Source organism: Podarcis filfolensis, assembly GCF_964270895.1.
Source record: "Podarcis filfolensis genome assembly, chromosome: W".
Taxonomy (NCBI): domain Eukaryota; kingdom Metazoa; phylum Chordata; class Lepidosauria; order Squamata; family Lacertidae; genus Podarcis; species Podarcis filfolensis.
The window spans coordinates 12,745,382-12,817,470 of record NC_139619.1 but is presented as its reverse complement, the minus strand read 5'-3'; positions in this window follow the sequence as shown (position 1 = coordinate 12,817,470).

Genomic DNA, 72,089 nt, shown 5'->3' with positions numbered 1-72,089 from the left:
GTATCATCCGCATATTGATGGACACCAAGCCCAAACCCCCTGATGATCTCTCCCAGCAGCTTCATGTAGATGTTAAAAAGCATGGAGGGGAGGACGGAACCCCAAGGCACACCACAAGTAAGTCTGAACACTCATCCCCCACCACCACTTTCTGGACACAGTCCAGGAGGAAGGAGCAGAACCACTGTATAACAGTGCCCTCAGCTCCCAGCTCCTCTAGACGGTCCAGAAGGATGTTATGATCAATTGTATCAAAAGCCGCTGAGAGATCCAGCAGAACTAGGAAACAGCTCTCACCTTTGTCCCTAGCCCACCAGAGATCATCAACCAGCGTGACCAAGGCAGTTTCAGTCCCATGATGAGACCTGAATCCCAATTGGAAGGGATCCAAATGGTCTGCATCCTCCAGGCATGCCTGGAGTTGTTCAGCAACCACCCGCTCAATCACCTTGCCCAAGAATGGAAGATTTGAGGCTGGGTGATAGTTGGCCATACTGGCTGGGTCTAAAGATGTTTTTTTAAGAAGCGGTTTAATGACTGCCTCTTTCAGCAGGTCTGGGAATGCCCCCTCACAGAGGGAAGCATTCACCACCCCGCAGAGCCCATCACCCAGCCCTTCCCGGCTTGCTTTTATTAGCCAGGATGGGCAAGGATCAAGGAGACAGGTGGTTGGTTTCACGCATCCGAGCAACCTGTCCACATTCTCGGGGGTAACGGATTCAAATTGATTCCATGCAACTTGACCAAACAGGGCTCTAGCACTCTCCCGCCCCGACCCTGCTCCCACGGTGGTGTCTACTTCCTTCCGAATATTAGCAACTTTATCTGCATAAAAATTTGAAAAATCGTTGCAGGAGATCTTGGGGTCTTTACAAGGCCCCGGTGGTAAAGGTGGTTCCGTTAAATTGCAAACCACCTGAAAGAGTCTCCTGCTACTATTTTCCGCAGATGCAATAGAGGCGGTGAAGAAAGTCTTCTTCGCCGTCGCTATCGCCACTTGGTAGGCTCGACATTGAGCTCTAACCTGTGTCCGGTCCAATTCAGAATGAGTTTTCTGCCACCGGCACTCTAGCTGTCTCAGCGATTGTTTCCTCACCCTCAGCTCCAAAGAAAACCATGGGGCTGTCCGGGCTCCATGCAGTCGGAGAGGGCGCTTCGGAGCCAGACAGTTGATAGCCCTGGTTAACTACGCATTCCAGTGGGCCACCAGGGAATCAGCTGAAAGGCCATCAGCATGGGATAAAGCATGCCCTACCACTCTCTGGAAACCATTTGGATTCATTAAGTGGCGGGGCGGATCATCCGTATTGGTCCCACCTCCCTGCAGAGGAGAAGGGTCACGGAGAAGTCCAGTTGCACCAGGAAGTGATCTGACCATGGCACTTCTTTTGTTTCACTTTTACCTAGTGTCATATCACCCACTTCACTAGAGGTGAACACTAGGTCTAAGGCATGTCCGTGACTATGAGTTGGGCCAAACATACGTATTCAGGGACAGCCCCATGGAGGCCATGCTTTCCACGAAGTCCCAAGCAACCCCTTGTAAGGTCATGTTGGCATGGATGTTAAAATCCCCTAGGACAACCAAACTAGGTATCTCCAGGAGAACATCCGCCATGACCTGAAGCAGCTCGGGCAGGGAATCCTTGGTGCAGCGGGGAGGTCAGTACACCAAAAGGAATCCTGTACTGCCCCTATTGCCCAGCTTCCAGAACATGCACTCAGAGAACTGGGTCTTTCATATGCGCAGAAGCGCCAAATTGCACCGGTGCCTGTGCAAACGTGGCGCTTCAGGATGCGAACGCTGTGGGTTGCGGACGTGCCTCAGTCACGGGTTATGTCTGCAACCCGAGGTTCCACTGTACCAATTTTGTTTTAGGGCTTAATTTGCAGTAAATTTTATTCCTTTATTCATAATTGTTCTCATTGTTCCACTGTGAACTGCTCTTAAAATTTTTGTATCCATTTTGTCATATAAGGTTTTGCTTGTTCGGGCTTGGTGTCATATTTGAGTAATAGTTTATAAATTTTACCCAAAAGGTAGAACTCTGTTATGATGGACTCAAATTCTGTCGTTTCACTGATTTAAATGTTTGCCATACAGTCTTTCTTGAATCTGGGTATTAGTTGACAGTATGTAAGCAGTTTCATATTTTTTCTCCTCGTTAATACTTTGGCATGTATTTGATCTGTTCTTGAAGATGAACCATATCTTGGTACAATATATACCATATTTTTCGCTCTATAGGATGCACCGGACCATAGGACGCACCGAACCATAGGAGGGGGAGAACAGGGGGAAAAAAATTCTCCACCTCTCCGCTCAGCACCCCTTCAGCAAAGCGGGAGGAGAAACGGAGCCCCTTCCATTTCTCCTCCCGCTTCACTGAAGGGGTGCAGCACAGAGAGGAAAAACTGTGCAGCGCCTCTCCAGCGAAGCAAAGCCTGGAGAGCAAGAGAGATCGGTGTGCACCGACCCCTCTCGTTCTCCAGGCTTCAGGCAGCTATCCGCAAGCCTTCGGAGTGCAGCGGGAACTTGCGCTGTGCTCCAAAGGCTTCAGGCGGCTATCCCTGAAGCCTGGAGAGCGAGAGGGGTTGGTGCGCACCGACCCCTCTCGCTCTCCAGGCTTCAGCGAAAGCAACGCGTAGCCTCTGGAGCGTGGAGGGAGTGCTCCCTCTGCGCTTCGGAGGCTTCGTGTTGCTATCGCTGAAGCCAAAGAGCCTGCATTCGCTCCATAGGATGCACACACATTTCCCCTTAATTTTTTGAGGGTAAAAAGTGTGTCCTATAGAGCGAAAAATACGGTAGTCATATATTCTCCTATCGGCTCTAATAATAATATTGCAGTGGTGACATTAACAGTGCAGGTAAGGGCATTTTTGTGATTTTTGTAGTGCAACTCATGATTTTTGTGGTGCAGGGTGTGCCCCTGGCTATGATGTGTGATTTGACGGTGAGTTTGGGGAGCCCCAATGTGAAAAGAATGAGGATCCTTGAGGATCTATGCTTCAAGACCAAGTTTTTGGGCCATGGTATGACCAGGAAGCCGTGGATCCTAGTTTTTTGTGGTGCGGGCTGTGACCCTGGCCATGATGTGTGATTTGGCAGTGAGTTTGGGTTGGCCCAATGCAAAAAGCGTGAGGATCCATGAAGATCCGTGCTTCAAAACCACGTTTTTGGGCCACGGTGTGGCCAGGAAGCCGTGGATCCGTGATTTTTGTGGTGGATGCTGTGCCCCTGGCCATGATGTTTGATCTGATGGTGACTTTGGGCTGGTCTTGTGCAAAAAGCGTGAGTATCCATGAGGATCCATGCTTCGAAACCACATTTTTGGGCCACAGTATGGCCAGGAACCCGTGGATCCGAGTTTTTTGTTGTGCAGGCTGTGCCCCTGGCCATGATGTGTGATTTAACGGTGGGTTTGGGTTGGCCCAATGCAAAAAACATGAGGATTCATGAGGATCCGTGCTTCAAAACCACATTTTTGGGCCACGGAGTGGCCAAGAAGCCATGGATCCGTGATTTTCATGGTGCCGGCTGTGCCCCTGGACATGATGTGCGATTTAACGGTGCGTTTTGGTTGGCCCAATGCGAAAAGTGTGAGGATCCATGAGGATCCGTGCTTCAAAACCACGTTTTTGGGCTGTGGTATGACCAGGAAGCCGTGGATCCGTGATTTTTGTGGTGCAGGCTGTGCCCCTGGACATTATGTGTGATTTGATGGTGAGTTAGGGGTGGCCCAATGCAAAAAGCGTGAGGATCCGTGAGGATCCGTGCTTTGAAACCACGTTTTTGGGCCACGGTGTGGCCAGGAAGCCGTGGATCTCAGTTTTTTATGGTGCAGGCTGTGCCCCTGGCCATGATGTGTGATTTGACTGTGATTTAGATATGGCCTAATACAAAAAGCGTGAGGATCCATGAGGATCCGTGCTTCAAAACCACGTTTTTGGGCCACGATATGGCCAGGAAGCCGTGGATCCGAGTTTTTTGTGGTGCAGGCTGTGCCCATGGACATGATGTGTGATTTGTCAGTGAGTTTGGGGTGGCCCAATGCAAAAAGCGTGAGGATCCGTGAGGATCCATGCTTCGAAACCACATTTTTGGGCCACAGTATGGCCAGGAACCCGTGGATCCGAGTTTTTTGTGGTGCAGGCTGTGCCCCTGGGCATGATGTGTGATTTAACGGTGCGTTTTGGTTGGCCCAATGCGAAAAGTGTGAGGATCCGTGAGGATCCGTGCTTCAAAACCACGTTTTTGGGCTGTGGTATGACCAGGAAGCCGTGGATCCGTGATTTTTGTGGTGGATGCTGTGCCCCTGGCCATGATGTTTGATCTGATGATGACTTTGGGCTGATCTTGTGCAAAAATCATGAGGATCCATGAGGATCCGTGGTTCGGAACCACGTTTTTGGGCCACGGTATGACCAGGAAGCCGTGGATCCGTGATTTTCATGGTGCAGGCTGTGCTCCTGGCTATGACGTGTGATCTGACGGTGAGTTTGGGTTCGCCCAATGCGAAAAGCATGAGGATCCATGAGGATCCGTGCTTCAAAACCACGTTTTTGGGCCACGGAGTGGCCAAGAAGCCATGGATCCGTGATTTTCATGGTGCCGGCTGTGCCCCTGGACATGATGTGTGATTTAATGGTGCGTTTTGGTTGGCCCAATGCGAAAAGTGTGAGGATCCATGAGGATCCGTGCTTCAAAACCACGTTTTTGGGCTGTGGTATGACCAGGAAGCCGTGGAACCGTGATTTTTGTGGTGCAGGCTGTGCCCCTGGACATGATGTGTGATTTGATGGTGAGTTAGGGGTGGCCCAATGCAAAAAGCGTGAGGATCCGTGAGGATCCGTGATTCAAAACCACGTTTTTGGGCCATGGAGTGGCCAGGAAGCCGTGGATCCGAGTTTTTTGTGGTGCAGGCTGTGCCCATGGACATGATGTGAGATTTGACAATGAGTTTGGGGTGGCCCAATGCAAAAAGCGTGAGGATCCGTGAGGATCCGTGGTTCGGAACCACGTTTTTGGGCCACGGTTTCACCATGAAGCCATGGGTCCGTGATTTTTGTGGTAGATGCTGTGCCCCTGGCCATGATGTTTTATCTGATAGTGACTTTGGGCTGGTCTTGTGCAAAAATCATGAGGATCCATGAGAATCCATGCTTCGGAACCACGTTTTGGGGCCACGGTATGGCCAGGCAGGCGTGGATCCGAGTTTTTTGTGGTGTAGGCTGTGCCCCTGGCTATGATATGTGATTTGACAGTGATTTAGGGGTGGCCCAATGCAAAAAGTGTGAGGATCCATGAACATCCGTGCTTCAAAACCACGTTTTTGGGCCACGGTATGGCCAGGAAGCTGTTGATCCGTGATTTTTGTGGTGCAGGCTGTGCCCCTGGACATGATGTGTAATTTGACGGTGAGTTTGGGCTGATCTAGTGTAAATATCATGAGGATCCATGAGGATCCGTGTTTTTTAACCATGTTTTTGCGCCACTGCGGCACCACGAAACAGTGGATGCGTGATTTTTTTGGTTCTGCCTACAGACTAAGATGTGGTCTACAGTATCATGGTGTTTTTATTTTGTTTCAATATAAAAATCATATGAATTCATGAGGATCCGTGCCTCGGATCCATGTTTTTTTGGTGCTGCAGCGCGGCAAAGTGTTGGATCCACCTTTTTTATAGTCCAGTTTGTAGGTGTGCCTTCTAGGTGTGATTTGACACTGCATTTGTTGGAGTTATTTTTAAAAAAGTGGAGGATCCATGAGGATCCGTGTAGATCCGCCTTTTACCCAGACCCCCCCATTGCTCTACCTGGACACTTAGGTCCAGTGTCGAGGGTCTTTTGGTGGTTCCCTCACTGCGAGGGATGTAACAGGCGCCACGTTTGCAATATGCAAGCGGGAGAAAGCACCTTTGCGTGCCCGCATTGCAGTTTGCTCTGTGCGTTGCAGGGCACAGCACTGCACGGGCTGCATTTGCATTGCATTGCATGAGAGATTTGCATTTGCATTGCACGGAGGTTGTGTGCATTGTATGGAGGGTGTGTGTGCATTGCACAGAGTGTAGTTGCATTGCACGGAGTGTGTTGTTGCATTGCACGGAGTGTGGGTGTGGGCGCATTGCAAGGAGTGTGTAGTTGCATTGCACAGAGTGTGTGTGCATTGCACGGAGTGTGTGTGCATTGCACGGAGGGTGTAGTTGCATTGCACAGAGTGTGTTATTTTTGCATTGCACAGAGTGTGTGTGCATTGCACGGAGTGTGTAGTTGCATTGAATGGAGGGTGTGCAGTGCACAGAGTGTGTAGTTGCATTGCACGGAGTGTGTGTGCATTGCACGGAGCGTGTAGTTGCATTGCATGGAGTGTAGTTGCATTGCACGGAGGGTAGTTGCATTGCACAGAGTGCGTTTTTGCATTGCACGGAGTGTGTAGTTGCATTGAACGGAGTGTGTAGTTGCATTGCATGGAGTGTGTAGTTGCATTGAATGGAGTGTGTAGTTGTGTTGCATGGAGTGTGTAGTTGCATTGCACAGAGAGTGTGTCTGAAAAGGAAGCTGGCTCGGCAGCAGCTTTGTCGGGACTTCTTTAGTGGTTCTGGCCAGCGTCGGCCCTGTAAATTTACGTATTATGATGGCAGCACAAGATGCCCCCTGCCCAAGCAGGGGCTGGAAGCTGGCAAGCAATACCTCAATACCTTTTGCCCATATTCCCATTTTATTTAGGGATCCAGATGGATATCGTTAGCTAAAACATACCACTTGCCTATGGAGAAGCTGTCTGCCTTGAAGGAAGTTATTTTGTAATACTTCCTCTGTAGCAAGTGATGCTTCATCAGATCCGATCTTGCTGGGTCACTTAATTAATCTTGCATGCAGAGTGGTTGCCCCAGGCCGCCCCTTCCCTTTCCACTAGGCCAGGCTGCCTGCGGCCTGAGGTCCCCTTACCTTTCTCATACATGCAATGGGATCTCATGCAATGGTTGCAATTCCTAAATGTATGCAATAGTAGTTGGCCATGGCAGGATACCTGGAACTTGCACAGGGATTTTCAGGTTCATGCTGATGCTGCTGGATCTTTGCCCTTTGGTTTTTTTTTTATTATTTATTTCAGGGGCTGCTGGTGTGCAAAGCCATGGCCTCAAGCCCGGTATGGTGAGGCAATCATGTGACCTTACTTTTCTTGAGTTTTCCCCATTGTAGTAGCAGTTCACATGTGGCCCGAGGAGTTCAGTGAACATCAGATCTGCTTTTGGTCTGATAACCAGGTAGTGGTGAGCGTCTTGGCAAAACAGTCCTCACGCTCCAGCAGAGTCTCCGCCCCTCCGCTCACGCTTTTGAGCTGCGCCGCTTAAGGTTTAATATTGTGCTTTCTGCTCTCCTGATTACGGGATCCTCTAATGATGTCACTGACACTCTATCCCATTTTCAGATGGAGTGCTTCGGATCCTGGGCTCCAGACACTCAGCTACTGCCAGACTTTTCCAGACCACCTGTGGCATTTTGACAACAATTAGTAATTACAGAGAGCAGCAGCTTCCATTTCCCTTTCTGCTTTTAGCTCTTATGGGAAGGCCTGGATGGATTTCTTAGCCTTAAGCTGGCAGTCCTTGGCCATTCAGATGAACTGGCCCCCATCCTCTGAGCAGATCCTGCAGTATTTGGTCCACCTGCTGCAGATTGGGCATGCTGTTATAACTATAAGAATTCAGTCCGCTGCAATGTCTGTTATACTGAAGCTTTAATTTTCAGAGACCCTTGTATAAAGTTTGTAGTGCGCAGGGCCTTGGAAGGTTGGAATAGGCTCCAACCTCATAGGACAGTGGGCAGGAAGTCGGTCAATTTTACCTATGCAGCATCTGCAACAAGCTAAAGCTTATCTGCTGGTAAAAGATCAAGGCGAGATTCCTTTCAGTATTCCATTGCATTTGGTGCACTGAGGGTTGGGGAAATGGTTGTTGGAGCCAGCACGGGGCTGAGAGTCTGGAGGCTTATTGCTTCAGGACTTTTCCTTATCTGCTTTGGAGCTTGTCATTAGAGTTGGGAACTCTAAAACAGACTTAGTGGGCAGGAGTGCCACAATCAGGCTTCCCGTTACAGGTGAGGAGGGCCCTTGCCCAGTTATGGATACCAGAAATATTTGGCTTTTCATTCCCCTGGGGGCTGGCCCGCTCCTAGTGCATGAAAATGGGTTCCTGTTAGCCAGGCATCAATGTGCTTACGTCGTGCACCAGTTATTACGGCCTGCGGCTTGCCTACCGCTGAACACGCCTCATTCCTTCTGAATAGGGTTGCTGCAAAGGCTGCACACTGGGGGCCTGTCAGTAGACAGGATTGTGAATACGGGTCATTGGAAGTCTGACGCTGACAAGGGTTATATCAGGAAGTGTCACAATGATGTCTGTGCTGATGCTTGTCTGTTATTTCCTTTTTTCATAGGAGCAGCTGTGCGCATTTGGGCCATAGCATACACTCGGCTGGCAAGCGCGCTGACGAGTCTGGACTGGGGCGCCATCTCAGTCTTCCTGCCCATGTGAACATATACTGGATGTCCAGATGGGTAATGCTTTGGGAGGAGATCCTTCCTTTGGTGCGGTCAAGTGTGACCTGTGCAGGTCCTCCCGCAGTGCTGGTGGTACAGCTAGGCGAGAATGATTTGCCGTCTTCCTCCAGCATAAGTTTGCATTCCTGCATGCAAGAGGGCTTGGTTCGAGTTGATGGCAGCTCTCCCTGGACTCAAAATAATTTAAGGCATTGGTTCAAGGTGATCTGGAGGGGGGGGTTGGAGCACCTGTCCCCTCCAATGTGCAAAGATATTCCATTAAAGGAATCCAAGGATTTGCCATGCTTTTGTCAACCCCTTTCGAGGGGTAGGGCCACGCAAGAGTCCCTGGGAGCATTTGGGGTGAGCTTGAGTCTGATCCTGGTTCATTGCTCCCCAACGATGTTTGCTTGTACTGACGATATGGTGGGGCCCAGTCGTCAGTGCTGCCCTGCTGAGGTCAGGTGCAGCTAGTCGGGAACCAATGCCTAAACAAACTACCACCGAGCAGGCCAGAAAGCATGTTAATATGGCGGTGGAAAATAAAATAAAATAAATAAAGTAAATAAAATAAAATAACAAATAAAATAAAATAGGTCCTTGCTTTAGGTGGCTCTGTGATATTGCACCCTGCTGTTTTCTTCAAGGCTGTTGCCCTCTTTAGGGCAGATGGGGTGCATCTTTCCCCTATGGGATACAACACCTGGCTGGATGCGGTTGCTTTGGGATTCATTGCTCCCCCACAATGTTTGCTTGTACTGACGATATGGTGGGGCCCAGTCGTCAGTGCTGCCCTGCTGAGGTCAGGTGCAGCTAGTCGGGAACCAATGCCTAGACAAACTACCACCGAAGAGGCCGGAAAGCATGTTAATAAGGCAGTGGAAAATAAAATAAAATAAAATAAATAATAAAGTAAAATAAAATAGGTCCTTGCTTCAGGTGGTTCCGTGATTTTGCACCCTGTGATTACCTTCAAGGCTGCTGCCCCCTTTAGGGTACATCTTTCCCCTATAGGGAACGACACCTGGTTGGCTACGGTTGCTTTGGGATTGAAGGAAGGGTTGCATTTGTGAGTGGTTTGGCGGTGAGCTAAGGCTCTGTGGCGGTTAGGCATTGGTTTAAATTGGTTGGTGGAGGGGTATGGATTGGCTGTGCCTGCCCCTCCAATGCTGCTGCTGCATGGGAATTCCGTTAAAGGAATTCAGGGGCTTACCATCCTCTCGTCCAAACCCTTGGTGCAGGGTGCGGGCCGCGTAAGCTCCTGGGAGCATGCGGGGAGAAGCTGAGGGTCTGTGTCGCAGCTCCAGTTATCCCTGATCTTGTTCCTCCACACTGGCTTTCGCTGGAATCCGGGAGTCAGTGCTGTCCCCCAAGGCGGGGGGGGGGACAGATAGTCATAACCAATGCCTAAGCAACCACTCACAATTTGTATGTTTAATAAAGTTGTGGCCAAAACTATGCCAAAAACCTTAAACAAAAATTTATGAGTGATGTGTGAGTTATTGGGGTAGGGGTGTTTTGGGGGACCTCAGCACGCAACACTCCTTTGCAAGATTGGCCGCCTTTTTAATTGTTTGTTATGGAAAATCAATAAAATGATAAGTTGCCCCTGCCCAAGGGTTGCATGACATCTGGCTGAAGACTTTTTGTGCTAAACGTTGAAGCTATGCTGGTGTGTGTGTGTGTGTGTGTGTGTGTGTGTGTGTGTGTGTGTTGCAGAATGGTTTCATTAGCTCATTCTCCTCCTAGCACATCGTCTTCATTCAACTCTGGCTGTTGAATGAATGCTTTCTTATAATCATTCTTATGTTTAAGTGGGCTTTGGCCTCCTTCCAGACAGCAGCTTGAAAGGGAAGCAGAGGAAAGCTCAAATGATGACAGAAGGCAGGGGCATCCAACAACCCAGAGTTTTGGTTTGGATGTGACACTTTGAGAATTCCCCAAGCCATCCCGAAGCCCCCATTTCACTCTGGTCCATCTGAATATCTCCTTTCCACCCATGCCTCCCCTCCCCCCAAATATTCACAATTAAGAAATCAGAAAACAACCCCCACCTCTCTTTCGACAGAACTAGATGGAATGATCAGGCATAGCAACTCCTGCAGAGAGGATAAAACCAAAATGTTTCCAAGGGACACATTTATCAAACAAGATATCTGCCCATAGCTCAGTCAGTAGAGTGTGAGACTCTGCATCTCAGGGTCGTGGGTTGGAGCCCCACGTTGGGCAAAATATTCCTGCATTGCAGGGGGTGGACTAGATGACTCTTGTGGTCCCTTCCAACTCTACAATTCCATGATATCCTGTGAGGAGTAGTCAACTGAGTTTTACTCAGAAGAGATGCGTCAAAATCAACACAGCCACGTAATTTGTGCCCATCAATTTAAATAGGTCTGCTGTGGAAAGGACTGATGTTGACTACAACCCTGATGTTTTCTGATTATTTTATAGAGCGTTTCCCTCAATACCAAAAAATGGAGGCAGAGACAATTTACTGAATTTCAAAACCACCGAAGCTTTATTGAATGAACGAATCAATTTATTACAGTTACAAACCAGAATATGGACTTCTACAGAGATAGACTAGTGGAATGAAATTCACGGCATGTGTCACACTCAGGGAAAATTTGGAAAAGATGGAAAAGATGATGTATAGGGAAAATGTATAAAACAGGAAATAAGGCTTCCTGGAAGTGTAAAATCAAAGAAGGCAATTTCTACCATATGTGGTGGACATGCGAAGAAATGAAGAAATATTGGGAACTTATTTATAATGAGTTAAAAAAAATATATTTAAATGCACTTTTCCCAAAAGGCCAGAGGCCTTCCTATTAGGAATAATTGGGGATGAAATCAAAAAAGAAGATAAGACATTATTCCAGTATGCTACAGTTGCCACTAGAATATTAATTGCTCAAAATTGGAAAAGCCCAAACACCCCAGCGATTAGAGATTGGCAAATAAAATTATTTGAATTTGCTGAACTAGCAAAAATGACACAAAAAATCAGAAACCAAAAAAATACAAAGTTTATTAGTGACTGGAATAAATTTATGATATACATTGAAGGGAATTATAGAAACTTAAAAACTATAGCAGGTTTGATATAGATCTTACGATGTGTAAACCGTTAACAATTATCAGCTGCAGGAAAAAGAAAGTATTTATATTAAGAAGCCTGAAATCGGGAGGGATGGAGGTCAATAGGTGTGTAGAGGAAAGATTTAAATATTTAAAGATATAAAGATTCAAGTGTGAAGACAAAGAACCGTAATGGAAACCAGTGGCGTAGCGTGGGGGGTGCAGGGGGGGCCGGCCGCACCGGGCGCAACATCTGGGGGGGGGCGCGCTTGCACTCGCAGCTCTCTGCCCCCTGCTAAAATCCACGGGTTAGGGGGCGCAAATTACTTGCCTTGCCCCGGGTGCTGACAACCCACGCTACGCCACTGATGGAAACTGATGTTATTTTTATGTTATGTTTGGATATCCCTTTTGAAATTGTTGATTTGTTTTCTCTTTTGGTTATCTAAGTGAAATTCAATAAAAAGAAATGGAAAAAAAGAGATAGAGAACATGTAGAAGAAGAAGAAGAAGAGTTTGGATTTGATATCCCGCTTCATCACTACCCTAAGGAGTCTCAAAGCGGCAGCTAGACTGGTGACTGGGGGCGGCCGCCGAGACCATATAACACCGGTCTTGAAAGACCTACATTGGCTCCCAGTACGTTTCCGAGCACAATTCAAAGTATTGGTGCTGACCTTTAAAGCCCTAAACGGCCTCAGTCCAGTATACCTGAAGGAGCGTCTTCACCCCCATCGTTCTGCCCGGACGCTGAGGTCCAGCGCCGAGGGCCTTCTGGCGGTTCCCTCATTGCGAGAAGCAAAGCTACAGGGAACCAGGCAGAGGGCCTTCTCGGTAGTGGCGCCCGCCCTGTGGAACACCCTTCCAGCAGATGTCAAAGCGATAAACAACTACCTGACATTCAGAAGACATCTTAAGGCAGCCCTGTTCAGGGAAGTTTTTAACGTGTGATATTTTAGTGTATTTTTGGTTTCTATGGAAGCCGCCCAGAGTGGCTGGGGAGGCCCAGCCAGATGGGCGGGGGTATAAATAATAAATTATTATTATTATTATTATTATTATTATTATTATTATTATTATTATTACATTCTCCTTTCCCTCCCCCGCCCAACAAACACTCTGTGAGGTGAGTGGGGCTGAGAGACTTCAGAGAAGTGTGACTGGCCCAAGGTCACCCAGCAGCTGCATCTGAAGGAGCAGAGACGCGAACCCGGTTCCCCAGATTACGAGACTACCGCTCTTAACCACTACACCACACTGGCTCTCATATATATGTAGGTTAAAATCAAAATCTATAAGCTAGAACACAGTAAAGAATACAGATGTGAAACTATTAAAATGTGTAGTTTAAGACCTTAACCGCTAATTTAAAATATGCATGTCAATGCTTTATTATAATTAAGGCAGGTAAAATAATTATTACTCTTAATAGTATTCATTGCTATGAGGCTTCTTGAAGCAATTCAGAATACAATCAACATTAGCAGAACACTTTCCTTTACAAGGACAATTTAAAAAGCAACAATTTAAAAGCAATAAAAAAGTTATATTGCATAGGAAAGAATTCTAAAACAACAGCAATGATCACAATTAGCAACAAGACACAATGAAACAGCAAGCAAAAATTGCCACTCCATCATCGCTGAGCCTTGAAACTTGTGTCTTCTCCCCATAATCGAAACTGACATCAAGTCTTATGTCATCTGGAAGAGAATGAAGGAGAAGAGAGATGAATTTCTGCCACATTTACTGATTCACCAAATTGACCTGGCCCCCATTCCACCCTATTTACAAGGAGGCTTTATGGATCCTGTCTTTGGGGGCAACGACTCCTTCCAAGCCTGCAGTTTGGCCATCTTTGTGCTGTGGCAGGATTTCACAGCCACATGACCCAGGAGGTCTGCATCAAGCAAGGATGCTGCAGCTACTGAGTGGGCTCTCCTTAGTCTGGAAAGTGCGTCCCATGTCCCCAGGCTGTGGGTGTTACCTTCTTTGGGGCAGAAGTGAGCCAGCTCCAGAGGGACGAGAGCATGCTGTAGAGAACAGAAAAGACCGTACTGGATCAGATGACTGATCTGATCCTCAACCCTCCCCAAATAATGGGTGCAAGAGAACATGGAAGCAGACCCAAGCCAGGGAAGACTTGCCTCCATCATGGGATGAGTGAGTTCTATTGCCTGGCCCCAATCCCTTGCCCCAGGCGACCTCAATGGGTCCTGCAGCCTACTAGGCAGAGGTGGAAGTGTAAGATCAAGGAAGAGGGCAGGAAATGTCTCCAGCCTTGTCCGGCATCCCAGGGACACACATTGTGTTGTGTGCCTGATACCAGACTGTGATTCCTCCTGTGGGAATCCTTTCACAAGCCACTCTGGGAGCCTCTTGGGGCTGTGAAGGTGCCAAAGGTGAGAGACAACTTCAGGCAACTGAGCCTTCTTGCACAGGACATCAGCCAGCTAATGCCACTGGCTGCCAGTTGCCTCTCCGCTGCAATCGCACTTGTTGTGTAACCTCTCAGTTCCTGTGGGAGGAAAGGGGACCTCAGGATCAGGAGGCTGGTCTGGGGGAAAGAGGCAGACCACTGTGAAGCCCTTTACACTCTCAGAGAGAGATCCGTTTCTGTTCTAAAGTGGCAATGTCCTCCAGCCCCAAATTGTAGCTCTGCATCCAAGGCCCTCCTTTGGCTGTCTGGGCAAGTGGGCCTTTGCTGGCTCGTCCATGTGGCCAGCTTGCCTTACAAGAGGGGAAGGGCCCAAGAGGTGCACTGCTAGGTGGTGGCTTCTCCATGAAAGCTTTCTAGGTCAAACAGCCACTGAGGCCATCAAGATACTTACATTCATCAGCAAGTTCAGGATCTTAGTGCTTGGGGCCTCCCAGAGAAGGCCTCCCAGCATCAGAGTATAACGTTCTTCTAACTCCTGCAGGCAATGGCAATGAGGGAGAGGATGCGCCAAGCAGGGGAAAGAGACATCAGATGTTGAGCAATGGGAGCAGTGCTTAAAGCGTGTGAAGAAGAAACAACAACTAGAGAAGTCAAATTTCAAGGCTAACAACTTACCTGCTTGTCGGGCTCAGTTTTGACCTCAATGACTGCCGCAAAGGCTGCATGCACAATCAGGCTGTGGAGCTTCAGTGGTAATTTGGGCTTCATGAGGCTGGAGAGAAGGAGGGAAAAGTTTTTAGACTCTGTCTCATATTGGGGGAAGCATCAAATACATGTCATTCTCTTGAACTTCTAGTGAATGCATGTGTTAGCTTAAACCACTTTTGACAATCAAGCAGCGTATAGCTTTTACAGGGTAAAAATGAATAAAGGTAAAATTAAAATAAACACACGAGGGCACTGTTTATGTGGCAGTCTACCTGGCACTTGGTTGCAAGCCTCTAGGTCTTAGTTAATCCCACCTCTAAAAGCTGAGCCATTTCGCAGTCATCTCTAGACAATATAGCTTCTATTTTCTCTCTCACATCTCCACTCATCCTGTAAATAGTTGCTGCATAAAGAAAGCTTTTTGAACGCAAGAAACCCAAGAAATTGTAAGCAATTCTTCCAATCGAATTCACTGAAGTGGCAAGGTCTGGTAACAGCTTTCCACATTCTGCCCCCCCCCCCCCGCCAGCTCCTCGTCAAGCTCAAAAAACCCAGTATACCTCAGTTGGTAAAGGGCTTCCAGTGCCGTAGCAAGGACCAATTCAGGCTGCGTGAAACACGCAATCCGTCCCATGAGATCCTGATAGAGAACAGAGGGTGGAGGGGGAAAACATCAGTTCCCTACGGACATCAGGTGGATTCCTCCAACCCCAAACTCAGTGCAGGAATTGGCAATGTAATGCCAAATGCCTGCACAACCCTTCTCTTGGCCAGACCCCGCCAGGCCTTCCTTCTGCCCAGCATCCCCCCAATCCCATCCCCAGCTCTCCTGCCCCCCTCACCCCTGGATACCTCATGCAACCTCTCACTCACCGCAATTGCCTTGACAGCCATCTTTTTGGAGTACCTCAAGCTGTCCTTTTCTCTCTGGCGGGCGTCCGAGCAAGTGGCCAGCACGCAGCAGAGCAACATCTCATCCTTCTCCAGTTGCTGAAATGGCAAGAGTCAGGCTGTCAGTTCATGGCAGGAGGCCTTCTCTGCATCTGAGACCGCCAAAATGGGGGTATAAACAGCACTGGTGGATGGTGGGGTGGGGGGTGAGGGATTTCGTATGTACTGTGCTGTTTTCTCAAATACTAACCACAGGCGATGCCCAGACCCTGCCAGTCTCTGAACCATCTGCAACAAGAGAAGCAGGAAAGGACATGGGGGCAGGTTAGTTCATTTCTACTTATTTTCCACAGTTGAGGATTAGAGCATTAAGGCCACCCCTCCTTACGCTCCAAAATGAAAAGGAAGCATTTGCTCACGTGGGCCCACAGCAACCCTGGACTTCTTGGGGACTTTGCGGGTCCCCTTCTTCTTGCGGGCTGCCATGTCCCTCAGTCGCCTGAACCTAGAAGAGAAGGAGAGGGGCAGACCTTGTTGTTGTTGTTATACCGCCCTATACCCACAGGTCTCAGTTACAACCAGTGCTTTTTTCTGGGGGGATGCAGGGGTACGCACACCCCGAAATATTTTGTGAATCTTTGCACTTTTCTCCATTTACTGTACTGCATTTATTTTCCCCAATTTGAACTATAAAATGGTGGTTTTCTTGAGTCAAAATGAGAGTACCCCAAACATTTTTTTAATAGAAAAAAAGCACTGGTTACAACATAAAAATCGCAATATAGAAACACAAAATGCATAATAAAGGTGAAAAACAACCCAGTAAAGCCCCCTCCCCAACACATTTCAAAACCTGAGACAGAAGCCTACAACCAAAATGGGGTGTGTGTGTAAGAGAAGACAGGGAATCTTTGCAGCATAGCCATAACACAAATACGGGTAGCCTAACAGTTTATTATTTCAGTAATTCAACTTAAAAGGTGAAACGTCTACTTCTCAGAGGTCAGTCTCTATTCTCTATTTGCAATCCTTGTTTTGCTGATTTTCATTTCATACCCCACCCTCCCCCTCTTTCCCCCTCTGTTCTTCCTAACCCAACACTGCATGCAACACTAATGTCTCACAACAAATGAAACTGATCTGTAGAAAACACAACTTGAAAAAAGAGACAAGGCACGTTTTTTTTGTAAACTAAGAAATCTTCAATCATTTGTTTATTTATTTATTTTTTAAAAAAACAAGGAAAGGAGCAGGAAGGAGTTATCCAAGATGATCGTGGCCTTGGAGAGAAAGCAGATGGAGGGAGAGCTTTGAATCAACTCATTTGAGAATGCTGGTGGGAACTTCTTCACATCATGTTTACTCCGTTGCTGAAATTTGCAGGTAGCCGATGCTACAAGGACAAGTAGCCTGCAGGGCTGGGAAGCAGATTACACCAATTGTTGGAGGAGAACAACAGCATCTCTCACTATTACTCAGCATAGCAATATAGAGCTTCCAGGAACAGAGGCACTCTACCTCTGAAGCCCACAGCTAGAGGAGAAGCAGCAGGAGTGGGCTACTGCTTGTGAGTTTGGACTAGATGGGCTTTTCCTCTGATCCAGCAAAGCCACTTCCGCCTACAAAGGAGGTGGAGTTGCGGGCGACTGAGGGAATCCCCGGCCGCGTCAGCCCCTGGACAGCCAATCGCTGGCTCAGGGAGCGTGACCAGCCCTATTTATTGCCGCCTACCTCGTAGCAAATTTTCACAACTTTCTGGGTATTGGCGGTTAGGCATTGGTATTGGTATTGTTCTGTAGATGGAAGAGGGGAGGAAGAGCCATCACCTGCCCCGCATATTGAAGGGTAGTCCGATAAAGGATTCCGGGGGGCGTGGCCCTGTCCGAAGCCTATGGAGGTGAGGGCCTAAGGCACGCCCCTGAGCGGTGACCCCCGGGGGGGGGGTCCGAGTTGAAACGGCCCAAACGGCTCTCCACTGGAACACAGTGGTGCATCTCATGTATGTGTGTGGGGGGGGATTCCAACACTCCCCCCACCCCCACCCCCACCCCCAGCAAAGGAAAGATAAGGGAAGCATTTCCAGCATTTAAAAGAGCCCTCAGCATAATGCTCTTAGGACAGCAGCCCTGCCTGGAGAGCGAAGGGGGCTGCTAGGAAGGTCGTCAAAGCATCAAGGCATAGATGAGCCAAAGAATGCAATGAAAACTCTCTTAGAGCCAGAGTGACTGACAGGAAGACTGACAGAACCCCTGTCTGTTTCAGTTGATGGCTGAAGAGTTGAGAAACGGAGAAGGGGTAGAGAGAGGGGGGGGTGTATAGTGGCTAGAATTCTGGACTAGGAGGACCTGGGAGATCCGAGTGCAAATCCCCACTCAGTCATGAAGTGCACTGTTTGATGTTGGGTCCAGTCACTCTCATACTAGCCTGCCTAACAGGTTTGTTGTGAGGGGAAAAATGGGGGGAAAGGCAAGCCATCAATGCCACCTTGAACTGCTTGGATGAAAAGTGGGCTATGACTGTAATAAAAAGCATCCCAAAATAATGATCATGGAAGGTACCCTGGGGATCATCTAGTCCAACCCCCTGCAATGCAGGAATATGCAGCTGTACCTTATGGGAATCGGGCCTGCAACCTTGGTGCTATCTGCAGCTCCCTCTAACCAGCTGAGCTGCAATGAGATTTGAGGGAGAATGGGAAGGCGGGGAAAGGGAGGGGGGTGGGAAGAGAAGTTAAGCTGTTCAGGAAGGGGTTAAATTCCATGGGGATGCTGGCCGTGTGGGGGACCCCAAGCCCTCGCCCCAGAAGATTACAAAAAAGAAGCAGACGAAATCCTACATACAGATTCACGATGCTGGCCATCTCTTCAGGTGAAATCCACTCCTGTTTAAACTTAACTGCTTTAAAATGCTCACACAACACTAACTCTGAACCTTGCCTCTAAGCCTATTGCTACTCCTCTCTGTCTAAAATATACAGGAAAATATGTGCACAAAATATACAAATGAAAATGAAATGATAAAGTGAAAGCAAAGCAAAGTCTACACCTATCTCCCCTGTTGGTCCCTCGCTTGCTTTCTTGCTTCTCCGTCCCAGTTCTGTCTCAGCCAACTCCTCCCAACTATCCCACGACGGGGATGTGTAGCTTCTGTCTTTTCTACAAGCAGCACGAGATGTCACAAAGATGGGCAGGACACTGTTTCCTTGACAACCCATCCAGCTTGACCCTGAACTAATCTCCCCCCTTTTTCGTTGCCATGTTTTCTCCCTAACCTTGGGACACCTGCTGTTTGCAGCTTTACGAATCACTTTTTATCACAAACAGGTTCATACATTTTCTGGCAACGTTTCTCAAGAGAGGCCACCCAAGCAATTCACCACCCACAATTTGCGGACACCGCTATGCCATCATATTGGCATCAGGTGTTTTCCAGGCCAGTGAATGTCAGCAACCCCTTCTTCTAAAGCTGCTTCCCCAGTTTCATCCAAATTAGAAAGAAATGCCATTTGGTAGCCCATTGAGAAGCTTCGGGAAGTAATGAAATACATTTCTGAAAGTTATTTATGGATGCAGAAGGTCACCACATCTTTGCTTAAGGTGAATGGAAAGGAACATTTCCCCAGGCGGCACACCACTGTCCCCGAATCTCGTCCGCTGGTTGGTCATTTCAACAGATTGTGTGTCTTAGTAAGATTTTGTATTTTTTTTTTTTAATAATATTTTTATTTTTTCCATATAAACACAACATACATAAACATACAAAGACAAAAACAGAACAAAAAACATGTATCATTTCATATCCTAATTTCTTATACCTTTCTTCCCCGACTTCCTCATGCCTCCCTTTTCTGTATTCCAAATTCTTATCGGTTGTTCAGCAAATCTTCCCTTATTTTAATTTAAATTTAGACTAGTCTTCCTTATTCTCCTTGTCTTAACCATAGCTAATAGTAACCATTTACTTTCCAGTCCAGCATCATTCTAACTTTCATTAATTTTGTAATATTTCTTTAAATAGTCTTTAAATTTTTTCCATTCTTCTTGCGCTGCTTCTCTTCCCTGGTTTCGGATTCTGCTCGTCATTTCTGCCAAACCCATGTAGTCTATCACCTTCATCTATCATTCTTCCAGTGTGGGTAGCTCTTGCGTCTTCCAGTACTTCGCAATGAGTATTCTAGCTGCTGTTGTAGCATACATAAAGAAAGTTATATCCGTCTTTAACACCCCTTGGCCGACAATACCCAAGAGAAAGGCCTCTGGTTTCTTGGGGAAAGTATATTTAAATACCTTTTTAAGTTCATTATAGATCATTTCCCAGAATGCCTTAATCTTCGGGCAAGTCCACCAAAGATGAAAAAATGTACCTTCAGTTTCTTTACATTTCCAACATTTGTTGTCAGGCACATGGTAAATCTTTGCAAGCTTGACTGGGGTTATGTACCACCTATATATCATTTTCATAATGTTTTCTCTTAAGGCATTACATGCCGTAAATTTCATCCCGGTGGTCCACAACTGTGATGGGATGGTGAGCTGCTTGTGCGTAAAATCCTGATCCCTCAGAGTTTGGCTAAGTTCCCAAACCTCTGTCTGTGATGGAGCTCCTTAAGCATGGCTCCATCAATCGCTCGTTGAATCGGACAGTGGGCGTTTACGGAACTTCTTCCAGCATAAAAGCTCCTTGACGGAAACGCGTCTTCTGGACTCTCGGCGTGACAGTTTCCGCCGAGGAGTGGGTGTGCCTACGGGAGGTCCTGAAACCTCTCCACTGTTCCCGCTTGAAGTATCTCTGAGCTCTCCCTCCGACTCACTTTCCCTTGTAACTCCACTTCTCCCCCTGCTGGTCCCCTCCTCCGCTGAGTGGTCTCTCTCACCCTCCATGAGCCCTTTCACCTCCTTCGTCTCAGATGACAGTTCCCTGACATCCACCTCCCCTCTAGGGCCCCCTTCACCCCCTTCCCTCCCCTCCTCTGCGGGAGGCGAGGGAGCAAAACCCCTGAAGGAACCTCCCTCATCTTCCGAAGTTTCGAACACTTCCCTCCACCTTTTGCTGTTCCCGGTTTCCAAGTACTCCTCCTCCTCGGAGTCTGTACCCTCTTCCAACTCCGATTCCCTGAATCCCTCCAGTTCCTCCTCATCGTCGGTGGTGCCAAAGTACTCCCTCCGGAACCTCGCTACTGGTTGAGGTTTCCTGGGGAACCTTTGGTGGAACGTTTCGATCAAGACCTCGTCATGGACCTCCTCTGCCTTCACCCAGGTGTTTTCCGACTCCGGTTCCCCTTCCCACGCGACCAAATACTCCACCTGATTACCCTTCCACCTGGAGTCGATGATTTCCGCCACATAGTTGCGGCTTTCCCTTTCTTCTATGGCTGGCCCCCGTGTGGATACCCCTTCACCTTCCCCCCTGTATGGTGACAGTAATGACCTGTGGAATACTGGGTGCAGTTTCATGTGGTTCGGTAACCGGAGTCTGAAAGCCACTGGGTTGACCTGTTGGATGACCTCAAATGGTCCCAATCTTTTGGGTCTCAATTTCTTGCAACTACCCTTGAACGGCAACCCTTGGGTTGATAGCCAGACCCGACTCCCCACCCTAATTGTTTCACCTTCCCTTCTGCTCTTGTCTGCCTGCCTCTTATATTCTTCTTTGGCCCTTTCTAAGTTGTGTTGGAGTTGACGATGGATCGCTTCCATTTCTTCTACAAAAGGTTCAGCGGCCGGAACACTCCATCTCTCTCCTCCTTCCCCTGAAAACGCCCTGGGGTGGCACCCATAATTAGCCAAAAAGGGGCTCATCCCGGTGGACACATTCTCTGCATTATTGTAAGCAAATTCCGCTAGTGCCAACTTTTCGACCCAATCGTTTTCTCTGTCATTGACATAACACCTCAGGTATTGTTGAAGGATACCGTTTGCCCTCTCCGCCTGCCCATTGGTCTCAGGGTGCCTGGCAGTCGAAAAGTTGACCTCTACGTGCAACAAGCTCATAAGCTTCCTCCAGAATCTGGACGTGAACTGTTTCCCTCTGTCGGAAACCAGCCTCAAGGGGGCGCCATGCAGCCTAAAAATATGTTCTACAAACAATTTTGCTGTCTCTTCCGCCGTGACTGCATGTGAGCAAGCTACAAAGTGACCCATCTTAGTTAACTGGTCTACTACGACTAGTATGGCGGTTTTCCCCTGGGATTTGGGCAGATCAGTCATAAAATCTATCGACACCGCCTCCCACGGTCGTTCTGGTGTGGGTAACGGTTCTAAATACCCCGCTGGTGCCCGCCTTTCTCCTTTGGCTCTCTGGCATTGGTCACACCTTCTCACATACTCCCGTACATCCTCCCTCACCTTGGGCCACCAAAACTCCCTGGTCACCAACCTCATGGTCTTGTGTTGCCCAAAATGCCCCGCTGTGGGATTGTCGTGCAGCTGTTTGAGTACTCTCCCCCTCAATTCCCCTTCGGGTATATATAGCGCCCCTTTGTAATACAATGCCCCGTTTCTTTCTTCAAAACCTCCGGGGTCTTCTCCCTCTCCCCTTAAACCTCTGAGCTTATCCTGGGCGTACTCATCATTTACCGTTCCCTCTACCAGTTCTCTTTGCCCCACCCAGGCCGCACCACACACCCAGTGGTCCTCTGGGATAATATGTCTCTCTTCTGGCGCTCCCTCCCCCTCCAAATATTCAGGTTTGCGAGAGAGAGCGTCCGCTCTGATGTTTTCTGGACCTGGCACATAGCAGATTTCAAAATGGAATTTGGAGAACTCCTGGGCCCATCTCACTTGTCGTTGGTTGAGCACTCGTGCCGTTCTCCAATACTCCAAATTCTTGTGGTCCGTACATACTTGTACCTTATGCTGTGCACCAATTAGTAAGTGTCTCCATCTCCGGAACGCTTCGTGAATGGCGAGTAGTTCTCGGTCATATACCGTGTAGTTCCTCTCGGATTTGTTCAACTTACGCGAAAAGAAGGCACACGGTCTCCATTCCGACTTATTGCTCCCTGGCTGAAGCAGCACCGCCCCCACCGCGCGGTCTGAGGCATCAGTTTCCACTCTCATGGGTTTTTGTAAAACCACATGCAGGAGCTGTTCTTCCGAAGCGAATGCCTTTTTCAATTCCTCAAAAGCGTGCTCCGCCTCCGCCGTCCAAACGAATTTCTTCTTGCTGCTCAGACAGTCCATGATGGGAGCCGTTAAGTGGGCAAAGTTCTTGATGAATTTACGGTAAAAGTTCCCAAACCCTAAGAACCTTTGCACATCTTTTTTCGTTTTCGGTGTCTTCCATTCCAGCACCGCCTGTACCTTGCCTGGATCCATGGCTAATCCCTTGTCTGATAGGCGGTACCCCAGGAATTCCACCTCCTTGGCGTGGAACTGACACTTCTCCAATTTCACCCACAACTGGTTTGCTTGCAGCTGGCTCAGCACTTCCCTGACATCCTTTACATGCTGCTCCTCATTCTCTGAATATATCAGCACGTCATCGAGAAAGGCCACGCAATTCTTGTAGAGCAAAGGTCCCAGTACATGGTTCATGAGCGATTGAAAACAGGCGGAGCCTGCTTGTAATCCAAAGGGCATAACGAGATATTCGAAAGCCCCTAGGGGGGTGAACATCGTTGTCTTCCATTCATCCCCCTTCTTTATTCGTATCAGGTTGTACGCTCCTCTCAGGTCCAGTTTCGTGAATATCTTTCCCTTCCTCACCCTGGTCAAAATGTCATCAATCCTGGGCATGGGGAAGGTCACTGGTTCTGACACGGCATTTAGCCGCCGGTAGTCCACGATCAATCTCGGTTTATCCGTGTTTTTTTTGTCCACAAAAAACACTGGGCTGCCCCCCACCGCTCTGGACTCTCTGATGAAACCTCTCTTCAGGTTTTTGTCAATAAACTCCCTCAACTCCTGCATTTCCCTGTCTGACATGGCGTACAGCTTGCCCACGGGGAGCTGGGCCCCAGGGACCAGGTTAATTTGGCAGTCAAAGTCTCTATGCGGTGGTAGTTTATCTGCTTCCCTTTCGCTGAAGACCTTGCTCAGGTCAGCGTATTGTTTGGGCACCTTCCCTTTGTCCGCCACTTCCGTCCCTGCTAGGGAGGCTTTTGCCCCTTCTGGCACCTTTCCCTCTTTGCAGTGTTCCAGGCAATGTGCTGACCCAAAGGAGACCACTCTCTGATGCCAGCCCACTAGCGGGTCATGCAACGCTAGCCAGCTCATTCCCAAAATGACTGGCGCCCCTCCCAGGGTGGCTACATTGAACGCTATCCTTTCAGTGTGCCTTGCCACCCTCATAACCATTGGGACGGTCTGTAGGCTAACTTCTCCCCCCAACAGCTCCCTCCCATCGATCGTGGTGACCTGCAGGGGGTTGCTTAAAGGGAGTGTCTGTATCTGGTGTTCAGCTGCAAACTCCTTGCTCATAAAATTACAGGAGCTGCCTTAGTCCAACAGCGCCTTGGTCTTTAGTGGGTATCCGTTTGCCAGCTCTAGCAGCACCTCTATTACTAGAGCTGGTCTTGGAGGTTCCGGAGTGGGCACTTTTACTGCTCCTTGGCCTGTCTGCAGTGCCCTGACAGCGGCAGACAGGCGTTGGCTTTTACTGGCTCCTGGACTTCCTCCTCCTTCCCCCCAACAGCTCCCGCCATCCCTTGCCATTCCTTTCTTTGTGGGCAGACTCTGGCAAAGTGACCTGGCTGCTGGCAGAGGTAACATTTCTTGGCGCTCTTTCCCTCCTTCTTCCTCCCTTCACTGGGATTTGAAACTGCGCGCGCGCGCGCTGTTCCAACTTCCATCGGCTCTCCGGGCGGGAAACTGGGTTCTGGAATCTCTGGAATGCGGAAATCCCTCCAACGCTCTCCTTTCCCCTCCCGCTTCTCCAAGGCTCTTGCCTCCTGGCGCGCTCCAATGGTCAGTGCTGATTTGGTCAGCTGGTCCATAGACTCCGCCCTGGGCGCCCGGGAAAGTTCGTCTTTCACCGCCGAAGAAAGCCCCTCTTCAAAGAGCATTTGAATGGGTTCCGCCGATAGGTCCCACCCCAATTTATGTATCAACATTGTAAACTCAGTCCAGTACTCACGAACCGATCGGCTCCCCTGTTTGCAAGCCATCAATTGTCTGCGCACCAGTCCCTGTTCAATCTCGCTGGAAAACATCAAATCCATGGCGCGAAAAAACTTCCTCGCGTCCTTCAGCATGTCACTATTCCCTGCCATCAGGGGCCGGACCCAGTCTCTCGCCCCCCCTTCGAGATGGCCAATCACAAACGCCACTCGCGATGCCTCATCGGGAAAGTCGTTAAACTGCAGTTCAAGAGCATACTGCATCTCTGTCCTAAAGGCTTGGTAGTTCCTGGGGTCCCCCCCAAACTTCTGCACCATTCCTGGCATCTTTCTTGCTAGTGTAGCGCCTTTTGCCTTTTCTGCATCCTGCGCCCTCCTTTCTTCTAGCCTCGCCGTTTGCATTGCTAGCTGGAGTTCCAAAACTCTGTACCTTTCTTCCAGAGTTGTACCTTCTCCAGCTCCTGCTGCTCCTCCGGCTCCAGCTGGGTTGCTCATGATGCCTCTCTGCACAAGCTGCTTTCAGGGACTGTCCGATTGCTGTGATGGGATGGTGAGCTGCTTGTGCGTAAAATCCTGATCCCTCAGAGTTTGGCTAAGTTCCCAAACCTCTGTCTGTGATGGAGCTCCTTAAGCATGGCTCCATCAATCGCTCGTTGAATCGGACAGTGGGCGTTTACGGAACTTCTTCCAGCATAAAAGCTCCTTGACGGAAACGCGTCTTCTGGACTCTCGGCGTGACAGTTTCCGCCGAGGAGTGGGTGTGCCTACGGGAGGTCCTGAAACCTCTCCACTGTTCCCGCTTGAAGTATCTCTGAGCTCTCCCTCCGACTCACTTTCCCTTGTAACTCCACTTCTCCCCCTGCTGGTCCCCTCCTCCGCTGAGTGGTCTCTCTCACCCTCCATGAGCCCTTTCACCTCCTTCGTCTCAGATGACAGTTCCCTGACAACAACTTTTCCCAATCAGCAAACAAAATATTATGACCAATGTCCTGAGCCCATTTAATCATGGCCGATTTAACCGTTTCATCTTGTGTATTCCATTTCAGCAGCAAATTGTACATTTTTGACAAATTCTTAGTACTGGGTTCTAACAGTTCTGTCTCCAATTTTGATTTTTCCACCTGGAAGCCAATTTTACTGTCCAGTTTAAACGCTTCATTTATTTGGTGATAGTGCAACCAGTCTCTCACCTTCCCTTTTAATTTCTCAAAACTCTGCAATCTCAGTTTGTCCCCTTCCTTTTCCAAAATTTCCCAGTATCTTGGCCACTTGGACTCCATATTTAACTTTTTAACTGCCTTAGCTTCCATTGGCGACAGCCACCTTGGAGTTTTATTTTCCAGCAAGTCTTTATATCTAACCCAGACATTTAATAGTGCTTTTCTGACAATATGGTTTTTAAAACTTTTATGTGCTTTAACCTTGTCATACCACAAATATGCATGCCACCCAAAAATATTGTTAAAACCTTCCAAATCCAAAATGTCTGTGTTTTCAAGAAGCAGCCATTCTTTCAGCCAGCAGAAAGCTGCCGCTTCATAGTACAATTTAAAGTCTGGCAGGGCAAACCCCCCTCTTTCCTTTGAATCCGTTAATATCTTAAATTTAATTCTGGGCTTTTTGCCCTGCCAGACAAATTTAGATATGTCTTTTTGCCACTTCTTGAAACAATCCATTTTATCAATTATTTGCAATGCTTGGAACAAAAACAACATTCTTGGCAATACATTCATTTTTATAACTGCAATACGGCCTAACAAGGAAAGCTTTAAGTTGGACCAAATCTCCAAATCTTTTTTCACTTCTCTCCAAGTTTTTTCATAATTATCTTTAAACAAATTCACATTTTTAGCTGTCATATTTATACCCAAATATTTCACTTTTTTAACCACAGTCAACCCTGTCTCGTTCTGAAACCTTTCTTTTTCTATCTGTGTCAAATTTTTCTCCAAAACCTTTGTCTTAGACTTATTCAATTTAAATCCTGCCATTTGACCAAACTCTTGAATTATTTCCAAAACTCTTTTCGTGCTAGCTTCTGGCTCTTGCAATGTAAGTACTAAATCATCTGCAAATGCTCTCAGTTTATATTGTTTAGCTCCGACCTGAATCCCTTTAACCAACTGGTCCCTCCTAATCATATTAAGCAAAACCTCCAGGACCGATATAAAAAGTAGTGGGGAGATAGGGCACCCCTGACGTGTCCCTTTTTCAATCTTGAACTCTTCTGTAACCACATTATTTACAATTAGTTTCGCCTTCTGTTCAGAGTATATTGCACCTATACCATTCTCAAACGCTTGGCCTACCCCCATCCCCCGGAGGTTCTTCAACATAAAACTCCAAGAAATGTTATCAAAGGCTTTCTCGGCATCCACAAATATCAAAACAGCCTTAGTGTTTATATTCACTTCCAGCTTTTCCAAAATGTCAATTATATTCCTTACGTTATCCGACAAATGCCTTTTTGGGAGAAAGCCCGCTTGGTCCCCGTGAATCTCCTCCATCAAAACTCTTTTCAGTCTCTTTGCTAAAATGTCAGCAAAGATTTTGTAATCCACATTCAATAACGAGATGGGTCGGTAGTTTTTAAGTTGGGTCTTTTCAGTCTCTGTCTTTGGTATAAGTGTAATGTAGGCCTCTCTCCACGTATCGGATGCCCTTTTCCCCTCCATAATCTCATTGCAGACTTCCTTCAGAGGTTGTATCAACCCTTCCTTCAAAACTTTGTAATATTTGGAAGTCAGTCCATCCGGTCCGGGGGATTTGCCCAGCGTCATGCCTTGAATGGCATCTTCTATTTCTTGTGCTGATATCTCCTGGTTCAAAATTGTCTTACTTTCTTGCGAAACCTTTTTCAGCCTATTTTCCTCGAGGAACTGTTGTATGTCCATTTCTTTCTGCGGCCCTTGTGTGTAAAGTTGTCTAAAGTAGTTCTGAAAACAATTCCTAATTTCCGCTGGGTTGCTTATGTTTTTTCCTTCCACTTCTATATTTGTTACCGTGTTGAGTTTTTGTCTCTTCTTTATTTGCCAAGCCAGTAACTTGCCACATTTATCAGCAGATTCAAAGGTCTTTTGTCTCATTTGTTTAATTTTCCACTCTAATTCTTGATTCATCAGTTCCATATATTGTGTTTGATGAAATTTAATTTCTCTTAAAATCTCTTGGGATTTTGGCTTCGATCTTAATTGTTTTTCCCCTTCTTTTATCTTTTCCAAAATTCTCTCCTTCTTCTCATTTTGCTTTCTTTTCTTTAAAGTATTTTGCTGAATCAAAAACCCTCTCATCACGGCTTTGCTTGCGTCCCATACTATTCTTTTTTCTACTTTAGACCTTAAGTTGATTTCAAAGTAGTCTTTCAAAGTTTTTTGGGCCTTCTTGCAGATCTCCTCATCTCTGAATAAGGTGTCATTCATTCTCCATCTGAAGGAACCAGTTGTTGTTTGCCTCATCACCATCTTTACAGCATTATGGTCGGAGAAAGTTTTTGGGCAGATTTCTACTTTTTTTATGTTCGGCGCCATACTGCTAGTCACCCAAATTTGGTCAATCCTTGTCCATGTCATTTTGGCTTCAGAAAAGAAGGTTCCCTCTCTTTCTAATGGATGTTTTGTTCTCCAAATATCAATCAAGTCCATATTGTCAGTCATTTCAAAAAAAGTCTTTGGTAGTCTTCCATCTTTTGTTATTACCTGTCTTTGTGCTTTGTCCATATTTGTTGAAACTACTCCATTCATATCTCCCATCAAAATTAAGTTGTAATCCATATGGTCCATCAAGATTTCATGCAACTTCTTAAAGAATTCAGCTTTCCCTTCATTTGGTGCGTAGATTCCCACTATCAAATACTTCTCTCCTTGGGATTGAATTTCAATTGCCAAATATCTTCCTTGATCATCTTTAAAAATTTGTTTCGGTTGCAACTTTTCTTTTGCATAGATCACCACTCCTCTCTTTTTTACTCTGTCTGAGGATATAAATTCCTGTCCCAGTCTTTTATTTATTAATAATTTTCTATGTGCTCTTGTCACATGAGTCTCTTGTAGACAAATCAAGTCCAGTTGGTCTTTCTTTAAGGCATGAAATATATTTTTTCTCTTCCTGGGAATGTTCAAACCGTTACAATTCCAGGTTAGAAGTTGCAGAGCCATGATGGGATTATTTACTCCTTCCTCCTACAGCTCCCTGTTTTTGTTCCTCATCTGTCGGTGGTACCGTGTTCGTGTCCAGTGACGGATGCCCTTGTCCTGGAAATGTCTTTTTCTGTAGGTCTTCTTCGTGTTCTCCCAGGAACTTGTCTTTATCACTCACAGTCTTTATTCTTCTCTTCTTCCCCTTGTATTTAAAAGACAAGCCTTGGGGAAACTCCCACCTGAATGGTATGTAGTTCCTTTTCAGCAATATCACCAGGTCCTTATAATGTCCTCTTGCGTCCAAGATACTCTTAGGGATGTCTTTAAAGATCTCAATATAAAAATCTTCAATTCGAAGGGTTGTTTGGTAATGCAGGTTCAGTATTTTATCTCGCTCCTCCTTTGATCTTAGAGTTATAAGACAATCTCTGGGTCGATTCTTCTTCTGCCTTGTTCCCAATCTAAATGCACTTTCTATCTTAAAATCTTCTTTCTCCAACTCCTGTTTCCAAAAATCAGAAAATTCTTTTGTCAAATAGTCCACCAAGTTGTCTCCTTCCTTTTCCGGCACAAGTCTAATCCTTAAATTCCTCTCCTTACGTTGCATATCCTGCATAGAGAGTGCCAACTCATACTCATCCAGTTTCTTGTAAACTGGTGGAAATTTTTCCTCCGCAGCAGTTGCAATTTCCTTAGCTTCCTCGGCTATCTTTCGTGTTGTAGATGAATCTTCCAATAATTTCCCAATTGCTTCTGCATTTGAGTTCACTTTGTTCCCAAGGTCAGTTATACTTTTTGTATTTAAGTCAATTTTCCCAGAGATTTCTTCAATTTTTTTATTTGTTTCAGCAACTTGTACTTTAGTTTCAGCAACTTGTAGTTTAGTCTCTGCGCCTTGCTTTTTTAATTCCTCCAAAGAGTCATTTATCTTCTCCAGTACCTTAGCAAATGATTCTTCTGTAGACATTGCTTTCACTTTTGACTTTGCAACAACTGTAGTTCCAGAGGCTCCTATTACAGAAGCCCTTCTTTGCATGGAAGGATCAATTTTGTATTGTCTGCCAGATCTCAAGGTTGTTTCTTGTAAATCCCCTTTCTCTTTACCATCTGCCATAACAAAGTCTTTTAGTCAAGGTCATTCCCACACTTTTGAGCTATCAAACAAAAGTTCTCAGATTTTAAACTCCACTTGTTGCTGAAACAATTTGTAAGTCCTCTAGAGGGCGTAGAGTCAATTCTTTACTTCTCAAAATAGTCCCACACTCTTCAAAAAAAATAACAAAAGTTTCCTAGTCCCTTCCAATTTTTCTTTTCTCTTTCAAGGGGATCCCAATCAATAATGTCCTGTAAGTAACTTTGCAATGCAACAAAATCAATGTTTCAAGTTGGAAGTAGCCAAAGTCAATTAAAGATACTTTTTAGCCTTCTTATAGCAACAGTCCTTAGCCGGTTCCTTTTCTCCGGCAGTCCGATCCCAGGTAAAAGAGCAGCGGTACTTAATTCAATTCTTTTAAATTGGCAGGGAAACACTTTAAAATCTTCTCCCCCCCCCTCCTGCCTTCGGGGAGGGAGTTCTTTGCTTTGGTGGTGGATTTCTTAATTCCCAGAAATTTCCTCTCAAGCAGTTACAGCTAGAGTGCCTTTCGCTTTGATCTTGCTACAGAACGGAAAGCAGACTTCCTTTTTAGTGCTTGTCCATCTCGGTGCCCAATTTCTTTGCTTTTAGAGTCCAATTTATATTTTAGCGGTCAATCCTACTCACGGATAGTTGTTCTTTTAATCCAATTTCACCGGAAGAAATCAGCGCTCTCCGCTAATGGCGACGCGGCTTCGCTTCGCAGGCTGGGTGAAGACGACTCTCAGCACCGCTCCAAAACCCCTCCGCTGCTCCGCAGCCTTTAAAAAGGCTATTTCACAGCGTCGGGGGGGCGCAAAGGTGCCCGCCGAGTCTCCGGTTCACAGGCAACGCGCCTGTGATTTTTGAGGGTCCCCGCTTCGCCGTAGCTGACAGGACCCGAACCCACGAAGCAGATCTCTCCCGGAGCTCCGGGTGAGATCCGCCATTAAGCGCTGGCGCTAACCGGAAGTCCTTAGTAAGATTTTGTACATTTCAGAAAGCTTTCCCTTGCCTACAAATGAAGTGCATGATTTTTCAAAAACTTATTAATGCCCCGTGCTTTTACTTCTGGTGTGGTAAAAAATTGCAGAATCTGGCTATCATTTAAAGCAGTGTAAGATGCTGGCTTACGTTTCCCCTCACATTTGGTGACTAGGTAGGGATATGCAGTTTTGTGTTTTGTTTTTTGAAGAGTTCCTAAGGAGTCCTGCTGCTTCCGAGTTTTATTTTGGGGGTTGTTGTTGTTTACAAAAAGGTAATCCAGTTGTAACCTTTTTCTAGGTACAATTCTGTACATTCTGGTACTACCTGTTCACTCATGGTCCCTCCAAATCCCTTTGTTTCTTTTAGCAATGTGTCCTTGTGTGTCTGCATAAGCTTTTCAAAGCCTGCTACCTTTGCTTACAGAATTTCTCCTTGGTCTGACTCTGTGGAAGGCACCATGCTATTCCCCTTTAAATTAGCCATTTCGACAGAAAACATGAGAACTGGAATTTTGCTCTTGAATGGATTTCTGGATCGCCTGCATGCCAAGCACATACTTCTCCCACTGGGCCAGCACCCTTCCTCAGTGACTGAGCTCTCATTGCACACAGCCATCCAGCAAGCAAAAAAATGTTCTTGTTAGAAGGGCAGAGTGGGGAGCAAGAGATTCAGGGGCCGGTTTTAGACCCACAGTGCTTGGGTTTATTCTGTTGCCTGCTTGACATTGTGCCTCCTTTCCCCCTACCTTTTATTCCTATGAAAGTTTCACAATGTCGCTGCTTGGGATTCTGGATAATCTATGGTGTTTTTCTTTTCAGTTTTTTAAATTAATTTTCCAAAATTTTTTTTAAGACAAACAAACAAACAAACATCCTAATTGTAATTAAACCAATCTTGATAACATTGTTAAGTGACTTCCTCAAATCCCCCTGGTTGAATTTCATTGTATTTCATTTTAACAGTTTTCCAAAATCAATCTTCTCAAAAAAAAAATAATAATAATAACTTGATCACTTCACATCTTTCATTCTTTCTAATCTAGCTTGAAACATCTTAATTCCTATCCTTACATATTTAAATCCTAAGCCTATCTCGTATTTGCAAGCTTTTCCAATTAGGTTATCTTGACATATTTAGCTAAATAATCTTTGAATTTTGTCCATTCTTCCTGGTACTCCTCCTCCTTCTGGTCGCGGACTCTTCCCGTCAGGTCGGCTAGCCCCAGGATGTGACTAGATGCTTGTAATGTATGCCAGGCAATCTGGCACAAGTGGGTAGGGTTGCCATCCGCCCGGAATTGCCGGGATTTGGCCGTTGGAAACAAGTGTCCATGCGGGAAACGCTTGAATGTCCAGGAAAATCCAAACGTATAGCAATTCTACACGTGGGGAGTAGGGACGCAAGCACAAATCAGAATAAATCAAAGGCTGGGAAAGTTCAAACAGAACCCCCCCACACACTGTTCCTCGAGATTTGTGTTTAAGACACAGGATCATAGAATTGTGGAGTTGGAAGGGACACCGAGGACCATCTAGTTCCGTTATTCCCAATCAGGGGTCCGTGGCCCCATCCCTTGCCTCCCTCCAACTAATTTTCTCTCATTTTGGCATGGCAATAGCATACATTTTATGGGCGGTCTTGTTGTTTTTAGTATACCTAAAATCCTTTGCTTATTACCCACATTTTGTTCAAAAAATTGCTTTGCAGAGGTAACTACCATAGAGTTATCAAATTTTTCAAAAGTAGGGGGTGGCTTTTGAAAAATAAGGGGTCCTCAGTAATCAGCCAATTAGGAACCACTGATCTAGTTCCATCCCCTACAATGCAGGAATAATGCAGTTGGCCTATACAGGGATCAAACTTATGACCTTGGCATTATCAGCACCCCGCTCTGAACATCTGCGTCACCTTCAGAGTTGTTGTTGTGGGAGCTGTAGTTCACCAAAGTAAATACTGAAAGGATCCTCTTTTCACATCAAGGACAGACCATGCCAAACATCTACCTTATGCACAAAATTGACTCCCCAAGCTCTTCTTGTGTTTTAAGACGCTGGGATGTGGGGAGCCAGAAATTCCACTGGGCTGGCAGAAGCCCCTTTTGTGACTCAATAGAGCTCTGTCTTCAACCCCAATTTTAGTTTGGAAAACTCCTCCCTTTTTCTTTAACACACTCCCCTCCCCCCACTTTCCTGCATTCCACTCTTTTCCATATCGAAAGCAATTTCTAATGTCCACTGCCAGGACCAGCTGAGGATGTTTTTGCTTGAGGCAGAAACACCCTGAGCCTTGCCTCTGCTTCTCCTTTAGGAAAGGAGGCTGGAGAGGAGCAGGTTGTGTTGGCAAAACCCTCACAAGGGCCTGACCGTGGTCACAATAGTGGCATGGCTGCAAGCATGGTGCTCTATGGACCTTGATCTGCCCCCCCTTGAGCCAATGGCCTCGCAACGCCTCATGCGCAGGTTGGCCCTGCCAGTTCCTAGGGTGCCCAGTTGGATTATTTCAGTGGGGAAGGAGGAAGTTCCCAATCCTGTTCCACTGCTCTCCGCCTACTCCCCCCCCCTCAAAGTCATCCATCTAGCCTCCACTCCATCCCACTTCAAATGAAAATAAATAATAAAAGAGCTCCCATCCAGACTCTGCAGTCTCCATAGCTGCTCTCAGAGCTCCAGTCTCCTTTGGTCTTTTTGGGGACTCCCTTGAGAAGAACAAGTGGACATCTAGGAGTTGCTGTTGGTGGTGGTGGCGGGAGCAGGGCTCAGCTCCTCCTGCTCTTAAGTGTGCTCTGCTCAGTTCTGCAGCCTTATCCCTTGGCACCAGGTGCACATATGCTCTCATAACCCCCTCAAGCCAAGCCCAGTTCTTTTTCTGCCTCTGTTCTCCCTCCTACCACTGAGCCCTGGAGACAAAGCTTAATGGGGAGAGGGGAGGGCAGACCTCCCCTCAAGAGTCTATGCAATAATTCGCAGCCAGCCGCTGCTGGGCTGAAACTTGCAAGCTGCAAGCAGTATGAGGAAGGAGAGCAATTGAGAAACACCTTGGGGAAGCAATGTAGCCCTCTTTCTGCACCTGCAAGCCTTGTTGTGAAGAGCGAAGTCAGATTCCATGGTATCTGCACGACCTGATGCCCCATGCAGCACCCCCTCTCCACAGCCTCTCCCTCATGTGTGCTGCGAGGGCCCAAGGCGGCTACATTTGGAAAGTCTGGCTGAGCTTCAGAGCAGTGGAGAAACCAGCCAAGGCAAGTGTAGCTCCCCTCCAAACACCAGAACAATCTCTGCACAACGGATCTTTCATTTTGAAACAACCGCTTCCCAATAAATTAAGAGTGTGTGTGCACCAAGTACAGGAACCCAGGACAGAAAAGCAGAAAGACAAAGTTGCAGAACTTGGGGTCGGGTGGGGAGCCCAACCCAACCCAGCTGTACCCACTGCCTCAGCTCCCCTCCTGCTGCCCAGCCTGCGCCCCCTCCTCCTCCCTGGTCCCTTTAGGCAGTGCTTAGTGTCTCATGAAGAATGAACACCCTAGAACTCTACTTGGCAGAATGGGGACAGATAGCTGAACTATAGAGAGCAGGCTAAGGCGTACGTGGGCCACAGTGGCTGCCCTGCCCCTTCTTGATGAGCATCAAGGCTGGGGGGGACAGAGAAAGAGGTCCTGCAATCCCAGGACAGGCCAGGAATCCTTATGCCTGGTACCCACCAAGAGTAGCACATGCTCAGCTGCAGCAGAAGGGGAGAGCGTGGACTACTGCGCAGGGACTGAGAGCAGCAGTGGTGGTAGTAGGATGGGCAGGGGAATGACTGTCCTCCAACAGGGTCCCTCCCCAAGCACCCTGAACCTGCTGCCAATGCCCTGGAACCATGTGGAAAGCCAAGTGTGCAACCGTGTCAGGAGTCAAGAGGAAAAGGTGGAAAGGGCGAAGCACAGGGAAGGGAGCTGGCACATGGCAAGATGGCACAAGGCGAAGGGCAGGCACCAGAGAACAGAGGCTGGGCCTTGCCTCTTCCCTCCCAACTTCGTCTCCAGTCACGCTTGGCACCTTTCGTAGTCATCCGCCCCCAGCAGGAAGCCCAGGAGGAAGCCGATGGCACTCGGCAGAACATTGGGCAGAGGCCGTAGCAGGAGGCTGGCGAAGAGGGTGGCTGCAGGGAAGCGAAACATTTGCATGAGAGGAGGCGGGAGCAGGAGGAAGGCCAGCTCCCAGCCAGGACAGGCAGGCCTTACCTAGCATGTTGCCACTGACGTTGTTGCTCTCAGAGTATTTCAGCAGCTCCCGCAGGAAAGCCACCACGAAGCGGAACACGTTCTGGTGCGACCGCGGCAACTGGCAGATCACCTGCAAGACAGGGAGGGGCGGTTTGGAGTTTCAGTGCAGAGCTTTGCTAGAGGAGGGGCATGGATCACTAGCACGGTGTACTTGTTATGTTTGCAGGTTTAGACCTGGCATAAAAAAAAAGAATGTTTAAAATGGTAACCGGACTAGAACTCTGCTGGGAACTTTGGGGAATAATACAACTGTAGAGTCGGAGGGGACCACAAGGGTTAACTAATCGAACCCCCTGCAATGCCTAAGGTGGGACTCGAACTCAGGACACTGAGATGAAGAGTCTTATGCTCTACCAACTGAGATATCTTGGGGGAAGGGCCATAGCTCTGCAGTAAACCACCTGCTTTTCATGCAGAAAGTCTCAGGCTCCACCCCCAGCATCTCCCAGGAGGGTAGGGAACATCCCTTGTCTGAAATCCTGGAGAGCCACTGCTTGTCAATTTCGACAATACTGAGCTAGATGGCCCAGTATATGGCCGCTTCCTGGGTTGGAAATTCAAGCAAGGTTCACTGAAACAGGTGGGCTATTGTTACAAGTCCTGGTCAGAAAGCAAAAAGGCAACATGTGCGCACCCCACCCCCCTCCACAACCGAGAGGGATGGTTATCAAAGGAGACATCAGCAACCTCTGCAGTTAACAAGGCTTCCCAGACCAGACTAGCCCTCCTGCCAGTGTGCCGGTTTACTGGCTTTCAGGGATGTTTTAGTGGATTTCCTGTTACTCGCGGCAACATTTGGACTAGATGACTTTGGAAATCCCTTCTGATTCTATGCTTCTGTACACACCACAGACCAGCCAGGAAGAGATGGGGCTCTGGGGCCGACCTGGCGACAGAGGTGGCTGTCATGTGAGCACTCAAGGCAGCGCTGATAGAGTTCATAGCAAAGGACCGGTTCTGGCACTGCCTCCAGAAAGATGAGCAGAGCTTCGGCCACCGAGTGGTCCCTGCCAGCTATTGACAGCCTGGCAAGGGAAGTGTTCTGTCCTGTTACCTGCAGCCTGCCTCCTTCCCAGGCTGGTCCAAAGCAAGAAGCTTGGTCCTTATACATCTGGGCCCACCTTGCAAGTTCCCCCTTTTGGCGCAAGGTGGACCTTGAACCCGCAGCCCTGAGATTAAGAGTGTCACGCTCTACCAGCTGAGCCATCCCACTGTAATTATCCCACACCTCCCCTCTTGACGAAGCTGCCTGCAAAGCTGATCTGCCGAGGAAATGTCCTTCTGCAGGCATGGTTTCAATCCAAACAACAAATACTAGTGGTCAACTCCAAAAGTGCGGTCAAGAAACCCTGCTTGCCAAAGAACAATTGAACGCACCCTTGAAGCTCCTTTGCAGCCGTGTCTTTACCTGTCTCCACACCTGACACCACGTATGATGCTAGATGTGGGGCCTGCGGGCCTGTCAAGGTTCCCCACCTCTGCTCTATCTAGCCAGGCTGATGTTTTCAAATGGGGGTTAAAGCTGTGAAGCTGTTTGGATGCATGACTGGACTTGACTGTGGGGATTTCAGTTTGCTGTGTCTCGGAGCCTTAAGGATGGGCTGGCCTAGGAACCTAAGCCACCAGGTATATAAAAGTGAGGTCCACTCCAGCCAAGAGCGAAAGAAAACCACCAAGCAGCCCTGCTCCCCAACAATGTTCCCCAAAGAGGATACGGATCGTCTCGGGAATGCTGGTGTCCAGGCACTCAATTCTCTCCTGCAGCTCGTCCTGCGTGCCCGGGGTCTGGAAGAGGTCCTCCTGAAGCAGAGTATCACCCATGCGTTCAGAAGGGATGAGGTACATCCTGGATAGCATGAAGAACAATCCAGCCCTGGGGTGCATAATGTGAGGTCGAGGAATGCCACAATGGAGAGAAGCCCATCACCAAGAGAGCTGGCACAAGGGCTGAGAATTGTATCCCGCCTGCTTTCCACAGTAGCATTCCTACTACCCTTCTCCTGATTTGGGGCAATGGGAGAGTGAAATCATTCCCCGCTTCTTCTAGTGGCCAGTCTCAGAGAGCCGCTTTGCGAGGGATAGACAGAGAATGGTTGGGAACACTTGGGTTCTTCTGAGCCGCTCTAAGGAATAGTATATGCTGGATGTCCCACCCGCTGCTGCTCCACCAAGGTGCCACTATACTCACAGCAGGAGCTTGTAAGAGCGAGTCGGTAGCTAAGATATAAATCAGTTGGGACGTTTGGAACCTGCACACCCCAAAACTGGTACTGGATTCCAGCCCACACCCATCCTTTCAATGGTACCGTCCCCCTCAGCTCACCTGGTGGCAGGCATTCTTGAAGAGGTGGTCCACCAAAAGCCAGATCTCCTTGGCCGCTCAGTGGAGTCATCACCATCCTGGGGTACGATATCCAGAAACTGCTTCTCCTGGAGGTCCAATGACAAGCGGGACTGGCGTGAGAGCCTGACAGAATGTGTGCCTGTATGCATTCTTTCCTTGCTCCAGCTGGGTGGACAAGTCTTGCCCTCTGAGGCCACAACTAGGGCTGGGCAATAGCTGGCTTTCAACACGGTGATATATCACTAGCTAAACATTGCAATACACCAATATATCACAATGTCTGAAATAAGATGGAGCTATGTAGAGGCATTGTCTGGCTTCACAGTTTCCCCCCACATGGTGTTTTTTGCATAGTACACACACACATCATGATTCGCAATATATTGCCAGGTCAGAAATTATGAAACCAGTCTCACTATCTAGACTTCAAGCTGATTTGAAAATATATCTATATTGACATATCGCCCGGCCCTAGCCACAGCAAGCATCTCGAGTGGGGAAACAAAAAACAAATTGCTTGCACCCCAAATCCAAGCTCCCCCTCCCCCTATTAATATGCAGCTAGTAATCCTCCCACTCCGGATGTGCAGTTCACCCAAAAGCTTACTAAATATGCAGCTGTGGACATGGGGTTTGGCTAGAGAGCCAATGTGGTGTAGTGGTTAAGAGCAATAGACTCGTAATCTGGGGAACCGGGTTCGCGTCTCTGCTCCTCCACATGCAGCTGCTGGGTGACCTTGGGCCAGTCACACTTCTCTGAAGTCTCTCAGCCCCACTCGCCTCACAGAGTGTTTGTTGGGGAGGAAGGTAAAGGAGAATGTTAGCCGCTTTGAGACTCCTTCGGGTAGTGATAAAGCGGGATATCAAATCCAAACTTCTCTTCTTCTAACATTGTATTTAAATTGTTGGAACCTGCCCTGGGACCTTAGGGTGAAGGGCAGGAAATAAGTAACAAAAACAGCAACAGAACATGGATGGGCCTTCATAGGTTGATGGGCTGCAGCCCCAGCCAGCAGGATGAGATGATGGGGTCACATGTTCACCACCCCTTGTCTAGAGCACGTTGCAGAGGCAGTGGTAGAAACTGAGCAACAGCTGGAGCCCCAGCCCACGACTTTGTATGGGCAATGCAGCACACAGCAGCTGGTGAACAATGCCTCCGGCCTCCTTCCCATCTTCCTCTCCAGAAATGTTCAGGGTGGTTAGTTCTATCTCAAGCTACCACATTCAAGACAAAGAGAAAGAGAGGAGGGGGGAGCAAGAGAGCTTTAGGAGCACAGCAATGGCAAGCAGCCCATCACTAAAAGGAGTTGGCAAGGATGGAGAATTTGATCCCCTCATCCCCAGGGCAGCTGTTGATTAGGACCCAGTTCATCCCCCCTCCCCCGCCGCCAATACTCCCCACCCCTGTCTTGAGAGAGAGAGAGAGAGGGTGTGTGTGTGTACTGGTGTGGGGAATGACACATGCTGTATCAGAGTCTTAGTGCAAGAGTAGCTGGTGCATGCTAAAGAACACAGGAGCCTTGCTGGGTTAGATCAGCATTTTGTCATAGCTGTCAACTTACAGATTTGAAAATAAGGGACCAGCAGTCTTGAAAATAAGGGACCAGCAGCCAAAATAAGGGACCTGCAGCCTCAACTGTTCCAGGCACTCCAGTCTTCCTGTCCTCGTGCAGTCTGGTCAAACTCACGCTGGTAGCTTCGAGAACACCGTCCAACCAACTTTGTAACCAGAGGTTCAACTGAATAGAATCTGAATCACATGCACCACAAGGCCTATGCAGCCTCAACTTAAGATGGCTCCCCGGCCTGGCTTTGCACTGCAAAGTTTGCAGCACCACGTGCAACAAAATGGCGTCCAGCATTCAAAAACCCCCTCAGCTTGCATTAACTAGCCACACACAAGGCATGCAAGCTCCACCCCCCAGTCGTTCTTAGACTTCTTATTGGGTGAGCAACACAGCCAAGCAACACAGTTGGAGCCTCCCTCCTCCCTGACCGGCAGGGAGGGAGGGAGAGGAGCTGCTTCCTTTGAAATTTAAGGGACATCATTTAAGGGACATCCATCAATAAGGGACAGCAGCGGGACATGGCGCTGGAATAAGGGACTGTCCCTTCAAATAAGGGACACTTGACAGCTATGCATTTTGTTCCCACAATGGCCAACCACATGCCCTTGGGAGTCCATAGGGACATGGGGACAATAGCACTCTGTCCATAATGTTCCCCAGAAACTGGTAAACAAAAGCATGTGGTTTGTGATAATAGTGGCAAGAAATAGCCCTGACCGGTAGCCACTGATAAACATATCCTCCATGATTCTAAATGTCTACAGCTGTCCAAATTGACAGTCACCACTGTCTCCTTGTGGCTAGGATAATACACCCAAGTAGATATGATTTCGAGAGGAGTGACATTTCCCTGAGCCACCCCAAAGCAGCCACTACCGCTTCCCAAATGCCAGTGCTCAGGTGGTAAGAGTAAGCCAGAGTGGCATAGTCTGTGCAGCAGTTGCTGAGCACAGAGACAAGGAGAAAACTGGCTCTTGGGGCCAGAGGGGGCTGGCGCCTGCATCATGAGACTGGGCTTTCTGCCTCCCGGGCTGCCAATCGCAAGCGGACCCAGAGTCGAGCAGCGCAAAATCAGTTACAAGCAGTGATGGCAAATTCTGGTTTCGTCTCCGTTCTCCTCTGCCGAGTTCTACAAGGGCCACGTTGAGACTAGGGAAGAGACCAAAGCAGAGAGCTAGAGCCACCACCTGGACTGGATTTGAGTCAGAAGGCAGGCAGGTGCGGGTTGCCTGAGAGGAAAGTCAGGTTGGTGGGGTAGTGCCTGGTTTGCCCTAAGGGACTAGCTGCCACTGCATGGAGCAGCTGCTGATCGTTGACAAGGGCAACTCCATTTACGTGCCTTCGAGGCACATGCACACTGCCGCAAAGCTGGAAGGGGCACTTGAAGGAGCAAAAATGTGCCCCCCAAGAGCACAAAAGCGGCAAAGTGGCATGGAAACAGCATCTCGACTCCCTCCCAGGAGCTTTGGCACCGACCTCTCAGGCCTGTGGAGAGTTGGAGCAAGGAGTTTTGCAGGGAGGCTGCTGGTTTTCAAAAGGCCTTTCAAAAGGGTTTCCGGAAGTTTAGAGGGTGTTTGCAGGCTTTTCCAATGCTGTCCCCAATATACGCAATTTCATTTAAATGCACGGTACCTCGGAACGCAACCCCCGTGTAAACGGGGCGTTGCCTGTACCTGATTTGAGCCCGCTACAAGAACATCTAGAGGATAGCAAACCAACTGTTACCTTTTCTAGGAAGCTGTCTTCTCCCTGAGATCAGAGGAGGAAGGCAAGAGCAAAAGACAACCAAGGGTGTTAATGGCACAGGCCCTGAGAAGAGAAAGAAACAGCCCGTTGGCTGAACAGTATCTGGGCAGATGGCAGGGAAATGCACACGGTTCAGTGGCCCTGTGAAAGGGCAGGTGGGAGGACCACAACCTGGGATGACTCAGTCAAGGCAAACAAAGGGCATGAACAGCACACAGGAAGCGGATGCACAGCTACAGAAGCTGAAGCTGAATGCAGCGGAGGACCCCCAGCCCCCACATTTCTGAGTGGAAGAGCAGCTGTTTTTCAAGCAGGCAAGCAGAGTGGGAAGGGTAGACATCCAGCACATGAACCTGCCAGGTAAATCAACCCCTTTCCCTACCAGGTCAATAAGTCTGGTGACGGGAACTTCGCCAATCGGCTGCCTCATCCAGCACAAGGCTTCCAAGGAGGTCCCGAAGCAGCTTGGTAGGTAGCTCCCACTGATGATGAGGAAATAGTCCTTGCCACGGTCAAGGTGAAGGACAAAGATAGCCTCAATCTTCTCTTCCTTGCTGACGTACACATCCAGGGAAATGTCCACCGTCTCACCTAAAACGGGAGGAGGTCAGGTAGATACATTCTTTGGCACAGCCAAGTTGGCTTGTCTGTAAATTAAAAGTTAAGACGGTGAAGAATTGAACAGAAGGACACAATAGGAGGCTGCGGGATCAGGCCAATGGCCCATCTAGTACAGCTTCCTGTTCTCACAGGTGTATGGGGGAAACCTTAACTTCAAGAATTAGGAAAAGAAGCGACTCAGTTCCCACCCCCACCCCACTTTCCTCTCTAGTCCTCCAAAGCAGCAGCTGCACAGAAGATGGTGACAGGATACTGGGGGGTGAGAGAAAGTGATCCTAACAAAAGAATATAAAAAGGGAAAGGGTTTTTGCGCCCCCAATGTAACTTTCTTTTTTAGTTTACATTTCATTGAGTTTTTAAAAGTTTGGCTAGTTAAATATTGTAATGGTTCTAGGGGTTGCTCGTGCGTAAATCGGCGCCACACCTGGCTGCGTTACCTGGGTGAACTCTTTCTGTCCAGACAGCCACTCACCCGTGGCTGTCTCAATCGCTGGCAGAATCCGTCAGTGGGCGTTTCTTGAACTTCTTCCAGCAAAGAAGCTCTCTGACGCCTAGTCTCCGCCTACTCTCCCTGCGCGGAAGCCTTCTGCGCAGGGAGGGTGTGGGCAGCGGAGGACCCGTGCTCTCCCCGCTGGTCTCCGGCGAGGAGTCATGGAGCCACCTTGCCGATTCCCCCATCTGCCCCCCTTCTCCACTGGTGCTACGCTGATTTCCTTCCCCAGAAGATGGGCTGCTTCTCTCCCTCCCGGGACGCTCTCCGGAATCCCTCTGGAGCCCTCCCTCTCCCTCGGGCTCCGATGGCAGTTCCCTGACATCCACCTCCTCCCCAGGACCCCCTCCACCCCCGGCGCGATTTTCCGATTCAACCTCGTCTCTTTCCTCGGCCGACGATGCGGGGAATCCCCTGAAGGAGCTGTCACCATCCTCTGAGGATTCAAAACCAGCTTCCCACCTGCTCCGATCTCTTCCCGCAGGGTGGACCTCCCAGTCTGATTCTTCTCCCTCTGACACCTCCCCTCCCTCCTCTTCGGAGGCAGGAAAACCCACAAAGTCCCCTTCGTCATCTGTGGTTCCAAATTCTTCCTCCCAGAATCTCGCTAGTGGTTTTGGCTTATCCGGGAACAAACTGTGGAATTCTCCCACCAGATAGCCGTCATTGATTGATTCAGTGGGGACCCACGTGTTTTCTGACCTGGGTTCTCCCTCCCAAGCTACCAAGTACTCCACCTGGCGACCTCGCCACCTTGAATCGAGTATTTCCGTGGCTTGGTTGCGGTGTTCCCTCTCCTCTACCAGCGGGTGGGTGGTGACTCCTCCCTCCCGCCCCGGAAATTCCCGCCCCTCCCTGTACGGTGAAAGTAGGGACCTATGGAACACCGGATGTATCTTCATGCTGCCAGGCAACTTGAGCTTGAATGCCACGGGGTTCACCTGCTGTGTTACCTCAAAAGGCCCCAGCCGCCTCAGCTGCAACTTCTTGCACCCTCCCTTTAGGGGTAACCCTTGGGTTGACAACCACACTCGGTCTCCCACCCGTATGGCCTCCCCCTCCCGACGGTGCTTGTCTTTTTATATCTGTCCTGGAGGTCTTATTAAACATGGTCAGAGGGGACCAGCTGGTTAAAGGGATTCAGGTCGGAGCTAAACAATATAAACTGAGAGCCTTTGCAGATGACTTAGTACTAACTTTACAAGAGCCAGACACTAGTACAAAAAGAGTCTTAGAGCTAATACAAGTATTTCGTCAAGTAGCAGGTTTTAAGCTGAATAAACAGAAAACGAAAGTATTGGAGAAAAATTTAACAGGTGCTGAAAGAGAGAGGTTTTATAGTGAAACTGGATTAATGGTAGCAAAGAAAGTGAAATACCTGGGGATTAATTTAACATCTAAGAATGTGAACTTATTCAAAGACAATTATGAGAAATGTTGGACAGAAGTTAAGAAAGATCTAGAAATATGGTCAAATTTGAGACTTTCCTTGTTAGGCCGAATTGCTGTTATCAAGATGAATGTTTTGCCGAAAATGTTGTTTTTGTTTCAAACACTGCAGATTGTGGACAAGATGGATTGTTTCAAGAGGTGGCAGAAAGACATATCTAGATTTGTCTGGCAGGGCAAAAAGCCCAGAATAAAATTTAAGATATTAACTGATGCAAAAGAAAGAGGGGGGTTTGCCCTGCCAGACTTAAAACTGTATTATGAATCAGCGGCTTTTTGCTGGCTGAAAAACTGGCTACTTCTTGAGAACACAGACATTTTGGATCTGGAAGGGTTTAACAATAGGTTTGGTTGGCATGCATATATATGGTATGACAAGGTAAAAATTCACAAAGGTTTTAAAAACCATATTGTTAGGAAAGCATTATATAATGTTTGGATTCGGTATAAAGATTTGTTGGAGAACAAAACCCCTAGGTGGTTGTCACCAATGGAAGCTAAGGAAGTGAAAAAACTTAATATGGAATCTAAATGGCCAAAATACTGGGAAATCATAGAACAAGAAGAGGGAAAAGTGAAATTGCAGAGTTACGAGAAACTGAAGTCTAAAGTAAGAGACTGGCTTCATTATTATCAGATAAATGAAGTTTTCAAACAGGACAGGAAAATCGGCTTTCAGGTGGAGAGATCAAAATTAGAAATTGAATTGTTGGAACCCAATAATAGAATTTGTCAAGAATGTATAACTTGCTGTTGAAATGGAATACACAAGATGAGATGGTTAAATCAGCTATGATTAAATGGGCACAAGACATTGGTCATGACATTATGTTTGCTGACTGGGAACAGTTATGGACTACCGGTATAAAATTCACGGCATGTAATGCCTTAAGAGAGAACATTATGAAAATGATGTACAGGTGGTACATAACCCCAGTCAAGCTTGCAAAAATCTATCATACGCCCAATAATAAATGCTGGAAATGTAAGGAAACTGAAGGTACTTTCTACCACCTTTGGTGGACGTGCCCAAGGATCAAGGCCTTCTGGGAAATGATCTATAACGAAATTAAGAAAGTACTTAAGTGTACTTTTCATAAGAAACCAGAGGCCTTCCTCCTGGGCATGGTTGGCCAATTGGTGTCAAGGAAAGATAGGACGTTTTTTATGTATGCTACAACAGCAGCAAGAGTTCTTTTAGCAAAGTATTGGAAGACGCAAGAACTACCCACGCTGGAAGAGTGGCAGACGAAGGTGATAGACTATATGGGACTGGCTGAGATGACTGGCAGAATCCGTGACCAAGGGAAAGAGACGGTGGAAGAAGATTGGAAGAAATTTAAAATTTATCTTAAGAACTGTTGTAAAATTAATGAGTGTTAAAATGTTATGGGTAATGTAAAACAGAATTGCAGTGACAAATAATTGGGTAAGAGAAAACGGATTAAAGAAAGTGAATTATAAGTAATTGAAATTAGGGGTTGCTGGAAAAGTTTAAAACAGGGATGCAGAAAAGGGAGGTACGGGGAAGTCGTTGAAACAAGGTTTAAGAAAAAGAGGATATGAAATTATACGTGTTTGTATGTTTGTTTGTTTGTGTACTGTCAGTTGTGTTGTGTTTTGATATATGTTGGAAAATCAATAAAAATTTATATATATATAAAAAAAACAAGGTCAGTCCCAGAGTCTCACAGCTTTTTATCTTGCAGCTGGAAATTCCCCCAGCCCAACTCTTGTAGCAGTTTCAGAGGCTTCCTCTAGAGGGAAACAGTTTCTGTTTATATTAGTAAGTAATGTCCTTTTTTAGACACAGCTCAAACAATGAGGTTAGTTTCAATTTTCGGTTACTTTTGCTCCTTTTTGAAAGCAGAAGGAGACAGTAGAAACAATGTATTTCTCATATTAGCTAGCTGTCAATGAACGTTCTAATCGCTGTCAGTGAACATTCCAAAAAAAGTCAGTCCTGCTAGCAGCCCGTTCCCAGGGTCTGAGCAGCGGTATTTTAACTCTCTTCGCTCTCTTCCGCAGGCATATTCAGTTCACAACTTCCCCCCCTCTTCTCCTGCCTCCAAGGGGGGGTTTAATGTTCTTTACCGATGGAAATTTAGTCCTTTACAATACGCTTTTCAAGACTTCAGCTTGCAGCCTCATTGCTTCAGTCTATTTACAAAAGGCGAAGGCGGACTTCCTGTATTGAACCTCCCCGTTACGATGCCAAATTAGACGTTTAAAAATCCAATTCTTCCGATTCAGCTCTACTCACGGGTAGTTACTTTAGAGTCAAATTGTCCACAGGAAAAAGTCAGCGCTCTCCGGCAACAGCTATGCGGCTTCGCTCCGTGGAAAAAGCAGACGATTCAAATCACCGCGCCGCTCACCCCACGTCGCTCCGGATCCCCGAAATCGGGTTTCCCCGCGAGTAGGGGAGGCGCAAAAGGTGCCTGCTGAATCCCACATTCACAGGCTTCACCCGCCTGTGATTTTTAACGGGTCTCCGCCTTCGCCGTGACGGCCAGACCCAAATTCCCACGGGGCAAATTTCTCCCGATCAGAAGAATTCCGCCATTACCAGAGGCGCCAACCCGGAAGTCCGAGGCTGACAGTTTCTAAGAGCCGCAGGTGAGAGCTGTAGTGACCAAAGGTGCCCACGGTCCTTTCAAAATTTCCCATGTATTCGTAGGAACATCACCTGTCTTGGCAAAAAGGAAGGAACAAATGTCTCAGATGCAAGCCCTTTAATCTGGAATTGCTATTCTTAACTCCATGTGGCTGGGGTGTTCTGGGGCTTCTGTACCTTGAACTAATAATTTCTTGTTTGCATGTTCTACCCCAGCTGCGGCTCCCAGTTCAGTTCAGCAGGGGGATTAATTGTGCGTTGTCAGTTGATTTGTCAGGGTCTGTTCCATACATGCCGGGTGGATAAAACGACTAATTCATGTCATGTCTAACTGGTTTGAGCGAAAGGCTTCTCAGAAGCTAGGGCATGTCATAAAAGACAGCAATGTACAAAAACGGGTGGAGGGTGGACATTAAAATCAGTGCAAAGAATTCAAATGTCTGGGTGCTCAAGAAATGTTTAAATGATAGCACAGAGCTGTTGGCATAAAAAAGGTCTTCAAGAGATGCCTGAAAGTCAGCATTTCATTCCAGATCAGCCTTCTCACTGATTCAGTCACTTGTGCAGACAGCTCAACTTCTGCAACCAATGACCTCCTGCAGAGTGTAGCCACAAAAGAGAGTTTTGGGAGGACTGGAGGACAGGCTTGCAGTTCATTCAGGGCAGAAGCAATGGCAGAAGGGCCATAGCTTAGTGGTAAAGCAGCTGCTTACATGCAGAAGCTCTCCGGTTCAATCTGTTGTATCTCCAGCTAGAATGTCCTCTGTCTGAAACCCTGGAGAGTTTTTGCCATCCATTGTGGACAAGACTGAGCTAGATAGAGCCATAGTGGGACTCCGTATAAGGCAGCCTCCTATTGTCCCAGCAACAAGCCTTTGCCACGCACAGAGGACTCCTTAAAGACATGAAATAAATAAAGCTGCCCTGGAAAGGGATGCTGAACATGAGTCAGAATTAGACAGCCCTGGGACAACAAAACACTCGGACACAGTGCCTTTAAAGCACGGACCTGGGCCTAGGAAGTATGGGGCACCAGGTTGAGCCTTGAGAGACTGCTGTCCAAGGTGCTGAAGGGATTGAATACAAAGATGCAACTGTTAGCATGTCAAGGCGCATGATGGTGCTTTGAATGCATAAAGCAGATGCGGCCTAACTTGCACAGTTGCAGAATGAACTGAATTGAGCTGGAAGAAGCAGGACTACATGGGATGTAGAACGCTATACAGGAAATGGCTCTGGGTGGCCCACTGGGAGAGGCACATGATGCAAAAAGTAGCAGTTCCAACCCATTCATGGGAAACTGAGCTCTGAAATCCTGGAGAGCAGCTGCTGGCTGTGGCAGACCATAGAGAACTAGATGGCCCAGTGGTCTCACTGGGTTTTCAAGCCAGAACACAGCTTCAGCGACCCCAGGACAAACCCATTTTTAATTCCCCAAACTCTTACTAATCAGAGTTTCCTTTTTAAAGCGACAGTAGTTCAAAGCATTGACTAGGGGCTTTTCAATGTTCAAAGGCACTTCGGATGCCTTGACTTGCAATCCTTACAACAACCCTGCAGAGCAGTTCAGTGTTATCTCGAGTTGCAGAATAGCGAGGCGCGATGCCGAGGCGGGCGCAGGGTGGCCCACCTAAGGAGTTCATGGTAGGGGGACCTAATGAGGCCAAACTCCGTCTTCTGCAGCCCACTCCTGCATATTGTAATAAGCAAAAATCTGCCCTTATTCCCTTATGGGGAACACAAGAGCCCTTCTAGAGTCCTTTGTAGGTTCTCCATCGGTCGGAGAAAATAACAGAGGCCAAGCAGAGAAGATTGAGAAGCAAAGCAGCTAGTAAGCGTGATCTTTATTGAACTGTTGCAACAGGGTGCTCCCCCCACAGGCAGGAGGAGGAGGAGGACCCACAACAAAGATGTGCCTGCCCTTATAGAGACATCTTAAATTGCCCGCCCTGGAGTCCAAGGCCACCCCTAGACACATCATACCTACATCACAGAAGGGGTGTAGCTCAAGACCACCCCCCAGATACATCGTACCTACATCACAGAAAGGGGTGTAGCACAAGACCACCCCCCAGATACATCGTACCTACATCACAGAAAGGGGTGTAGCTCAAGACCACCCCCCAGATACATCGTACCTACATCACAGAAAGGGCGGTCTACAACAGACATCTGAGTGCGTTGTTTACCTCCTGTCTGGTAGGTTACCTGTTAGTGGAAGACAGGAGTGCCTGGCGTGCTCTGGTCCAGGGGGTCACGCAGAGTCGGACATGACTAAACAACAACAACAAAGCTCTCCATTCCTTTTCTGTCCCAAACTTGATTATCGGAGGACAGGAAAATACTAGCAAAAGAAAAGAAAGAAAAAGCTGACCTTGTCTTGTGTTTCTTTCCTGGAATAAGAAAAAAATGAAGAGACACGAGAATTCTAAGGTGCCAGAACAAGCTTTGCCTGCTACTGGTAGTAAACAAACCAGAAGAGACAGAAGATGACCGACTTTCCATTGAAGAAGCCTTGACCCGTTTGAATAAAGGTAAGAACAAAGATAGGGCTCAGTGCTTATGCCCCAATGCAGCAAAGAAGCTCCAGTACGTTTGTCTCTTGCTGGATCACGAACTGGGAATAAAGCTGGTGCATATCTGAGTGTTAGTACTGAACTGCATTGTTTCCAATATGATGTGCTTCTGAATGGGTACTCCTCTTCATCTTTTAGCTCATCAAGCCATACTTTAAAATGGTGTTTACATGTGACTAGGGTTGGGTAAGGTCCTTACCGTCAGGATGTTAATAGTTGGATGCTCAGTTGAGGTTTATCCCCTTCTCTTCAGCTGTTTAAGGACTGCCCCTCTTTCTGATTTACTGCCGCTGAACTTTGTGCCGTCTGCAGATTTCAACATGCTTCTACTTCACCTGACCCAAACCATTGGTTGGCTTTCATTGAGTTCTGTGGACACAGTAAAAAAAAGCTGCCATCTGGTTTCTCTCGGGACGTTTGGATTGTTGAACACAGATTTGCTCTCCACCGTAACCATGTCTCTCAGCATACCACTTTATTTCCCCCCAGGTAGGTGGCTACTATTCACTTGTAGGAAGATGTGCTTATTTAGATTACAACATTGCAGTGGGAGCAAAAGGCACCTTTCTTCTCTCAAGAGGGTTAGTCGAGTTTCTGTTGTTACGGAAAAATCCAGGTGGGAGGCTGCTCAGAGCCCGTGGGTCCCTGCGGAACAAAGAAGGAGGCCAGCCACCAAGCGGAGCAAATAGCGGAGACCAAAGTTGATTGTGCAACAGGTTCAAAGAGGAATTGAACCCCGAGAACGGAATCCGGGGGTGTTGATCTAGTCTGAAGCCCGGCTGGGGGGCTAAGGCCTTGACATGACCCCGACGGGAACACCAGGGGGAGCTTGAGTTGGTTCGCATCGACAGGGCTCCCCCTACCGGTGGCTTACCCTTACTGGGACTTCCTGGACAATGGGCAGGAGTCAGATATAGTCAGGTCCAATCAATGCCTAAGCCAATACCGCTCACATTCTTTAATTTCAATAAAGTTGTGGCCAAAATTTGCCCAGTAACATAAACCTAATATCCGTGTCCTTGTGTGAGTTATTTCCAACGAGGGGAGGGGGCTGCGGGGTCTCGACACCCAAGTACATTCTAAGCACCTACTGTAAGAGGACAATAGAACTTTGGTTTGCATAGTCTGCCGCCTGGGTAAGTCCGGTGGAGAGCTGTTGCCCAGCGATTGTCACCTACGGGTAAAGTACCTTCGTGTGAGTAGGTGACCTCCCCCTTGGGGAATTCTGGCAGGGACTGAGGGGTTCCCAAGTCCTTGGCCAACGAAGCAGACTGGTGGTGGAATGAAGAGAATTGGTGAAACCAGTGGTTTTCTATGAATTTCCAAGTGTTTTTAGGCTTTTTTAATACAGACGGTTCTTTTTGGAAGTGGCCTGGCCTGACATTGCTACATTGTATCTAGCTGGACCATAAAGAAGGCTGATCGCCGAAGAATCGATGCTTTTGAATTCTGGTGCTGGAGGAGACTCTTGAGAGTCCCATGGACTGCAAGAAGATCAAACCTATCCATTCTGAAGGAAATCAGCCCTGAGTGCTCACTGGAAGGACAGATCCTGAAGCTGAGACTCCAATACTTTGGCCACCTCATGAGAAGAGAAGACTCCCTGGAAAAGACCCTGATGCTGGGAAAGATGGAGGGCACAAGGAGAAGGGGACGACAGAGGACGAGATGGTGGGACCGGGTTCTCGAAGCTACCAGCATGAGTTTGACCAAACTGCGGGAGGCAGTGGAAGACAGGAGGGCCTGGCGTGCTCTGGTCCAGGGGGTCACGCAGAGTCGGACACGACTAAACGACATCTAGTTTTGATTGGATTAACAGGGTAACGAGGTTTCGATTGACTCAGTCCGTTGTTGTCGCAGCAGGAGCTGTCATCACCTTGTCAGCGCTCAGTGGAGCGTGCAAAACAGCTGGAGCTGAGCTGCCTCTGCAGAGCCATGGCATTGCTGCGATTGGCTGAAGGGCTACATTCAACGCCATCTGATTGGCTAGAGCGCATCCTCATGCAAATACATTGTTCATTCATCAAATACATTGATCGTGTATAGCATCGGGATACGGGATCAGAAATGGCGCTTTCTTCAAGGGGTTTTGGACTTTTGTGCGGTGCTTGCTGCAACGTTGTGACGGGGCGAGGGGAGCCCTAGTGTGGCAGGGTTCCCTTGAGGTCATCGCCTCGGGCTCTACGTCTCTTACTCGAGAGTAAGGCTTCCCCCTCCATTCCGTAACACTCTTCATATGGACTTCATGGAGTGTGCACTCTTGCAGGGTCTGCTTCCAGAAACTACTATTGCAGATGTATATATTTTGGCAAAAATGGTTTACAAATATGCACAATGGCAAGCAGGCAGACAGGAACAGTTACAAAGCAACCTTGGTCCTGCCTAGCCTGGAAGCTGTTTCCAACTAGTGAACTAGAAACCTTTCAGCAACCTTTACAACCATCTACAAACCCCGAAGTTTGTATTTTCTTGAGTTTTCTCTCTTTTTTTTCTTCAAATGAGTTTTTATTGGTTTATCATTATATATACATATAAACAAGTACAAAGTATAATACATAAATTACATGTGTCATATCCAGTCCATGAATCATACATATATTACATAGTTGTTTTAAGCTCCACCGAGCCTTAGACTTCCCTCCACTCCTTTGGTAAGTATCAGATAAATTCTGGAATCACGTATTTTATCTCCTTTACTTATTAGTCGTTCGCTGTTAGAGTTATTCCAGTCCCGCCAGTGTCGTCAAAGTTCTACAATTAGTTCTTATATACCTCAAATATTTGTTCCAATTGTCATGAAATTTCTGTTCGTCCTGATCCCTTAATCTTCCTGTTATTTTAGCTAGCTCAGCATAGTTTATCATCTTGACTTGCCAGTCACTTATAGTAGGTATTACCTCCATTTTCCAGTTTTGTGCTAACATGGTTCTTGCGGCCGTTGTGGCATATAAAAATAGATTTTTATCTTCTTTTTAAATTTCTTTGCCAGTTATTCCTAGCAGGAAGGCTTCAGGCTTTTTTGGAAAAGTATATTTCAATTTTTTTTTAAGCTCATTGTAAATCAGTTCCCAAAAGCCTTTCACCTTACTGCATGTCCACCACATATGGTAGAAGTCACCTTCTACCTCTCCGCATTTCCAGCATTTCTTATTCTTCAATCTCTAAATCTTAGCTAACTTCACTGGCGTGAGATACCACCTATAAATCATTTTCCAAAGGTTCTCCCTCAATGCCTTACACGCCGTGAACTTCATATTAACATTCCACAATTCATGCCACATTACAAAATCAATATTGTGACCAATATCCATGGCCCATTTGGTCATAGCCTCCTTCACCTCTTCGTCTTTTGTGTACCAATCCAATAAGAGATCATACACCCTAGACAAAGTTTTATTTTTACCTTCTATAGCTTCCACATTGTCAGGGAACTGCCATCGGAGCCAAGAGTGGAGGTAAGGCTCCCCAACGATGCAGGAGAAGGGACCAGCAGGGAGAGAGAGAACACTTCCTTTGGGGAAGGAAATCGGCGTGACACCAGGAAGAAAGGGGAGCAGGGAAGGACTTCGGAGACATGGCTCCAAGACTCTTCCACAGAGGCCAGCGGGGAGAGCCCAGGACCTCCGCTGGCCACGCCCACTCTGCGCAGAAGACTTCCACGCAGGGAGGCTAGGCGGAGACTTGGCGTCAAGCAGCTTTTATGTTGGAAGAAGTTCAGGAAACACCCACTGACGGATTCTGCCAGTGACTGACACAGCCACGGAGAAAGGGCTGTCCAGCCAGGGAAAGGTTTAGCCAGACAACGTTGCCTAGAGCAGCAGCCCCCTTACGCACGAGCAACCCCAATTCCCTTTACACACATTAAATTTAGATTTTTTATCTTCAAATCCTAATTTCTTTTTGTCTTCTTTTAGCAAGTTGTTTACCTGGTGGTATTGCAACCACCCTGTAAATAAGTTCTTTACATCTTCATAGGGTTTAAGTTGATCGGTTTTCCTGGTAAGTTCTTCATAAGTGGCTTTCCCCCCCCTCCATATTAGTTTTTTTGACAGTCAGCACTTCTATTGGTGAAATCCACCAGGGTGTTTTCTTTTCCAGCAAATCTTTATTTCTTTCCCAAACTTGAAATATTGGTCCTCTAATTATATGATTTAGAAAGCCTCTATGAACTTTCACCTTCTCGTACCACAGGTACGAGTGCCACCCGTACCTGTTATCGAAGCCAAAATATCAGTATTTTCCAGTTTTATCCAGTCTTTCACCCACATTAAACAGTTTTATCCAGTTTTATCCAGTCTTTCACCCACATTAAACACGCCGCTTCATAGTATAAACTCAAATCTGGTAATGAGAAACCTCCTCTCTCTTTTTTATCTACCAATATTTTCATTTTTATTTGTGGTCTTCTACCCTGCCAAATATATCTCGCCAAAGCCCTTTGCCACTCTTTGCACTGTTTCAGCCCCTTAATTACTGGAATAGTTTGAAACAAAAATAGCATTCTGGGCAAGACATTCATTTTGATAACTGATATCCTCCCCAAAAAAGAAAGTTTCAGTCTCTCCCAGATTTCTAGATCTTTCTTAATGCTCTTCCAAGTAGCTTCATAGTTATCTTTATATAAGTTTATGTTTTTAGCTGTAATCCACACTCCGAGATATTTCACCTTCTTTGCTGCCATAATTCCGGTTTTTTGTTCTAATTCTACTATATCTTCTTTGCTTATATTTTTTGTCAACATTTTAGTCTTGTTCTTGTTGAGTTTAAGACCTGCCACTTTGCCGAACTCTTCTAATTTCTGTAATGCTTCTTGCAGACTATTCTTTGGGTCTTCCAATGTTAATACTATGTCATCCGCGAAAGCTTTCATTTTATATTCTTTACTTCCTACCTTCACTCCTTTGACCTCCGTTGTTTCCCTTAACTTCTTATTAAATACTTCCAGCACTGTTATAAATAGCAGGGGAGACAGAGGACATCCTTGCCTCGTCCCTTTAGCAATATCAAAAGATTCTGATATATTATTGTTTATTATAAGTTTGGCTTTTTGCTCTTGATAAATAGCTTCAATACCTTTTCTAAATCCTTCTCCAATCCCCATCATTTTCAAATTTTCCTTCATAAAGCGCCAAGAGATATTATCGAATGCCTTTTCAGCATCTATAAATATCAGCGCTGCCTGCTTATCTATTCTACTTTCCAAGTATTCAATAATATCTATCACGGTTCTTTTAGTTGTCTCCCCGGTAGGAAACCCGCTTAGTCTTTATGGATTCTTTTATTTAACACTTTTTTTAGTCTTTCCGCCAGCCCATCGGCAAATAGTTTATAATCGTTATTTAATAATGAAATCGGCCTGTAGTTTTTCACCTCGAGGCCATCCGCATCTTTTTTAGGGATTAAGGTAATGTAGGCTTCTTTCCAAGTATTTGGAATTTTCCCTTCTTTTAAGATGTTATTCATAACTTCACATAGTATTGGTGATAGTTGGTCACTTAATATTTTGTAATACTTGGCCGATATGCCATCTGGCCCTGGTGCTTTTCCTATTTTCATTTTCTTTATTGCTTTCCTGATCTCTTCTTCTGTAATGATCTGATTTAATTGTTCTCTTTCTTCAGTCGTCATTTGTGGCAAATGATGTTTTTCCAAATAACCTTCTATTTCATTATCTATTTCATTTTCTCTTTTATATAATTCCTTATAGTATTTCTGAAATATCTTTTTTATCTCTATTGGATCTTCCACTGTCCTTTCTCCATCCTTTATCTTACATATCATATTTTGTTTTTTCCTTTCTCTTAATTGCCACGCTAAGTATTTCCCTATCTTATTCGCTGATTCAAAGTTCTTTTGTTTCATCATTTTAATCCTCCATTCAATCTCCTGGTTCACTATCATAGAAAATTGAGCTTGTAGCATCTTTATATTTTGTTTTATTATTTCATCTCCTGGTTTAATAGTTAGCTGTCTTTCATTCTCCATAAGATGTAATAAAATTTCTTCTTTCTTTTTCTCTTTTTCTTTTTTTAGGTGGATATTTTTCTGGATTAGGAAGCCTCTGATAACGGCCTTTCCTGCATCCCATACCGTTTCTATAGATGTTCCTTTGTTTAGATTCCAATTGAAACATTATTTGATTGTCTCTTTCGCCTTGTTTATTATCTTTTGGTCATTAAATAAATTTTCATTCATTCTCCATCTGAATGTTCTAGAATCCTTTCCCTTTATCTCCATATATACTGGATTATGGTCTGATATGGTTTGTGGGAGAATTTCTGATTTAAGTAAACTTTGTGTCAGTTCCTTCGAGATCCAGATATAATCTGTTCTCCCCCAACTCTGGTTTGGGTTTGAGAAGAAGGTAAACTGTTTTATAGTAGGGTTTTTAAATCTCCAGGCATCAATTAATCCCATATTATCCACCAAATCAAAGAAGGTTCTAGGTAATTTACCTTCCTTCATTTCTTGCTTTTTTGTTGATCTATCTAAGTTCGGTAGAACCACTCCATTGAAATCCCCCATTGTCAGGGAACTGACATCGGAGCTCAGAGCGGAGGTAGGGCTCTCCGATGATGCAGGAGAAGGGACCAGCAGGGAGAGGGAGAATACTTCCATTGGGGAAGGAAATAAGCGTGACACCAGGAAAGAAGGGGAGGAGGGAAGGTCTTCGGAGAGAGGGCTCCAAGACCCTTCCACAGGGTCCAGCGGGGAGAGCCCAGGACCTCCGCTGGCCACGCCCACTCTGCGCAGGAGACTTCCGCGCAGAGAGGCTAGGAGGAGACTTGGCGTCAAACAGCTTTTATGTTGGAAGAAGTTTAGGGAACGCCCACTGACGGATTCTGCCAGTGACTGAGACAGTCGCCTTGTAAGGGCTGTCAAATCAGGGAAAGGTTTAGCTACCCCAACAGCTGGGAGCAGTTTGGAATTTACCCACAAGCAACCCCAATTCCCATTACAGCAATCCGTCAGTCCTCTAAGTTGCTTGTGGGCAGAGCAGCAAGGAGCAGCATCATGAGTCAAACCAGAGGAACAGGCGCTGGAGAGGGGGCCAGGGGAGGATCAACTCTGGAGGAGAGAAACAGAGATTTGGAGCAGCAACTGGCCCTACTAGCGGCGCGGCTGGATGAAAGGCGGACTCAGGATGCCCAGGGGAAGCCCACCCCCATCGCAAGGAAGGTACCGGGACTAGTGCAGAAGTTTGGGGGGAATCCCAGAGATTATAATGCATTTAAGACAGAAATGCAGTATGCACTGGACCTGCAGTATGGTGACTTTGTGGTCGATGGGGAGAGAGTGGCTTATGTGGTAGGGCATCTGGAAGGGGCTGCCAGAGATTGGATCAGACCCTTAATGGCGTCGGAGAATGCTGCCCTGAAGGATTTGAGAAAATTTTTTAGCGCAATGGACCATATGTTCTCGAGTGATGTGGAGCAGAGTGTGACGCGCAAGGAACTGATGGGGTGCAAACAAGGGAGCCAATCAGTGAGAGAGTACTGGTCGCGTTTTGCGATGCTGATCCACCAACTTGGTTGGGAACTAGGGTCACCGCCAGTGCAAATGTTATTTGAGGAAGGCTTATCCCCTTGGGTAAAAGATGAACTTTCCCGCTCGCCCCGCCCGGAATCGATGGACCAGTTGACCAAAATGGCGCTTGCTGTGGGAGTACGGCAAGAGGCGCGAGCTCTAGAAAGGCGGGAAGGGAGAGCAGAGCGTTGGTATGACAACCGCATTCCGGACGTGCCGGAGCAACCTGCACCGCCCGCGGAACCAATGGAGATTGGAGGAGTGAGCGCGCGCGGGGTTTCAAACTGCAGCGAAGTTCGCAAGAAGGAGGGAAAGATGAAAAGGAAGTGTTTTCTTTGCCAGCAGCTGGGACATTTTGCCAGAGTCTGCCCTCAGAAAAAGGCGTGGCAAGGAATGGTGGGGGCAGTGGGAGGTGAGGAGGAAGGTGATAAAAAGCAGGGAAACGGGAATGCTTGGCTGCAGAAAAGTGGGCACAGCAGCCAGGCGAGCAACCAGTAAAGGTGCCCAAACCAGACCCTCCCCGGGCAGCCATAGCCCTAGAGGTGGAACTAGAACTCCCCAACGGACACCCAATTAAGGTGAAGGCGCTGCTGGATTCAGGCAGCTCTTGCAACTTCTTTAGCAGGGATTTTGCGCTAGAACACCAGCTCCCCGTGGTACCTCTAGCACACCCCTTGCAAGTAACGACCATTGATGGGAGAGAACTTCTGGGGGGGGAAGTGACCCACCAAACCCTTCCCATGAAAATGAGGGTTTGCAGACACACTGAGACAATTGCTTTTCACGTAGCCACACTAGCAGGACCACCAATCATACTGGGAATGAGTTGGCTGGCACTGCACGATCCAGTGGTAGGATGGCACCAGCGGACAGTCACCTTTGGGTCAGCCCACTGCGTAGAGCATTGCCACGGGGAGGAACCCCAGAGGATGGCAGTTGCCAGGGTGGCAGGGCTGGCGGTAGGAGAAAAGGGGAGAGTACCACCTCAGTACGCCGACCTGGAAGAAGTCTTCAGTGAGAAGGAGGCGGAAAGGCTACCCCCCCACACACAGACCCTTTGACTGTCAGATCAACCTTCTCCCAGGGGCTCAGCTGCCGGTGGGTAAGCTGTACGCCATGTCGGACAGGGAGATGCAGGAGTTGCGGAGGTTTATTGACAAGAACCTGAAGAGGGGTTTCATACGAGAATCGAGGGCGGTGGGGGGTAGTCCAGTGTTCTTTGTGGACAAGAGAGACTCCAAAGAGCCCAGATTGGTCGTAGATTACAGGGGGTTAAACCTTGTGTCGGAACCAGTGACCTTCCCAATGCCCAGGTTTGACGACATTTTGGCCAGAGTAAGGAAAGGGAAGGTCTTTACCAAGTTGGACCTTCGGGGGGCTTACAATTTGATAAGGATGAGGGAGGGGGATGAATGGAAAACCACCATGTTCACCCCTCTGGGGGCCTTTGAGTACCTCGTTATGCCTTTTGGACTACAATCAGGCTCCGCCTGTTTTCAAGCTTTCATGCACCACGTGCTGGGGTCCCTACTGTACAAGAATTGCGTGGCTTTCTTGGACGACGTGTTAATCTACTCAGAGAACGAAGAGCAGCATGTAAAGGACGTCAGGGAAGTGCTGAAAAGGCTGCAGGAGCACCAGCTGTGGGTCAAACTGGAGAAATGCCAGTTCCACGCCAGAGAGGTGGAGTTCCTGGGTTACAGGTTGTCGGACAAAGGCTTAGCCATGGACCCAGGCAAGGTGCAGGCAGTGCTAGAATGGAAGACTCCCAAGAATCGGAAGGACGTGAAGAGGTTCCTGGGGTTTGGAAACTTCTACAGGAAGTTCATCAAGAACTTCGCCCACTTAACGGCACCCATAACCGATTGCCTCAGCAGCAAGAAGAAGTTTGAATGGACGGAAGAGGCTCAGCAGTCCTTTGAGAAGCTAAAGAGGGTGTTCACTTCAGAAGAGCAACTCTTACACGTAGATCTGCAGAAACCGATGAGGCTGGAGACAGACGCATCAGACAGAGCGGTGGGAGCCGTATTGCTCCAGCCGGGAAATCGGGGAGAGTGGAAGCCGTGCGCCTTTTTCTCAAGGAAGCTGAACAAGTCAGAACAAAACTACACGGTGTATGACCGGGAACTGCTGGCAATCCATGAGGCTTTTCGCCGCTGGAGACATTTTCTAATAGGTGCACAGCACAAGATCCAGGTGTGCACGGACCATAAGAACCTGGAATATTGGAGGACTGCGCGAGTTCTGAACCAAAGGCAGGTGCGATGGGCACAGGAGTTTTCCAAGTTTTTGTTTGAGATTAGGTACGTGCCGGGGAAGGAAAACATCAGAGCAGATGCTCTTTCTCGCAAACCTGAGTACTTGGAAGGAGAGGAAGTGCCGGAAGTACGCCATGTCATACCCGAGGATCGATGGGTGTGTGGTGCAGCGTTGGTAGGGAGACAAGAACTAGCCGGGTTGACGAGGGATGACCAGTACGCCCAAGCTAAAATCAGGGAGATCCGAGATGCTGGAGAAAATCAGGGGGGATTTGAGGTTAAGGAGGGGGCTTTGTACTATAAAGGAGCGTTGTACATACCCGAAGGGGACTTGAGGAGAAGGATACTCAAACAACTTCATGACAACCCCACGACGGGACATTTCGGTCAACACAAAACCATGTTGCTTGTCACTAGGCAGTTCTGGTGGCCAAGGGTGAGGGAAGATGTGAGGGAATACGTACGGGGGTGCGAGCGCTGCCAGTGTGCGAAAGGGGAGAGGGCAGCACCCGCGGGGTTACTGGAACCCTTACCCACACCAGAAAGACCATGGGAGGTGGTATCAATTGATTTTATGACAGATTTACCCAAGTCCAGGGGAAAAACAGCAGTCATGGTGGTAGCTGACTTGATGACCAAAATGTGCCATTTTATTGCTTGCTCGCATGCAGTGACGGCAGAGGAAACAGCTAGGCTGTTTGTAGGTCATGTCTTCAGGTTGCATGGCGCCCCCTTGAGGGTTTTGTCCGACAGAGGCAGGCAATTTACTTCCAGATTCTGGAGAAAGCTCATGAGCCTGCTGGATGTAGAAGTAAGCTTCTTGATGGCCAGACACCCAGAGACCAACGGACAAGCAGAAAGAGCTAATAGCATACTTCAACAGTACCTACGCTGCTATGTCAACGAAAGGGAGAACGATTGGGTGGACAAACTAGCGCTGGCTGAATTTGCGTACAATAACGCGGAACATGTGTCCACGGGAATGAGCCCGTTCATGGCCAATTATGGGTGTCACCCCAGGGCCTTCCCAGGGGAAGGGGAGGGGAGGTGGAGTGTACCGGCAGCGGAGCAGTTTGTGGAAGAAATGGAGGCCTTACACCAACAGCTTAAGATGAACTTGGAACGGGCCAAGGAAGTGTACAAGAGGCAGGCAGACAAGCACCGTAGGGAAGGGGAAACCATACGGGTTGGAGACCGGGTGTGGTTGTCAACACAAGGGTTACCGTTCAAGGGAGGTTGCAAGAAGTTGCGGCCAAGGCGGCTGGGACCTTTCGAGGTGACACAGCAGGTTAATCCCGTGGCCTTTAGGCTCAAGTTGCCGACCAGTATGAAACTATACCCGGTGTTCCATAGGTCTTTACTCTCACCATATAGGGAGGGACTGGAATTTCCAAGGCGAGAGAGAGAGGTCCCCACACACCCACACGTAGAGGAAAGGGAACTTAGTAGTCAAGCTGCGGAAATACTCGATTCAAGATGGCAAAGGGGACAGGTGGAGTATTTGGTGGCTTGGGAGGGGGAACCCGAGTCTGAAAACACGTGGGTTCCTGCGGAAGCCATCAGGGATGAGTATCTCCGGGGGGAGTTTCACAGCAGGTTCCCAAGGAAGCCCAAACCAACAGCGAGGTTCTGGGAGGAGCAATTTGGCACCACAGATGAGGAAGAAGATTTCATGGGGTTTCCTGCCTCCGAAGAGGAGGGAGGAGAGGTATCCGAGGGAGAGGAATCGGACTGGGAAGATTACCCGGTGCGAAGAGATAGTAGCCGGTGGAGAGCAATGTTTGAATCTTCTGGGGATGGGGATAGCTCCTTCAGGGGATTCCCTGCATCACTGCCAAGGAAAAGGGAAGGAGGTGAGGGGGGTCCTGGGAGGGAGGTGGATGTCAGGGAATTGACATCGGAGCTCAGAGCGGAGGTAGGGCTCTCCGATGATGCAGGAGAAGGGACCAGCAGGGAGAGGGAGAATACTTCCATTGGGGAAGGAAATAAGCGTGACACCAGGAAAGAAGGGGAGGAGGGAAGGTCTTCGGAGAGAGGGCTCCAAGACCCTTCCACAGGGTCCAGCGGGGAGAGCCCAGGACCTCCGCTGGCCACGCCCACTCTGCGCAGGAGACTTCTGCGCAGAGAGGCGAGGAGGAGACTTGGCGTCAAACAGCTTTTATGTTGGAAGAAGTTTAGGGAACACCCACTGACGGATTCTGCCAGTGACTGAGACAGTCGCCTTGTAAGGGCTGTCAAATCAGGGAAAGATTTAGCTACCCCAACAGCTGGGAGCAGTTTGGAATTTACCCACAAGCAACCCCAATTCACATTACAATTATGTTTGAGGACTGGGAACGGTTGTGGACCACAGGTATAAAATTTACGGCATGTAATGCCTTAGAAGAAAATATTATGAAAATGATTTATAGGTGGTACATGACGCCAGTCAAGCTCGCAAAAATTAACCACTTGCCTGATAATAAGTGTTGGAAATGTAAAGAGACTGAAGGTACATTTTTTCACCTTTGGTGGACATGCCCAAGGATTAAGGCTTTCTGGGAAATGATTTATAATGAAATGCAAAAGGTATTTAAATATACCTTCCTGAAGAAACCAGAGGCCTTTCTCCTGGGTATGGTCGGCCAACTGGTGTCAAAGAAGGACAGAACTTTCTTTTTTTTTTTTAATAAATATTTATTCAATTTTTCCAATTTTATACAAACACAAAAAGAAAAAGAAAAATATTAAAAACAAATCAATTTCAATATCAATTTTTCAATAACATGTTTCTTTGACTTCCTCATACCTCCCCTTCTTGTTTTCTAGTTCAAATTGTTAATCCAGCAAATCCTAATCTCTTAACATTCCTTTTAACTAACACCTTTTTTTCCATTCAACTTTTTAAAATTTTATAACTTAAACAATATTAATCCCAGTTCTTTTTATCATAACAGCTAGAGACCACATAAGTTCAATCCAGCATCTTTCAAAGTTCATTAATTTTGCAATATTTCTGTAAATAGTCCTTAAATTTCTTCCAATCTTCTTCTGCCGACTCTTCTCCCTGGTCGCGGATTCTGCCGGTCATTTCTGCCAGTCCCATACAGTCAATCAACTTCATCTGCCATTCTTCCAGAGTGGGTAGATCTTGCGTCTTCCAGTGCTTTGCTATAAGTATTCTTGCTGTCGTTGTAGCATACATAAAGAAAGTTCTGTCCTTCTTTGGCACCAAATGGCCGACTATGCCCAAGAGAAAAGCCTCTGGTTTCTTCAAGAAGGTATACTTAAATACCTTTTTCATTTCATTATAAATCATTTCCCAGAAAGCCTTAATCTTTGGGCACGTCCACCAAAGGTGAAAGAATGTACCTTCAGTCTCTTTACATTTCCAACATTTATTATCAGGCAAATGGTATATTTTTGCAAGCTTGACTGGGGTCATGTACCACCTGTATATCATTTTCATAATATTCTCTCTTAGAGCATTACATGCCGTAAATTTCATACCGGTGGTCCATAACTGTTCTCAGTCAGCAAACATGATGTTATGTCCAACATCTTGTGCCCATTTAATCATAGCTGACTTAACCGTTTCATCCTGTGTATTCCATTTCAGCAGCAAGTTATACATTTTTGACATGATCTTAGTTTTAGGTTCTAGCACTTCTGTTTCTAGTTTAGATTTTTCCACCTGGAAGCCAATTTTCTTGTCCAAATTGTAAGCCTCCATTATCTGAAAATAATGAAGCCAGTCTCGCACTTTGTTTTTTAGTTTCTCAAAGCTCTGCAATTTCAATCTGTCTCCTTCTTGTTCCAAAATTTCCCAATATTTCGGCCATTTGGCCTCCATATTGAGCTTTTTCTGGGCTTTCGCTTCCATTGGTGACAACCACCTTGGGGTCTTATTTTCCAATAAATCCTTGTATCTGATCCAAACATTAAACAAAGATCTCCTAACAATATGATTTTTAAATGCTTTATGTGCTTTAACCTTGTCATACCACAAATATGCATGCCATCCAAAAACGTTGTTAAAACCTTCTAAATCCAAAATGTCTGTGTTTTCAAGAAGCAGCCAGTCTTTCAACCAGCAGAATGCTGCTGATTCATAGTAAAGTTTGAAGTTTGGCAGGGCAAAACCACCCCTTTCTTTTGCATCAGTTAAAATCTTATATTTTATCCTGGGCTTCTTGCCCTGCCAGACAAATTTAGATATGTCTTTCTGCCACTTCTTAAAACAATCCATCTTGTCCACAATTTGCAATGTTTGAAACAAAAATAACATTTTAGGCAATACATTCATCTTTATAGCTGCAATTCGACCCATCAAAGAAAGCTTCAAATTTGACCATATTTCAAGATCTTTTTTCACTTCTAACCAGCATTTCTCATAGTTATTTTTAAATAAATTCCCATTTTTAGCTGTCATATTAATCCCCAGATATTTCACTTTCTTCACCACAGTCAAACCTGTTTCATTCTGAAATTTCTCTTTTTCAAACAATGTTAAATTTTTCTCTAAAACCTTAGTGTTGGACTTGTTCAATTTAAATCCTGCCACCTGACCAAATTCTTGAATTAATTCTAAAACTCTTTTGGTACTAGATTCTGGCTCCTGTAACGTCAAAACTAGGTCATCTGCAAATGCTCTCAATTTATACTGTTTGGCTCCGACCTGTATGCCTTTAACCAACCGGTCCCTTCTAATCATATTCAGCAAAACCTCCAGGACCGATATAAAAAGTAAAGGGGAAATTAAAGGGGCTTGCAAAAATCTACCATTTGCCCGATAATAAATGTTGGAAGTGTAAAGAAAATGAAGGTACATTCTTTCACCTTTGGTGGACGTGCCCAAGGATTAAGGCTTTCTGGGAGATGATATATAATGAAATGAAAAAGGTATTTAAATATACCTTCTTGAAGAAACCAGAGGCCTTTCTCCTGGGCACGGTCGGCCAATTGGTGTCAAAGAAGGACAGAACTTTCTTTATGTATGCAACAACAGCAGCAAGAATACTCATCGCAAAGTTTTGGAAAACACAAGATTTACCCACCGTGGAAGAATGGCAGATGAAAGTTATAGACTATATGGGACTGGCAGAAATGACCGGCAGAATCCGAGACCAGGGAAAAGAGACGGCGGAAGAAGATTGGAAGAAATTTAAGGACTATCTTAAGAAACATTGTAAAATTATTGAAGGCTAGAACGATGTTGATTCAGAAATTAAGTGGTTAAAAGCTGTAATGATTATGTGATTAAGAAAAGAAAGGTTAAAAATTATACAGAAATTAGGGGAAGGATTTGCTGAATTGACTTAATTAGAGAATGGAATACAGAAAGGGGAGGTATGAGGAGGTCGGGAAAGTAAGTTTTATGAATATAAGGGATTGAAATTATACTTGTGTTGTATGTGTTCTGTTTGGTTTGTATGTATTTTTATTGTTCTTGGTGTTTTTTTTGTTCTGTTTTTTTCTATTTTATATAAATTCCTAAAACCTTAATAAATATATTATAAAAAAGAGAGTCATCTAGTCTACCCCCTGCAATGCAGGAATATTTTGCCCAACGTGGGGCTCAAACCCACGACCCTGAGATGCAGAGTCTCACACTCTACTGACTGAGCTATGGGCAGATATCTTGTTTGATAAATGTGTCCCTTGGAAACATTTTGGTTTTATCCTCTCTGCAGGAGTTGCTATGCCTGATCATTCCATCTAGTTCTGTCGAAAGAGAGGTGGGGGTTGTTTTCTGATTTCTTAATTGTGAATATTTGGGGGGAGGGGAGGCATGGGTGGAAAGGAGATACTCAGATGGACCAGAGTGAAATGGGGGCTTCGGGATGGCTTGGGGAATTCTCAAAGTGTCACATCCAAACCAAAACTCTGGGTTGTTGGATGCCCCTGCCTTCTGTCATCATTTGAGCTTTCCTCTGCTTCCCTTTCAAGCTGCTGTCTGGAAGGAGGCCAAAGCCCACTTAAACATAAGAATGATTATAAGAAAGCATTCATTCAACAGCCAGAGTTGAATGAAGACGATGTGCTAGGAGGAGAATGAGCTAATTAAACCATTCTGCTTCCGATTGCCCTTGTTCTCTGCCTCCCTCTATGCTAATCAGCCGCAAACAAGAGTTCAGATTTGAAAGCCTTGTTATCACCTCATTCCCTTCAATTAGCCAGCTGCTCTGGCAGATGACATCAGTTCCTTCCCGCTCCCAATATTCCTGCTCCTAGCCTGGTTAGCCATAGCCCAGAAGCTGAATCTCAGGGGAACGCCTTTGGGCTGGGAAGGGCTCATCTTTTCTGGGCCTCTTCTCCCCCTCAGGAAGGGGTGCTTGGCTCCTGGCCTGTGAAATGTGCTCAGAATGTAAAGATGCCTTCTTTCCAGGGAGCCAAGGGAGAAGGGGGGAATTTGAAATACCTCCAAACCTTCCCACGTCAGAGATGCAGCAGTTGCGTCACCTCCAACTTCCTCAGGGATGAAGCAGCTTCAAATATATAAAAGAATGTCACATAGAGGAGGGAGAAAGGTTGTTTTCTGCTGCTCCAGAGAAGCGGACACGGAGCAATGGTTCCAAACTACAAGAAAGAGGATTCCACCTAAACATTAGGAAGAACTTCCTGACAGTAAGAGCTGTTTGACAGTGGAATTTGCTGCCAAGGAGTGTGGTGGAGTCTCCTTCTTTGCAGGTCTTTAAGCAGAGGCTTGACAACCATATGTCAGGAGTGCTCTGATGGTGTTTCCTGCTTGGCAGGGGGTTGGACTCGATGGCCCTTGTGGTCTCTTCCAACTCTATGATTCTATGGTTCTATGAAAACGAAACATCCCACCTGGGCACGGTTTCTGAGAGAGCAACAGCAGAAGACCCAGACTCTGGCAAGATGAGCATTTGCCCAGTGGATTCTGGCCGGTCCATGAGGGCAGACAAGGGATGGCTGCGGTGGCCGCCAGCCCCTTCCCACTCCATCTCAGATACAGAACGCATTTGCTCTGCCACTCCTTGGCTCTGGCGCCACCTACTGTTGGCCTCCTTGCCTTCCACCCTCCCAGTCCCAATGAGCACCATCCACCCCTGGTCCAGAGGCGCAGAGCAGTAGTTAGGTGATCTTGCGCCCCGGCAGAACCGTCCAGATTGCGCCCCCAGCCACGGAGAAGTTAGCTCTTCTTTCTGCCTCTCCTCCACCCCCCCCCCCACATTCAATTCACCCTGAAAATACAAGTATTGAAAAGTAAAATGTTAGAGATTTTCCCCCACCCCATAGCAATATAATTGGATTCAGCTAGCTGGTCAGTCTACTTTCGGTTTCACTCCTGGCTCCTTGTTAAATTAATACTGCATCAGAAACTTCCCAAGCAGATATCCAAAGTTCTTTGGCATTTCTCCAGTTGTTAATGAGATGTCTCTTCTAGTCCAGGGGAGTCTTTTGATCTTCTTCCAGGAAACCAAGAGTCGAAAGCCTTGATTTTCCTTTTTTTCTTTTTCCAGTCATTTCCACACAGTTAGTCATTATTAGAGTTATTAAAACCTTACTATATTAACAAATGCAATTTTTTTAGTCTCCCTTGCTTTCCTGGTGACCTTCAGCTTAAACACAAACTACTCTGGAGTGAGAAAAACCCATCACACTCAAAAAGCCCAGCTGGAGGGACCTGGAAGTGTGCGGGGAAGAGCAATTTTGTAGTGGGTTTGTTGCACAGGAACACCAACTTCACTAACTGGCTGATTCAGATTGAATCCCATTCAAAAAGAGTGCAATGGTGTGTTTTTCAGCCAGCCATCCAGCTGCTGCAACTATTCCCTGGGTGCCACCACACTGTCCTGTCTCTGTGTTTGGAAGGGAATGGGAGCTATGCTCCCCCCGGAGACACTCCACTCCTTCTTCCTTAGCTGTGTTGCTCAACAGTTGAGGCAACCTTCACAGTTCTGGGATGTCGAGGGAGCAAACCAGTAGTCACGTTCATCTGTACTGGCCTATTCTGACAGGTGCTGCCTTTCATATTCACGCCCAAGAGCCTTTCCGCTCCAGAGATCTGGGGCTGAACCTGGGATCTGCACGCCAAGGCTGGAGTAAGAAAGAGCCCCAGTTGACGCGCCGGGCATCCCTGGTTCCCCCTCGGCAGTGGCAGCGCAGGCGGCAGTCTCAGCAGCCCGGAGCCAGCCTGGTAGTGCACTTGGCTCTGGCTGGCTTCAGGAGCTGCTCATTGCCATGGCACCCGCCATTTTGCCTCGCCGGAAGTCCCCATATGATGTGTCTTGTGCCGTTGAACCAATCACGCAACATTCCTTCCCTACTAATAAATCTACAACACTTAAAATATAAATCTGGGGGCCTTATATGAAATCCGGGGACATTCCGGGGACGGATTTTGTTGGGGATAGATTTGTAAATCCGGGGACTGTCCCCGGGAGACGGGGACATCTGGCAAACATTCCGTAATAGGGCTTCTCCTGCCTTTGCCAGTATGTCAGCCTTCTCAGCCTCCTTAAAGAGGGCGTTCAGAAGCACTTGTACGCCTGGCCATATGGGATTGTGAGTGGAGAAGGTGGTGCAGTCTGGATGAGTCCCTCTGTCTTGCTCTTTGGTCACTGTGACCGAGCACCATTTTGGGCCGATCAGGATCTATGGGGAAGGGGATCCACCCAGAAGTTGTGGAGGGAACGGGAAGAGAAGCTTGGTGAAGAGACTGGCTCATGTCAGAAGGAGGCCTGACTGCATCCTTGGCGAAGCCCAGGGCAGGGCAGGAAGGCAGCATTGCCCAGCGGGAAGGCACTCGGAGGCAAATCATCAGCAAGGAGCAGAAAATCCCCTCCCCTTCCCTCAAGAAGACTGAAGAATCTCTAGTCGGCCTTCAGGTGAGTTCAGCATCCCAGGTCTCTGGGGTGTTCCTGTCCATTACAAAGCTGACTCGAGGCTCCGTCAACTGAGCCCCTACACTCCTTGCGTACCTGAAAGGGGCACAGAAAGGATGGGAGGCAGCCTTTTCCTGGAGCCGTCTTACCTGCAGCAGTTCACTCGCTGGCTGCTGACCCTTTTCCTCCATCACCTGGATGATCCTCTCAAGAGAGGAGAGTTTCCTGCAGAGTCTGGCCAGCTGCTCATCCCTTCTCCCTGCAATCTCCTTCTCCACCTCTTCCACATGATTCAGCAGACGCTTTTCTTCTTCTTCTTCTTCCAGGAACTGGCGCAGTTGTCTCAACTTCTCCACAGTCTTCAGCCTCTCCGGTTCTGAGGAGGTCTGAGTGAGGAAGATGGTCAGCCTTCAAAACATCAGCAAGAGAATTAGCATTTGAATTGAACTGCTTCCACCCTCTCAGCTCACAAGTCCTCAGGCTTCTCCTTGACTGCTTTTCACATAATAAACAACAATGGGAAATAAACTCCATTTAGCTGCATTCAAAGGTGAACTTACCTAATTCGCAATTCTTGGAAAAACTATGGAGACCAAAACAGCAATCTTTTGAAATTCACACCTCTGAATTTCTCAAGGTTGACCCAGCCAGGTAATGTTCACAAAAAATGTATTTATGAGGGTAAAGCACGTATCAAACTATTTATACGAGAAGGTAGCCACCCTAGCATTTGATTCATTTTCAGAATAATAAATAAATAGCAAACCGATATGGAAAAAGGAGAAATGGGGAGAAGTTGAAATGGGCAGATTTTCCCCTCCCTCCTCAGCTTCTTGAAGTGCTTGTTCCCTCACTAGTAACAAGAGTGACACTTCCAAGGAGGTCTTTGCTTTCCTTGTCCAGGTCTGCTTGATAGGCCAGAATTTCCCCTCTCTCTTTCCTCCGAATCTGCAGGCGGCGACAGATCTCTCCCTGATAAGAAAAGGGAAAACTCAGCTTTGATTGAGACACAAAGAGAGGAGATGAATATTATACTGGCTTCTTGGGTCCAGTGGCCTTGCTATAATAGCAAAGTAATTTACTGGAGGGGGGAAAAAGTACAGAACACATACATAAATACCGTAAGTAGTTATCATCACAAAAGAATATCCAGGTAAACCCATGAACAGCCAGGTAAACCCATCAACAGGTTTCCTGCCAGACAGGAGTCTGTTGTAGGCCGCCCCTTCTGTGATGTATGTATGATGTATGGAGGGGTGGTCTTGGGCTCCAGGTGGGCAATTTCAAATGTCTATATAAGGACTTGGTTTGGGGTCTCCTCCTCCCTCCTGCGTGGGGGGGGGGTGAGCACCCTGTTGCAACAGTTAATAAAGATCTGGCTTACTAGCTGCTTTGCTTCTCAATATTCTCTGGTTGGCCTCTGTTATTTTCTCCTACCGATAGAGAAGCTACAAAAGAACTCTATATGGGCTCTGAGGTACCCCAGAAGGGAAAAGGAGCCCCCAGTCCCCACCCCCTTGCAGCTGACCCCTTGCTGCTATCTGCTTGATCGGAGGAGACGCCCGAAGATGGCGGCTGTAACAACTTCTCCTTCATGAACCCTCCGGATTACAAACCTTTTATAGCCTTTTACAGCCGTCTTTTTAGCTGTTTTTATTAGACTTTTAAATCATTTTACCTCTGATAGAAGTTTTAATCGTTTTACTTCTATGGTTGGCCAATATACGTATCAACAAGGATATTCAAACCTTCTGCTGATTAGTAACGCCGCCTTGAAGATTGGGTTATGCTGAGCAGTGGAGGAGTAGCAGCAGAGGAGTTGCGGCCATAAAAGATAAGTTCTCTTTTATCTCCGTTTACCTCTACTTCGAACCTCCGTAGTCAGTGAGACAGCGTCAAATGGGTCATGGCAAGCGACCAAGATCTGCTGAGAAAGGTTGTTCACCTCCAAGAGTAAAGCAGTCAAAGCTTGAATCTCCCCCACCATCAACTAACAATAACAGCAAAACGTAGCAAGTAATTGTTTCTGCGGTCAAAACATACAACCGCTTCTGGCCTCTGTATGATCAAGGAGAGTTGGAAAAGCTAGCTGATTCAGCGGGGGATGGAAGCCATAGGGAAGCCCTCCTCCCTGACACCTTAATTACCCCTCCGTCACTGAAACGGGAAGCATTAGGGCAAACTGCCCATGATTTAGTACCTGATCAAATACAACTGGTAATCAGGACTTTAAGCTTCATTTTCAAGGAATTGGAGGGGATTTCTTTGTCATTGAACAAACTTTCGCGGGCCCTTCTGGCTCATCTACCTTCCTCAACTGAGCTATCTAATTTGCATCAATCTCCTGTGCAGCTTGTAAGTGCCTTAAAGAGACAACTTGATCAGAAATCTCTCCTTAAGGGCCTAAGATGCAGGCTGCCACTGCTCCAAAGGAATAAGCAATCTTTGATTTTTCAACCTAACAAAATATGTTTATCCATTTTTTCCCGTGACGCCCCCAGTCTTAGGTGGAATAACCTGAGGATGGCTAAAGGGTACCTTCGTGATTTGTTAAATATTCCTTTTTTCCAGGAGACTTCCGGTCGGCGCCAGCGTCTAATGGCCGCCTCCCGTTGAGCTCCGCTCAGGGAGGCTGCTTCGCGAGTTCGGGTCTGACCGCTACGGCGAAGCAGGGACCCCTAAAATCTCAGGCGCAGAAGCCTGAGAGCAAGGAGGCTCGGTGGGCACCTTAAGCGCCCCCCCTCACTGCAAAGGAGCCTTTTTAAAGGCTCCGGAGCGGCATCGGGGAGCGCGGTGCTGAGAGCCGCTACCCAGCCCGTGGAGTGAAGCCGCGTCGCCATTGACGGAGAGCGCCGATTCCTTCCTGACATTTGGAATTTAATTGGACTATCCGTGAGTAAGACTGAACAACAACTTTAAAAGAAAAATATTCAGAAATTGGCTGAAAACGGAGAAGGCAAAAAATAAGGAAGTCTGCCTTCCTCGGACTGCATGTAACCAAAGCAACGAAATAGGAAGCTGCAATTTGACAGGAAGCAGCTTTAAAATTGACGGACTCAGACATTGGACTCAAATCCCCCCCTTAGCAGGCAGGGGCAGGGGGGGAAGATTTGTGATTTGTCTTACCTGCATGGAAGAAGTATAGAAGGGGAAATTTCTGTCGTTTTGAACCCTTGGGGAGGACTGCTTGGAAAGTGAGTCACCGGGATTGAGAACTGTCATCAGAGACTTGCTACAAAGTTGGAGCTTTGCTTTTTGACAATAAGTAAAGACCTTACTTGCTACAAGTTTGGCACTTTGGAAAGATACAATTTGATATTACTTGGAAAATATTGGACAATTGGTTGTTACTTTTGTTACCTCTGAAGGGAACTTTTGTATTTGGAACTTTGAACTGCTCCCTCTAGAGGCTGCAGGAAAACAGTTATTATTTTTACTGTAAGGGACAGGCTTGTGGAATTTTCCATCTGAAAGTAATTCCCGTGGGAACGACCTTGGGATATGAGTGGCCCAACAGAAGAGAGAATAACAAGGGCTAAGAGTAAAGTTGATCAGAAAAGAAGAGGCTCAATTACAAATCCAACTGCAGCTGCTACAACCCTCTCCATGGATACAGTGACAATAACAAAGGCATTAGTCAAAATAAATGAAACTCTGGAAGTGCTCACAAAGCAGAGCACTGAAAATTCCAAACAGTTGACTGAATTATCAACAAAATTGGACTTGAATACAGAGACAATAAATAAATTAGTCCAAGAAAATGAGATAACTAGAAAGATCGCAGAGGAGGCAAAAACCTCTGCAGAGGAAGCAAAAATTTCTGCAGGAAATGCACAGGAAAAGTTAGTACCAGTCTGTAAAAAGCTGGAAGAACATGATGCTGCCCTGTCTTTATTGGAACTACAGAGGAAAAGTAGAAATTTGAGATTAAGATTGATTCCAGAAAGTGCAAAGGACAATTTGATAGACTATCTCACAAAAGAATTTCTGGATTTTTGGCAGGACAGCTTGAAAGAGGAGGAATTCAAGATAACAACTGCTTTCAGACTGGGTAGGAGACAGAACAGAAAGAGCCCAAGAGACTGCTTGATAACTCTGAGATCTCAGGAGGAGAGAGATAAGATATTAAATTTACATTTTCAAAGAGCCCTTGAGATTGAAGATTCTCGTGTGCAGATTTTTAAAGATATTCCTAAATATATCTTGGAAGTGAGGACCTACTACAAGGATTTGGTCACCCTATTGAGGAAGAACAACATACCATTCAGATGGGAGTTCCCGCAAGGCCTGTCTTTCAACTATAAAGGAAAGAAAATCAAGATAAAAACAGTGCAAGATAAAGAACAATTTTTGACAAGGAACGAGGAGGACCTTTTGAAGGAAACGGTGGAACCTACGGACCTAGAAGATTTACCAGACATTTCAAACCTATCCTTTGGGGCTAAAATACCAACAGAAGAGGATTTGCTTGGAGCAGCTGGAGGAGCAACTAAATAAACAACAAGATGTCTCTGCAAATTCTAAGTTGGAATTGTAACGGACTCAATTTGCCTAGGAAAAGAAGGGAAGTTTTCCATATTTTAAAAAAAGAACAATTGGACTTGATTTGCTTACAAGAAACCCACGTGACTAGAGTACACCGAAAATTACTTATTAACGAAAGATTAGGACAAGAATTTATTTCATCGGATAAAGTGAAGAAAAGAGGAGTGGTGATTTACGCAAAGGAAAAGTTGGCCCCTAAATTAATATTTAAAGATGAACAAGGAAGATATTTGGCAATTGAAATTCAAGTTCAAGGAGAAAAATTATTGATAATAGGAGTTTACGCACCGAATGAAGGGAAGTCAGAATTTTTTAAGAAATTGCATGAGACATTAATGGACTTTTTGGA